At 41.7% G+C, this 71527-nt stretch overlaps 5 protein-coding genes across 12 annotated transcripts in view; 3 read left to right on the top strand and 2 right to left on the bottom strand.

The window, feature by feature from the left end:
• The window catches only part of LOC111592366 (tyrosine-protein phosphatase non-receptor type 9), a 45143-nt gene extending 16261 nt beyond the window's left edge, over positions 1-28882 (top strand). For 2 of the 5 annotated variants that reach the window (XM_023304530.2, XM_023304529.2), the window contains exons 2-8: positions 12281-12760; positions 12857-13087; positions 26585-27588; positions 27665-27825; positions 27953-28182; positions 28251-28458; positions 28525-28882. In XM_023304530.2, the coding sequence (XP_023160298.2) occupies positions 12281-12760; positions 12857-13087; positions 26585-27588; positions 27665-27825; positions 27953-28182; positions 28251-28458; positions 28525-28751 (2541 nt within the window). In that variant the 3' untranslated portion in view covers positions 28752-28882. Of the gene's footprint in view, positions 1-9523; positions 9622-12280; positions 12761-12856; positions 13088-15450; positions 15665-17147; positions 17158-26584; positions 27589-27664; positions 27826-27952; positions 28183-28250; positions 28459-28524 lie in introns of those variants that run through there. The other 3 variants (XM_023304531.2, XM_030225932.1, XM_030225933.1) reach the window with 3 other exon arrangements.
• Positions 28883-34212: 5330 nt separating this feature from the next.
• LOC111592359 (E3 ubiquitin-protein ligase HECW2) lies at positions 34213-51608 on the bottom strand. Of its 2 annotated transcripts, XM_023304516.2 has the most exons (5): positions 50978-51608; positions 48128-50919; positions 47080-47246; positions 36209-36397; positions 34213-36146 (listed from the first exon to the last, which is right to left on the bottom strand). In XM_023304516.2, the coding sequence occupies exons 1-5, from the start codon at positions 51363-51365 to the stop codon at positions 35072-35074; spliced, it is 4611 nt and encodes a 1536-aa protein (XP_023160284.2). In that variant the 5' UTR covers positions 51366-51608; the 3' UTR covers positions 34213-35071. The 2 variants fall into 2 exon arrangements, with proteins under 2 accessions (XP_023160284.2, XP_023160285.1); XM_023304517.2 differs by lacking the exons at positions 47080-47246; positions 48128-50919; positions 50978-51608 and adding an exon at positions 42353-42544.
• Positions 51609-52082: 474 nt separating this feature from the next.
• Positions 52083-54016, top strand: LOC111592362 (pickpocket protein 28). Its single transcript, XM_023304522.2, has one exon. It carries the CDS (start codon positions 52212-52214, stop codon positions 53928-53930), a length of 1719 nt encoding a protein of 572 aa, XP_023160290.1. The 5' UTR covers positions 52083-52211; the 3' UTR covers positions 53931-54016.
• Positions 54017-55535: 1519 nt separating this feature from the next.
• On the top strand, positions 55536-64749 carry LOC111592355 (rapamycin-insensitive companion of mTOR). Its single transcript, XM_030225931.1, has 13 exons — positions 55536-55613; positions 56667-56877; positions 56946-57491; positions 57552-57705; positions 58314-59198; positions 59263-59451; positions 59533-59741; positions 59797-60585; positions 60646-60770; positions 60931-61169; positions 61230-61873; positions 62498-63432; positions 63547-64749. Exons 1-13 carry the CDS (start codon positions 55547-55549, stop codon positions 64383-64385), a joined length of 5832 nt encoding a protein of 1943 aa, XP_030081791.1. The 5' UTR covers positions 55536-55546; the 3' UTR covers positions 64386-64749.
• Positions 64750-65736: 987 nt separating this feature from the next.
• Positions 65737-68256, bottom strand: LOC111592361. Of its 3 annotated transcripts, none has more exons than XM_023304519.2 (6): positions 68197-68256; positions 67429-68099; positions 67236-67362; positions 66454-66620; positions 66055-66374; positions 65737-65984 (listed from the first exon to the last, which is right to left on the bottom strand). In XM_023304519.2, exons 2-6 carry the CDS (start codon positions 68005-68007, stop codon positions 65822-65824), a joined length of 1356 nt encoding a protein of 451 aa, XP_023160287.2. In that variant the 5' UTR covers positions 68008-68099; positions 68197-68256; the 3' UTR covers positions 65737-65821. The 3 variants fall into 3 exon arrangements, with proteins under 3 accessions (XP_023160287.2, XP_023160288.2, XP_023160289.2); XM_023304520.2 differs by having other exon boundaries at positions 67429-68078; XM_023304521.2 differs by lacking the exon at positions 65737-65984 and having other exon boundaries at positions 66311-66385; positions 67429-68250.
• Between the last annotated feature and the right edge of the window lie 3271 nt (positions 68257-71527).

Below are 71527 nucleotides of genomic sequence, written 5' to 3'. Positions count from 1 at the left end.
TCGTTCCATTAAGCGAAGACCTAACCGTAACTCTGTGTGTGCCTGTGCCAGAAGCGCTTCCATCAAAGCATCAAAGCATTGTAGATGAAGACTAGCTACAGAACTGTCATGCAACAGTGTCTTCGACTTTAATAATCGGTTCTTCGTTCTTGGTATACCCTGTTAGAAATGCAAGCGTGAGGCTGTATGAGTTTGAAGTGTTTCAATTTCTTGTTGTTTTTGCTTATATCTTAGTCTTATGTTTATTTGATAAGATTGCCAAAATCGATAAATGTCAATTTCGATGCTATCGATCTTCAATTATATCGAATATGGTGTTGTTAAAAGGCGCGTCGTCAAGCTTTGACAAAAAAAGAGATTTCTTTATTTTTTATATATTTATGTTGAAATACAGAGTATCTAGCTAGTCGGCGACATCTGTTCACTTTGGTAATCGTGCGCGCTGCATATTGGGATTTACAGTTAGGGAATGTTTCTGCTTCTGGCTGCTTTTCTTGGTCTGAGCTCTTACTTTGCATGCGCAGTTATTTATGCCCTGGAAAATCGGAAAATGCTGGAAAAGCGTTTCACTTGTTGCTCTATTAACTTGGCTCGCACAGTTCAGCTCAGCTCAGCTAATGGCCAATAATTTCAGTCATGGCACAAGCACGTTCCGCCTGCTACTCGTCGCAACCGGAAATGCTGTGCTACACACACACACACACACACACACACAGAGGCACACATACACAGACACACCGACAGCCTATATACTCTAAGTCAGCTCATATTTTCGGAAGTTTTTTCTGTTTGCCCTCAAGAAGAGAGAATTTAGATGAAGTGCGAGTGATATACATAGTGTATGTAGCAAGTAGGGCAGTTCTTCACTAGAATCAACTAAAGAATGAGTTTGATCAGGGAAAAGCTAGAAGAACGTCAAATGCCACAGTTAGACTAACTTACTCTAATTAGAGGCTCGAATAGCCGTAGATTCTGAATTCCTTTTAGATACTGTGTCTAATGCTAATCAAGCTATAGCCAGAGATATTCGATATATATTTTATGTGTCTGTAACAATATGTTATGCGTGCTTTGATAGTTGCACGACTGTCAAATACCCAGTAAGTAGTCAAGCCAAAGGCCAAAGCTTAGAGTAGAGTGTTTAATAGAGCATAAGAAAGGCTAGACAAACTAGCTTATAGTATATAAATTTCTTTTTCTTGGGAGGGCGTCTTTCCATGCGTGGGCGTAAGCCTCTATACTTAGTCACCAGGTGTCGCGCGTTCTCGCTCTAGTGAAGCTGGCTGCAAGTGAAAGTCGTTCCAAAAATGCCGTTTCACTGCGTTCGCCTCACATCGAAATAGTCATCGAATGCACACACACACACTGTCAGCCTATGTGGGTGTGTGTGACGTCATACACAAGTTGAGATCGAATTTGATGATGAAATTGATTTCCATTGTAAATTCTGACCTTAGCCAATGTGATGCGGCTGCTTGAATCACTGTGAGCGCAGAGCAGGGGAATTCCTATTTCTGTAGATACCCTATCCTTGTGTAGGGTATTATGGTTGTGTTACTATGCTGGAAAAGGCGTTAGTATCGTTGTATTTTACTTATTCCTTCAGAGCCATTTCTATAGGCCAATTGGTATTATAAATTGACTGAATCGCACTAATATATGGTATATATCGGAATATATATATATTATATATTATATATTATTTATATTATACATTTTATATTATATGTTATATATTATATATTATATATTATATGTTATATATTATATATTATATATTATATATTATATATTATATATTATATATTATAAATAGATTATACTTCTCTTTTCAACTCTCGTCCTTTTATTTCCATTCTCTGACCTCTTCTTTATTACTTATGTATATATATATATATATATATAGAGAAAATCTGATAGCTTGAACCTTTATATACGTCAGCAAAGTTGAATTGAGTCGACTTTATTAGCAGATATTTGCCCATCTATATAATACTTCCATGGGAAGACATTTCAGAGCTCTACGTCTAGAAAGTGTGTTATACGTTCGTTGGTAGCCAGTTCTTGTGATCTCGCCTTATCTCTAGCTTCAGTTGGCGTTCGGGCAGTCGCACATTCACACATGTATATGCATCATTGTTTTATCTGCCACGCCCACCTCTGAGGCTGAGACTTTGTTGATAATTCGGGGAAACAAAAAAGCGAAAAAACATTTGAAGAAGGTGACGCACTCGCTCACCATCCAAATTATCGCTGTCTACACTGGGGGAAACGGGGAATAACCTGTTTCGTCAGTTACAGGGTATTCACGATTCGTTGCACTTTTCGCACTTCACATAGTTTGTACTCTTGATTTCTCTTGAAGAGTTACGTAATATTCGCATAAGTCAGCAGTTTTATTTTAAACTGCTATTTATCATGCATAATACGTGGAAAGACATTTCATCAGGCAGAGATATACGTTCTTAACTCTTCTTCTGGCTCCAGACCTCATGTTCGTGTCTGTGCCGTTCTCAATGAAACTCGGACACGTAAGATGCTCACGTACTCTTCATTAGTATAAAAAAATCGGATTGTGTTTTATTTTTAATGTTGTTATCGCAATGGGTAATATTGTTATATATAAATATAAAAATATAAATATATATATAAATAAATAAAAAAAAAAAAAATATATATATATATATATATATATAAATTATATGTTTTCCAGTCCTGTGGTGACTGAAAGTTAGGTTGAGAGGCGACTGTGCCTCTTATTGCTGGCCTCGGGCTCAGACAATGAAATAAGCCATTTAACGAGCAAATGACGGAGTGAATATTTATTTAAGCGGTTTACTGGAAGAACGCTTTTTAACCCTGCTTTTAATTGTTCTTTTTTGAATAATCGAAACAGTTAATTTTATTGGTTTTTCTTATTATATTCACTATTTTTAGTTTTACTTATATGACACCAATTTTTAGCATGTCCTATCAGTACGAGTTAAAACACGAGACTGATCTATATTTTTACAAATCATAGCCTCACCGGCGTAAGTAGAGTTGCCCTTGCCAGGGCTGTTCCTTAACTTGTCTAGCACCCGATAATAAGTGTTGAATAATACCTTACATTAAGTGTTATAAGCTAACTAAGTGTTATAAGTTAACTACCCCCCCCTCAAGTGTAAGGTCGTCCTCGACCGACCCAATTCCAGCGACGACTCCTCGCAAGTGCTTCGCGGACTTCTTTGCGTCGATGATCCACCAAAGAGTGAAGCCAATGCAGATTAAAGCACAGCATATGGCTCCTCTTTCGGAGTGCCGTACAACGACACATCATCAAAGTGCACCATTTCGGTTCCTTGGTCGCATATTAGCAGCGGTGACCAGCGAGTCGGTGCAGGTGTTCTCGAATGAAATCCGCAAGTCGTTCTCATTCACATTCAATACGGAGCAGTATGAGCAGCGTACTGATTCTTCGCTATCGCCGTTCAGCAGGCGCTTACTAAGCTTGCTCTTGCGCCTACGTATGTGGCGTCTGTTGAAGCTGTTGGTGCACGACGTGGACGTGGGCCTTGGCATCGGATGATGCATACCAAAGTTGTGCAGCTGCAGCGACTTGAGTGTGGCTGGCGCCGTCGATGACTGGCCGTGCACGTGCCCGTGATGGCCGTGATGACTGTGTCCCACCACTCCAGCGATGCTATGAGCCGTTACTGGACGAGTGATGTGTGTAGTCTGTCGGCGCGCTCAGCTGGCGATTGAATTCGGCCTTGCGGCGCGTCAAGTCCGTCAGGCAGTATTTGTTCAGATGGCCGTTGCTGGAGACAGGGCTCTTGGGCGATGATGCCAGATGCTGCGTATAGGCCGAAGGAGTTGCTGCTCACGCTTAGCTTATTGCCGGCGTTGTGCAGCAGATTGTTACAGTTCTTGCCGCTGATCTTGGCCGACTTTTGCCCGTCGTCGGTATCGTGTTGCTGCTGCTGCTAGCCGCCCTGTACTCCTTGTCGTCGCTCTCGCTGCGCACCGATGCTCGATACGCAGGAAATGTCTTCGTCTTGCTCTTCAGAGAGCCGTTCAGCAGTAGCTGCTGTTGCCGTGCGGCAACTGCCGACAATGCCGGCAGCTGCAGTTGACGTGACGCCGCTGCCGATGAGGATGAGGATGAGCAGGCAGCCGTGGCAGGTGTCGACAGAGATGGGCAGCGGTTGGAGCAACCTGTGGCTGTGAAACTTCTTGAATTAATGCAGTTGGCGGTGTTTTGGGGATTTCTTGACTTGGTTCTAGTATGGATGAAGAGTCGCTTGGCTCTGCCGCCGCGAAGAGTTCGTTAGTTGTTGCTGGCTGATGAGCTTCTACTGTTGGTGGTGGTGCCGTGAACAAGGGGGTTTCCTCAACGATTCCGCTTGTAGATTTGCATGCTGTGGTTCTGGCTTAGCATCCAACTATGGGGCGAATAGAGCTGTTGCTGGTTCTTGTGGACGACAGGATAAATCGTAATTTTTCTGCAGGCTTTTTTAATTTTTGGGAATTTGGTTATAAAATGTATAGTGTTGATGGATTCCTCTAGCCAAATTGATTTTAAATCTGAGGAGTCCAAAATGTTTGGGCTAACAATGAGCCTTCGCGAGAGTAATAGCAAGCATTAAACTTTGCAACTCCATCGTCCGCATTCTGTTTCTGGACAGTGTTTCAGTGTTTCAAATAAATAAATCAATAAAATCAATTTGTGAGTTTTGGCTATCCCGAGAACTCCACTGACAGCAAATGTTAACTGGTTAAGTTGGTCTTGAACCTCAGTGTTTACTTCTATCCGTCTACTGTTGGCATTCATTAGTCGCATTTCAGTGGACCTAGTCTGCTCTAAATCACCGGCATCGGGTGTACCCGCCACCAAATTGTTTTATAAAAATTATGCCAAGTGGCTAAAGGTAAATTGAAAAACTATATCTAACTTATTCTAAATTGCCTAGCGGCTTATAATAAAAGGTGTAATAAAAAAACAAGGGAGTCATCTTAGGTTGTCCTTGTGGACCACCCTTCCTTTAATGAGGACCTCGGTCCCCAGGTCTGCTTCCACGGCCTTCTCGACACATAAAGGTGTGAGTTTGTTTCCGAGCCGTCGGTTGGACTTGACCAAATCCTTGTCACCAACATCGAAGACTCTATTCTGCCGCTTTGCGTTCTCCCTAGCTCTGAGCGTCGTCTGAGCGTTTCTGATCTTTTCTTCTATCTTTTCTTGTGGCTCTTGTTTTTTGGGGTGTCTATCATACTTAGCCCTAGCACATGTTTTGCAGTTTTGTACCATTTCCTTGGCAATTTTTGCCATCCGTGGAAAGTAGTACTCCGAGAGTACCTGCTTAACATTTTCCTGTGCAGACCTATGGGCCCTATTATGCTCGACTGTGAGGATTTCCCTTCCTTCTCCAACCGCAAATATGTCCACTACGCGATTTTTGCAATGCCAGAACTTTGTGGCTGGGTATCTTCGCACCAATGCATCTTGTATCATTGCAAGCGTGTGTAAATTACAGTGGAGAGCATTTACGCATTTGGGTGAGACTACATCTTCGAGCTCGTCTAGCAGCGATTCGACGCATGTATAGCTGATCAAGTAGCGTTTCTTATTTCCAAAAAGAATAAAACTTCGTTTTAAGGGGAAACGCGCCTCTTCTAGCACTATCTGGTTTTGAAAACAGTTCAAGGGTTTGTCTGTCGTCTCAATGGTGTTGGTGAGAGATACCTCACTGTGGATCGTTGCTGCGCAGGACTCAATTTCTTGCTCATTTATAGCGTTGAGCTGCTGTCTTGACAAGGCATCCGCAACCAGATTGTCCTTGCCAGGTTTATAGAAGATACGTGCATTAGACTCGTCAATGCGCGCTTTCCACCTTTTGATTTTCGCATTTGGATTAGATTCCGAAACTGCGAAGGTCAAGGGTTGATGGTCAGTGAAGATATTAATGTCTTTCACCCCATACAAATAGTGCCTTAATTTGGCAAGTGACCATACAATGGCCAATAACTCTCTCTCATTGGTTGCATAGTTAACCTCACTGTCCTTCAATGTTCTTGAAATCATTGTTATAGGACGACCCTCTTGAGACAAAACTGCACCTATGCCGTGAGCCGAAGCATCGGTCGTTAGATCGAATGGCTTCTTAAAATCGGGGTACCTGAGCATTACATTCTCGGATGACAAAATATCGCGCAACTTCTGAAATGCCCTCTGCTGCACTTCAGAGAATTGAACCTTTATATTTCTGGACCTATGCTTACTGACTGTTCCATTTTCACCCTTTAGGATATTCGAGATGGGTCTTGCTATTGCGGCGAAGTCCCTAATGAAACATCTGTAATAACTTGCGAGGCCTAGAAATGATCTAACCTCGAACAGCGTTTTTGGTTCTGGATACTCCTGTATTGCCCTAACCTTTTCAGGATCCGTCGTGGTGCCAGTGCTGGTGACTACGAAACCAAGAAAGTTCACGCTTTTCTTAAAAAAACGTGACTTTTTGACGGAGACCCTCATGTTTGCTTTGTATAAGCTTTTTAGGACCCGATCCACGTGTTTAATGTGGGATTCCTCATCTTCTGAAAAGATGATTACGTCATTGACATCAACATAGCAAAATTTGCCAATCTGCTCTCGCAGTATGTCGTCGATGGTTCTTTGAAAAATGCTTGCTGCATTCTTTAATCCAAAGGGGAGTCTTTTGAACTCGTATTTCCCCCCGTTCACAGAGAAAGAGGTTTTTTCACGGTCGCGTTCAGCGAGTATGATCTGGTGATAACCAGACTTGAGGTCTAATGTTGAAAAGAATTTGGCTCTCCCCAAATTCCCCAATATCATTGATATATTTGGCATAGGGTATTTGTCCGGCACGGTTTTTTCGTTAAGTTTACGAAAGTCCATTACCAACCTCATTTTCCTATTGCCCGCTTCATCAGTGCCCTTCTTGTCTACTACCCATATTGGGTTATTGTAGGGAGAGACGGACTTTTGAATTATATCATTCTTTAGTAGATCTTTGATTTCTTTATTAACGAAATCAGCCGCTCCCATTGGATATGGGTAAAGCTTGGTATAGATCGGTTGCTCATCTATGGTCCTAATGGTAGCCACGACTGATGTGTTATACGGCAACGTCTCGTCTGGGTCTGCAAAGGCCTTTTGTCTGGTCTTCAGCATTTTCAAAAAAGAACTTCTAACTAATGGGGATGCATCTGCTATTTGTTCAGCTAACTCATTAATTTTTTGAGTCCATGCATGCTCCCTCTGCTGGTTTACAGCAGCCTGTTCGGCTAAAGCTTTGCTGATAGCCGTCCTTATTACTTCCGTAAGCTGATCTACATCCATTCTACCTGATGGTGGGAGAACTGCACAGTCGGAATCTGAGTCGCTAGACTGCCTGCGAGGGTTTCTCTATTGGTTGAACCGAGACATGCGCAGGTCAGTGGTCGCGAAAAATAAAACGGACCGTCAGAAGATGGGTCGAATTACGTCACAGCTCTGAACTACGAGAACTGCATGCACAACTTCAGACACACAGAAAGTAACACAATGTAATTTTATTGACGATCTGAATGATCAATTGCTGCCACTAAAATTCCCAAAGTAGTCACTCTCACTTGGTTCTGATCATTAATTTTTTTTTTTTTTTACATGCAATTGCAATATAAAATACTCGCTAGTCCTAGGTATTTTTTTATAAAATAAATTTTAACACTTTTTGTGTTTGAAGAAAAATTTTGGCTAGAGTATCCACTTACAAGATTCAACTAACACAAAACAAAAAAAAAAAAATCCCTTTATAAGATCTGTCAATTGCAGCTCCCGCGCTGCTGTCTTAATTGTTGTTGGTTGTGGAGTCCGACCACTAGTTGGGCGCCAATTATATGTTTTCCAGTCCTGTGGTGACTGAAAGTTAGGTTGAGAGGCGACTGTGCCTCTTATTGCTGGCCTCGGGCTCAGACAATGAAATAAGCCATTTAACGAGCAAATGACGGAGTGAATATTTATTTAAGCGGTTTACTGGAAGAACGCTTTTTAACCCTGCTTTTAATTGTTCTTTTTTTGAATAATCGAAACAGTTAATTTTATTGGTTTTTCTTATTATATTCACTATTTTTAGTTTTACTTATATGACACCAATTTTTAGCATGTCCTATCAGTACGAGTTAAAACACGAGACTGATCTATATTTTTACAAATCATAGCCTCACCGGCGTAAGTAGAGTTGCCCTTGCCAGGGCTGTTCCTTAACTTGTCTAGCACCCGATAATAAGTGTTGAATAATACCTTACATTAAGTGTTATAAGCTAACTAAGTGTTATAAGTTAACTTATATATATATATATATATATATATATATATACGTAAATGAAATAAATTGAAAGAGAAACGATACAGTAAACTATGCTTAACCTGTACTACACATTCAATTTTATTATTAGTACATTTATCGATAACAAAATGTAAAAAATAAATCGAGAAAAAGTTGAGCTAGTTGCTTCACATGCATAGAGTAAATGTAAATATAGTAGAACCAGCTTAAGAACGAATGTCGATAGAAAGTAAAATCGATATTTATAGATATTACGATAGTAATAAAAGATATCGGAAACTTCTGCGATATTTGTCGATTACTTATGTGTAAATGTGAATTATTTACATTTCGAACTCTGAAGCACTTTGACTACCGCCATTGTCTTGAGCTGCATATTTATTTCACAATTGTACCTAATTTCTCTCAGTGCATTGTTGCAGCTGATATCGCATGATGACGGCATTTGTGTGCTTTAACCTCCTGCGACGGCGATCGATGCAGCAGCAGTGGCGGTGACATATGAGCATTAAATACGGGATGACTCAAATTGTTGGCATGCCTAGGGCAGCGACGCTGGCGTCGACGCCGACGCCGACGCCGACACTTTTGGTCAGTTCGAGCGGCGCATGCGTTGTTAGTTTTGCTTCTTGGAATTGTACCTGTCCCAGCGATCGAATGTCCCAAGCGTTTCAAACGTTTCTGTCTCTTCGTTCGTTCTTTTTGGCTTCGGGTCTGCACAACCCTCCCCTCAGCCCGCCCGGCAACCTATCAACCAATAGCAATGCAGTTCAATAAAGTTCGTTAACATGGCTCGACTCGGCTCGGCAGTAGAAGCTAGTCATCAAAGCAGCGTCGTCGTCGTCGTCGTCGTCGTCATCGACAACGTCGACGCCGACAGCGCCGTTAACAGCTTCGAGCGTTTGCTGCTATCAGCAGTTGCCTTTGTGTTGCTGTTGTTGTTCTTGCTTTTCTTGCTGTTCCCTTTGTTGTTATTGTTTTCTGTGGTTCTGTGCGCGCTTCGCTTGTTTAATTCGCTGCGAAGAGCGCGCGCGCTGCGTTTTTTCCGTTTCAGTAATGAAAGAAACTTTGAAAGCGTCGTGTCGCGAATTTGAGTGTCGCCACAAAGCCAACTGCATACTATACCGTTGCACATAGTACCTATATAGCTACAGATATATACATATACACAAATATATTCATATATATACACACATATATAGAGCTGTGCCTTTTTTGTTTTTGTGTCCGTGCCGTGTGGTAAAAACCTTGCAGAATGGTGCATCTCTATCAGCGTCGACGCAATCGCGAACAGGTGGGTGGCGTCAGCGATTAGATCACACACCTTCGCCTCCTGGCAGACCAGCTCATTGTGCTGCCATTACTATACATGTGTAATACTCCAAGAAGCGAATCGAATCGAATTAGCCGTCGTCGCCAACGTGTAACGCATGTCAAGTATCTAATTAGCAGGCAGCAGCCTGAACGCATGAATGAACCCCACTGAGAGCCGAGAGCTCAATACAAACAGAAATAGAAAATGGGAAGTGGAAGTGACGACAGTGGCACAACTGAAACTGGAACGCGCCAAGGGGTGTGTGTGTGTGTGTGTCTGTGTGTGATTGTGAGTAAGTGAGACAATGTGGATAGAGAACATTTTGAAACCTTGATAAAGCGAACGAGCTTCAAAATTCTGTTTGCTTCCACTTGAAATGAATGCGCGTTCCGAGAATTGTTTGCTCATTGAAGCGAACTAACAAATATCCAATTGGAATCGTATTAGCATGCAAGCCTTTTCTTTTCTTTTCCCCCAATTCGGTATTCCCTTTCACAGTTGAAGTACTCGAGACGATTCGCAGAAATCTATGCGGTTTTTGCGTATATGAAATTTTCAGAAAATCTAGACAGCTGCTCATTAGTTTTTTTTCACTCTTATTTAGCTTGTACATAGGTAAATATATAAATATATTTACCTCTGCTCAAGTGGTATAAAAGTTTATCGCTTGGTTGTCCTATAAGTTAGGGTTTACGTGCGTGTGTGTGTGTGTGTGTGTTAGGTGTGGGGTGGGCATAGGAGCATGGGCAATACCCGTGATTGATAAGTAACGAGCCATAGAATTGGGCGTGTGTTAAGATTAAGTAAAATCAATAAACGGGAAGCAAGCAAACATATAGAAACTCTATCAATAACAGTTATCTTTTACTCGGAAACAGAGAATAATTCAGATAAATCTACATACACACATACACACATACACACATATACTATATTACGATTGCGCAGCTACTCTCAATTGTTTCTCAGCAAATCCACTTTTCTTCCTCTTCTTCTTTCATTTTTTGATAACATATACTAGGCAATTTATTGATATCGGCCGAGCAAAGTCTTGTCATAAATGCATTTCGTAAATTTTTATTTCACTGCTTTTACTTACACACATACATACATACATACATATATATATATATATAAATATATATATACATGCAGTAATAAATTTCAAAAAGGCTTTGTCCACTCTGCAAGGGCAGGAAATATAATATTAGGTCTACCTATCTATAAAAAGGTCTATCAACAGTGATCAACCTGCAAAACTTAGTAATCGTAGCTTTAAAACTGTGGAAGGTACAAGTTTGTCTTGTAATTTGGCCAACAATGGGATCAGGCAGAGACGTGTCTGATCCTATAAAGTATATACATATATATATGCCGTCTCTACATTCCTAAAAGTAATCTTATTAACTACAGAAACTTAACTCTTATGATGAATGCTAGATTGGAAGTATTCCAGATCTAAGATATCTGTCGTCATTTGCTCCAGAATGAGTTCGGGTATCTCGTAGTCGAGCACTGCCCAACTGAGACTACTCCTACTTGCTTGTCAGCGAAATGAGATTTCTCTGTTGCGAGCCGATGTACATATATGAAACTTTTAAAGACCTTATCGCAGCTCCATTGACCTCTTTGGTCGGCTTAATAATGCCAAGTAAAGCTACGACTAGGCATCATATGCTTATGGCTTTTTGCCAATCTACAGGCATATCTGCTAAGGCCTCATTAGGCAAACATATTTTAATTGCTAATTGTTAATAATGGCATCATTTCTCAGCCAGAGTAATCAATCTAGTCAATCATTCGCTCGTTCAATCAAGATATGCACACTGACTGCTCTTTATTGGGAAAGTAATGTCACCATTAGCGTCAATTGGCCAATGTCTGAAATCAATTAGAGATATTTAATGTGAATGTCTCGATTAATTTAACTTAACTACTTCGAATACTATTAGAAATGTCTGAAAAAGTAATCACACATAGATCTGTACAGTTACATATATCATTATATAATATATCCATCCATGGAAATCCCATATAATACTATTTTAGTTAGAGGTCATATATGAGTTGATTGTGTCTAATCAATTAGTGAGAAGGTTGTCTGTACAGCGGCTATTTCTAGAGTCTTTCGGATCTGCCTAGCATCAGCCGACTTTGCTGTGGCCCTGCTAGACGGGCTTAGCTATAACCAGTTGGGAATTCTACAGTTTGGCAATTGAAATGACAACTCTCTTTGTGATCAATGAACTCAAATATGGCAATCTTTAGTGATGTCGGCAAGACTTCTTTTTAACAGATAGAAGCAAGCGATAACTTGTCAACATATCCAAGTACACCTATCTATATACATACATAAATGCATTATAATAAGATGAGTGAATGAATCTATGAATCTCTGTAACCCGAATGGAATCGAGGCATGCAACATTGATGTATCCAAGCTCTAAGCTTCTTTTTCCTGTAATAAAGTGTCTATTAAGTATTTGTCTTAACTGTTTCTCTTGCTGATCTAGCGCCGCACATCACATATGCACACATACGTACATTTCGATAGGCATACATACATATGTGACATATCAAGATTTGCCCCATCAATGCTTAATTGTCAAAAATTGTTTCATCTTGCGCTACTTCACAGGCTATCAAACAATTCATTGATCTCTGCAACAATTTAGGCGCCAACTGCAATACAGCAGCAGCAGCCGCTGCCGTCGCCACCAACTCCAACTCCAACTCCAACTCCAATCACTCCTCGAATGCCAGCACATCTAATTTTCATGTCAGCATCAATACACAACAGCAAACGACAGCAACTGGCGCAACAAAAGCGGCAACAGCAGCCGCACCGGCACTAGCACCAGCAACATCAGCCGCCACATCATCATCATCATCAGCAGCATCATCAGCAGCAGCAACATCGTCGTCATTGCCAATTAGGCGTCACATTTCGCACACGACAGCCGTCAAGTTTCTGTATGCCCGTAAATTTGATATACCACGAGCCGTATCTCTCTATGAGCAGCATGAACAGATACGCCAACGGGAATACCTTTATAACATTGATGCCAATGTGGAGCCGCTGCGTTCCGAGCTGCAAACGGGCAAGTTCACAATATTGGTGCGTATTCAAGCTATAAATTGACCGTCAGTTACTCACTCTCTCCCTCTCTCTCTCCCTCTCTCTCCTTCTCTCTTTCGTTCTCTCTATTTTTAGCCTGCCCGCACGTCGAGCGGAGCGGCCATTGCGCTCTTCACGGCCAATCGGCATAGTCCATTGAACGCCTCGCATACGACCACATTACAGGGCATCGTCTACCAGTTGGACTGTGCGCTTCAGGACACGGAGACGCAGCGTGCCGGACTCGTCTTCATCTACGACATGAGCGGCTCTAAATATTCGAATTTTGACTATGATCTGTCGCAGAAGATTCTCACGCTGCTGAAGGTGAGTCTCCCATTGCATACTTTGCGGCTGCACTCGAAATTCCCTGTTTACTGAGTGAGCAAATGTTTGTTTGCCTTGACTTGACACACTTCTTGACGCATGTCAATGTGGGTCAGTGGGGCGGTACGCTGTGGTGCTGAAAATGAATGTTTTTGTATATTATTTATGTGCCTATTGATGTCAACGCTCCTTTCTTTTTTTGGCATTTTGTCATTTTGAGGCTAGCAAAATGTCCTCAAGAAATTGTTAGTTAGTAAAATGCGCTCTCAACATCAGATTGTAATCATAGAAAAAAGCTTTGCTTTTCTTTGCTGAATTGTTCTGGCAATTCCAGTTGCAAACTGCTTCAGGTATTTTGTTCTTGTGCTCCGCTGCTTCACTGGAAGAGCCAACAAAAGAGTAGCTCGGAAATCCTTGTTTCTTTTCTTTTTGCCAAGCAGCATTTCAGCGGAAGCACTCGAGCTTTATAATCAGCATAGCAACAATGTCAGCCCCTAACGTTTCTATATCATGCATGCACTGTATATATATATCATATATATATATACGCATATATATATAGGTTGGACAACAATGTGGCGGTCAAAACGTTGCCTTTGTGCGCCTACGCCAAATGCTGGAATCCGCAAATAAGACGTAACATTCTCTCGTGTAACGTAGCTGGGTAAGGGCGAACGAGGGAGTGCGCAGCAAGGGGCGGGGGTGAGGGTAGGGAGACATGGCAGGGCAGCTGCTGTGCTGCTTTGACTATGGCTACAACAAAGGCAACAACAACAGGTAGCTAGTAAGGCAGCCTGTTTTCCATTTCATTCAGTTTTATATGCTATTTGCATATACGAGGCTGAGGCTGAGGCTGAGGCTGAGCCAGCTGTGACAAACACAACACAAATAAACTATGTGTGTAACGTACAGACGCGCTGTGCGCTTTAGTGCCACTTGAACTGTAGGGAATTTGCTGGATTATTATGCAGACTGTGGATAGAGACAGACGGACAAAGATAAAAGCTGTGTGTATATATAGACATAACTGCCAATCTGACAAAGATATGCAAAGTAACATATGCACAAACACAAATGCCCAAACTAAAGTGCTACAAACGCCGGCCGGTTGTGGGCCAGACGCTAAGCTCGAACCTGGAGCAGGTGAACTAATGCAGGACATAACAGAAAACACAAAAATGTTTACACATTTACATATGTATATATAATCTTGAACTATATAAAAGCATCCGACAAATGTTTTAAAATCGAAACGAAAAAAAAAACAACAGAAAACGAAAAGCTCTGCAATAAAATAATTTGCGTGGGCAACAAACAGCGACGCGCTGTCGCGACGGTAGCAGCAGCGACAGCGGCAGCAGCAGAGAGAGGCTAAATAAATTGAGAGCACGAGGTGCGTTGCTCTCTCGCATATGTGCGTGCTAGTACTGAGTGTGTGTGCGTGTGAGAGAGAGAGAGAGTGGAGACGAAATGGAATTTAGGTAAAGCAATGCGTGTGAAATGTTTATTGTTGCCGTACTTCTCGTTAGTAGCTACTGCACAGTAGTACAAAACTACTACAAAAAAAGAAGAGCAAGTAAAGACACAAAGTTCTCGACAATTTTATGATGCATATTATTTCTACTTTTTAGTGCATTTACTTTAAACTAAACTGTTTTTGCAAATAGTATGTCAGATCATTTAGTTTTAGTGGCAACGTTAAATCGATTGTAGGCCACTGTACAGCTTGTGGCTTAGCAAGCTCTTACTCTCGGGCACACGCTCGCGCACACTCGCACAGCTTACAACTTAGTATCAGTGGCGTATGCGCAACACTTGCTGTCTCTAACATTACGCATACGCAGCGTGCTTAAATTTATGGGCATGTGGTCAATGCTAAGGAAAACCGCTTGAGTATGCTATAAATTAAAGACGGATATCTATGTGTGCTGATCGATAGATACGCAAAGATTGCATGCATATTGGAAAGCGATCGTAAAGAGCTTAATGCGTGGCACATTGCAACAGCTGCTAAACAGTAAACATTCATGCATACACACACACACACACGCACACAAGTACAGATGAACGCACGCATAGTCACATTGACACATTTTCACTCTCGTTTTTAGCGTGCCGCGCGGCTTCTCTCAGCAAAAGTTTTGCTCGCGCACACTCACACACTCACACACTCATACACTCGTGCACTCCCACTCTCAGTTCGTCTCTCGGCGCTGCTCTCGTTGCGAACGCGCGCCGACGCTTGTGGCTATCTTTCGCTTGATTAACTAATTCAGTTGGCGAGTTCTATTCGAACGTAATAGATTGATATAAGCGACAGCAACCAACGTAAGGCGAAGAAAGTTTCGAAATTGACGAAAGAACAAAATACGCGCGTCGTGCCGGCTCGTCAACCGTTTCCGTTACGCCCTCTCGTTCTTGCACACACAAGCCCACCACACAAATTTGTCGTTAACGACAATTGAAAGCAACGCGCGTAGCTCGGTAGCAAAAGCTTTGTGTTGGCTAGTGTTGTTTGTTCGTGTTCAACTTCCATTTCTTAAACACAAACGAGATTACAAAAAGAAAAGCTTTTATGTACGTATATCTATGTATGTCTGCGTGTAGGTAGCTGCACTTAACTCAGCTCAACTCGACTCAACTCAACTTAATTATCTACTATATAGAATTAATATTGTTATTTTTAGGCTCTCACTCATACAGATGTATGTACAGACGTTTTGTGTTCATTCATTGCTCAGTTGGCTTAAATAAGCATATTGCGTCGATATTTTGTGTTATTTTTACAACGTGCGCTTTTCTGTTGTTTTTGTTTGTTGATGTTGTTTTTGCTGTTTCTGTTGCTGTTGCTGTTGCTGTTGCTGTCTGACATTGACGCAAATGCTCGAGTTATATGTGCACGTATGTGGCTGTGTAAGTGTGTGTGAGTTGCTTGTGAACTTAAAATGCAAATTCAAAGTCAACGCTATAATCTACCTCAAATTGTTGTATTACTTATACACATACATATACAAATACACACTCATATATATAAATATATTTATTTAGATGTGTACGTATTCCATTCAGTTTAATTGAATCTAAACAATTTTGGCTTCACTTCCGCATTGACAGTCATGAAGACGGTGTTAGCCATGTAGGCGTTAAGAGTTGACTACCAAGGCTAAATAACTGTGCATAATTTACATAAATCAGCTAGAGTTGGTCACACTGTTCCAAGATCATGTGTTCGAGTATTGCAGCTGTGGCAACCCTTAAAACGGATTTGTTTTCTTTGTCTCTCTCCTTGGAGCTACGCGCGACTGTGCTTGCAGCCCTGGTAAATAACCACCCACAAAAAGTACAAACCACCCAGCGGACAGCTGCAAGAAATGCAACCATGCAGCGTGCAAAAACAAAAAACGAGCAATGAAAACAACCCTCAGGTGGCGCGGTCTGCAGCGAAAGCAACCCTAGTCGTTCTTAGCGGTTTATTTTTGACCAGGGTGGTGAGCGCAAAGCAATAGCAATAGCAAAGCGTGCCACTGGGTTGCTTTGCTCTCTCATTTAGCGCACTCTGGCAAACACACATAAGCAGACAAAGTTTCGGTCTCTCGCTCTCTCACTCTCTCACTCTCACTCTCGCGCTCGCTCTCTTTCTCTTTCTTTCGCTCTCGTCACTTTCCTTTGCTGTTGTTGTTTGTTGACGGTGGTGGGAGAGCGCGCCTGCGTCAAGAACCCAACGTTGACGCTGACGTTGGCGTCGCGTATTGCCGTTATAACGTGAACCGCCGCCGCCAACAGCAGCGGCAGGCAACGACGTCGACAGAGCCAGCAGCAGGCAAATAGACGTAGTTCAGCTCTCCACGGCGACGCGCAGGAAGCTAAAGCTGAGCGTTAGACAGTCAATGCATTAAATAAAGTATATGCCATAAAAGAAAAACAAGCTAAATAGAAGCGCACTTAACATTTGTGTAAATCCAAATTCAAATATTTATAGAAATACGCTTATAAAGCAAAATAGGCTTTCATTTTTTTTCAAAAGTATTTTTCTGTGACTGCAAAAAGTGACCAACTGTCTAAAGAAAATTGTAAGCAAAAACGAAACGCACTTGTGTGCGTCCGTCTCTGTGTCTCTCTGTGTGTATGAGAGAGTGTGTGTGTGTGTGTGTGTGTATCTACATACGGAGGATAAATGCTGCTGCAAGTGCCACGATTTGTTGCTTAACTATATATGTTCCAAATCCAATAAGAGCTGCAACAACGTTTGATAAGCGAGAAAAGTATCTACAAGTTCAAAAGGGAGAAGAGACGCCTGCCCACGCTTGCCTTCGCGCTCTCTCACCCCCCATCGACTGCTGTCTAACTGTAATTGTAACTGTGAGCAGCGTGTGCATTGTGAATTGTTTTGTTTTGTTTGTGCTGTTTTTTTGCCTGCTACAATTTGCAAATGTTTTTGTTTTTTTTTTCTATTTTTTGGATGCAGCAATTGTGTAACCGACAACAACAAGCAACATTGAAAAGCGCATTATATAAATAATAATAATAAAAAACAACAATAATCAAAGCTGAACTAACAAATAAACTAAAATTGCCAATTGAAATTGTACAAAACTTAAAGCTCGCGTCGTGCAGTTCAGCTGCTCGGTAAACCGATTTAATTGTGTTAATATATTCCAAAGCACACACAAAATAGAGAAAAAAGAACAACAATAAGCTGAACATATATATATATGAATTATAATATATATATATATACTTAAACAAATACATGGCTGTTATTAAACAGAGAGTCTAAAAGAAAGAGAACACGACAAAGCGAATACTCAGGTACCCAAAGCAGAAACATTAAAATAATATATATATAATATAATAATAATACATACATATATATATGTATATATATGTATATAGAGCAAGAAAGATACTGCGTTTAGATATTGCTAATTGATTTTTGATTGCATTTGCACATTTTTAATTTTTTAGATGTTTGCCTACTTGTTTTATACAAAAAAATGAATCAATTTAATTGATTAAATAGAGAGTTCGAAGGTCTTATATATATAAATGTAGTAGCTCCAAGCTTTCACTAAACTCTTAGGAATTATCCTAAATGTTGAGCTTGTTCTTAAAAGAATCGAATCGATTTATAAAGTAAACTTTAATCTTATACAAGTTCAGTTTGGTCAATGAGGCTCTTAATTTATTGTTAAATTATAGTAAGCAAATCAACGGAATTTCTATTAATAAAGAATTTTGTTCCAATTATATTTATATATATTATATATATAAATCGTAGCACGAGCACGCACTGCACGCTGTCAACACAAGCCAATTAATCATTGAGTAATAAATTCGTTTTAGATAAGCTTAAAATTTTATGTTACGAGTGGAATCCTTAACAAAAAATTTATATATATATATATAATAATATATAAATAATAACATAAATACAAATGAACAGAAATGCACCTAAAACAAAAAGCAATATATATATAATATCCATATGAGATTAGGAATTGGGCGCTCAATAGGCAACGCTCCATCAATAATCAAATTCCAGAGTCTTAACATATCTTAAATTCAACATTTTATTATTAATAGTCGCTGTTTTAGTACTAGTTTTTAGGAGGATTTTTAATGCGCCTTAAAGAAACGTTTTCCATAAATGACAATATTGTTTTATAAACCATATATATATATATGTATATGTCTATATATTATATATGTAAATAATCATTTATAGACTCTTTGCCAACAAAGGGTATTTATCTAGCCATTCTCTATGTGCTTGCGGGTTTGTTGGTATTTAGCCAAGGCAAGAACAAAAGCAGCTGCCACTTTGCCAAAGTATGATAAAGCCAAATGACTGCGAAGCAACAACCACAGCAGCAGCAGCGACAGCAGCAGCTACACAACTAAAAGGCTAAAAGAAGCAGTTGAAGAAAGAGTCAATGAAATCACAGCTGTTTGGACATTGGCGCGTTCGTTTTGACGCTTTTGATTTATGTCCACGCGTTGACTTAGCTTGCCATTCGCTACGGTTGCTAACTCATTCATACACAGCCACACACGCACACACGCACACACACATGTAGTTATGTGGGAGCTTAAGTAAGTGGACAGGGCAACAATAGAAGCAAATGATTCGGTGCTCAACTTGTCGATACCCTGTAAAAAGATTTAAAAAACGGACTGAATCAAAAGAGCTTCACTAGAAAGACACTCTGTAATAATTTGGATGAATATTGGTTGATTGACAGGCGCACAAATTAGTTCAAATGTGCATAGCTAACACATACCCTGTACAAAAACGAACCTATATGCGTCTTATCAGATACCAACTAAATGATTGATGGCCAGATAAACAGACTGCTTGATTGATTGGCCTAACTAGCACATACCCTGTACAATAACTGAAATATATATTAGCTTTATCTCTTACCAACTAAATTATTGATGAACTGTTGGGTTGATTGATTGATTGGGTGAGAACCTAGCCCATGTACAAAGTCTTAACCAAATGATTGATGGACTGATGAGCTTATTGACTGACTGGCTGGCATAGCAACTAGCTGAAGAGTACTGAACTATCGCTTACCCCAAATGATTGATCTAATGATGAGTTGGGTGACTGATTGACTGAATGGGTCAGCAAATGGCTTGGTGTGATTGATTGACAACTGATCAGGCCACAGCGGCTCTCAGGCACAGTCAACCGAAATGGGAGATATCTATTCGTGCTTTATCTAAGTTTAACAATTGAACTGATAAGCAGGATGTGCGTGCTTTGCATTCATAAGCAATTTGTAATATTCTTTGCTTCTGTTTTCCTTACTCTTTATACTTTATACTTTATACTTTATACTTTATACTTTATACTTTATACTTTATACTTTATACTAATAAAATATAGAGTCTCTCTCCCTCTTTCAAAAGCTATAAAAGTTCAGAGCTTTGGTCTAGAATTTATTGTTAACTTTCCCAGCATTAACAAAAAATTAATTAAATAAACAATTGTTTTGAGTAATAATAAAGAAACGGAACTAGTATAGCTAGTCGAACCCACTCGAAATGCAAACTGTGAATATAATGCAAATACTATATATACATATTATATGTATATACTTGATTAGAATCAACAGACGATTCGAACTAGCCTTAAGCTTGCGTTTCGTGTACTTCTATAGATCGAGAGTGTTGATCGATAAAAGTCGATATTATGCCCAAGTTCTTTGAGCAATGTTCGCTCTTGATAACTGATATAGAGACACATTTCTGATAGCCCCAACTGCCCCATGCTCAATATGCAGACATGTCAGTGTGCGGACTGTGTTTAGATATAAGCTAAAATGCTTATTACAGCATCTTCTCGTCGGATACTCCTCGCTAGAGTAGTCTTGCTTGTTTACAATTTGCATATATATTTATATATATATATACCTTGGCGTCAATTTGTCGATATCCGGCGTGCGCTAGCAAATTTTCATGTTGTATTCTTCGATTCTCCTGCTGTTCGCTCTCTCCAGCTATTTGTACTATCTGTCATATCTCATCTATTTATCCATCTGGCTGTCTGGTCATCTGTTCGCTTTGCCGTTTTGCTGCGTGTTGCGTTTGCCTTTTGGGGGGCCACGAAACGCCGACGACAACAAAATTCGTTTCATGCCCAAAGCCGGCGACAAGCTTAAAACGCATTACCAATTTTGGCCATGGCTAATTTCACATACATACATGAATTCGTGCACATATCTATAAAAATATATTTATCTGTATATATAAATATATTTATCTATATATATAAATATATTTATCTATATATAAATATATTTATCTATATATATAAATATACATATGTTTATGTGTGTATTTTTTGCCTGGTTAAAATGTTTTCTTTACAATTTTTTTTTTTATTGCTTTTATTGTTTTTCAGTTTTCTACTTTTTCATATGGCACGCCCATGTGTCGCCATTTGGCCAGCTCATTGTTTTGGCCACTGTTTTGGGCCGTCTGTATTGACAGCATGCAAAAGCAGCCGTTGTCAGTTGAGAACTGCAGAGAAATCCATTTGATGGCCTACGCGTAGCTCCTAAGCAGAAGACAAATTCAGTTGGCGCCTCAGCTTGAAATACCCTGTAAATATTGTCGTTGGCTAGCAGAGCAGGTTTACACGATGAAAGAAGTATTTGAAGAAAATCAGTTCGGTCTATTTTATATTTATCTGTAAGCCAGAGGACTTCCAACGAAATCGATAAATATCGATGTCTTTGATTTATAGATATTTTGGATTGTACGTAAATAATTTTGTATAAATTCTAAATTTTAGGGTATTACGCAGCCATAGGCTTATTCCTATGCTAAAGAAATGCTTCTAAAATAATATATAAAACAATCAGCTAAAGCTGAAGTATTTGCGCTAGAAAGAAAAATGCGGCGTTGCCAGAGTTCACTTCATTGTTAAGTTGGCTGCGGCTTAAAATTGCAAAGTTTTGATGACAATTATGAAAATATTTCTGTCTGATAGACAATTTATACATTCTTAAGAAAGCGAAGCTTCTTGTGGCTTGCTTTAATGGAAAAGTGGCTTATGGATGAGGTTTCAAGTTGGGCTGCTGCTGCTGTTGTTTCTATTTCAAGTGGCTTTTGAGCACTTTCTTCTTACCTCTGCTTAGCCCGTGCCAATGTGGCAACAACAATGATAAGTCGAGTCGCATGCCGAGGCACGTAATGAGCGAGTGATGTTAGGCATTGAGTGCATAACATGACCACTTCAACTTCGAAGCAGCATCTCTCTCTCTCTCTCTCCCTCCCACTCGCTCGAAGCAATGAGGTGGGAATGGGCGTGGGCGTGGGCGTACGCTCAAGGGTAAACTGTGGCTTCACTTGACTTTCTTTTTCAACTTCAATTGCAATTGGCCAACAGCTCCAGAAGTTGTGCGTGTGTGTGTGAGCCTATTATTTGTAGCTTTATTTGATGCTATTGTTGTTGTTGTTGTTGCTGTTGTTGTTGTTGTTGCCGTTGCTGTTGCTGTCGCCGTTGTCGTTGCTTTTATTAGGGGCAGGTGCGTCATTATGCCGCTTATTACAACAATATTTGTATCTTATTACGTGTTTAATTTTGTCAGATTATGCGCCCACACACACAGACACACACAGACACACACACACCAGCACACGCACAGTCTAACTGACGAAACAAGCTAATAAGTCGGTTTAATTATTTTTATTGGCCTTGCGTTCGACTTTCATAAATTGCCATGATAAATACGTATGTTTATATATGTATATAGACACGTATATGTATGTTAATAGACAGGCCAATACGACAGCATATTGGCTTAGTCAGCTGATAATCTTGCGGCTTATCGAAATCTTCTCAAGATCTGCTTTGGACTGTTGATGGATTCTCTATTATGATTATAAGGTATGCTAGCCTTCGCAAATGCAGACTGTTCCCTAAAAGGTGCTCGAATATGGGTTTTGCTCAGCTTAAAGTTGACTTTAATTTCGCTTCTTCAGTGACTACTGTAACAACTTGCTATAGTATATGAGCTGGCTATAGCTTTAGCTTTCTTTCTCTCTCTTTCTTTTTCTTTGTAAGCCTCTTTTTCCCTCTTCAATTAAGAAACAGGGACTCAGCGACTATCGAATAACATTTCTTCAAGATGAACTTTCCTATTGAACTTTCCTAGTGAACTCAATTTGCTTGTATTTGCCTAAACAGTAGTTGAAATTCGTGATTTGTGAATTTGGAGGGATGAAAGGAGGTATTCAAAATCCAAATTTCCAATTACAAATTCTCTGTATTTATAATGGAAACCTACAAATGATCGATTTTTATCGATAATAAGAAAATGGGCTGAAGATAAACTTGCACGGCTTGTCATCCTGATCAGGAATATATATGTCTCTGCCACGCTTCCTTCTGTCTGTTATATGCATTTTTCCATTTTCCATTTTCACTGGGTTCAGGTTATAAAAAGTAAAGCCATCAGAGTATATATATATATATATATATATAATATGAATATATGTAAGTGTTCCTAGCTGCAATAAAATCTGAGTTATTGTACAGCACACGCAAGAAAAATAGTAGTAATAATAATAATAATATTAATCATAGTTGCAAGGACAACAAATTACGCAGGACTAGCGCAAAGCTTCTCGCTTTGCCCCGTTTTCTTTTGCTGGTTTCCTTTGACTCGTGCCCAAAAGCCAACTCACATTTGTAGCATTTGCGTTCGCTTTTGTTGTTGTTATGCAAATTGGCTTCGATTTTGCATAGTTTCCGTGTGGGTCAAAGAGCCGCAACAGTTGTGACATTGCGAGCACTGGCAGCACACACTCACACACACACACACGCACACACACTCACTCTCAGTCTACTCGAGTACCTTTCTAGCTGGGCCAGGGAAGGGCGGGGGCTTTAGCTGAATGTGTTGCCTACTTTGCCGCACCAGAATGCAGCTGCAACTGTGGCTGCAGCAGTCGGGCGTAATCGACAGCGCAATACTCGTTTGCAGCTAAATGTATTCTTGATATCCATAGACAGTTTTTAAATGCAAAGCCTTCAAAACTGGATGATCTTGGATCTCTTAATTCTATAGATAAACTGAACAAAGGGCGACTCTTTATTTAGAATAATGAGATTGCAGATCTGCCTGAATTGCCACAGCTTTATAAGCTATACATTATTTATGTATGAGTCTGTATACTGCCAAGTTTCAAGTCTTTGTTAGTCTCTCGTAACCAATAAACTCTTTTTCGACTCGTGAACGAGCATAAAAATGTCAAATAAAAAGGGAGAAGAGAATAATAGGAGCTGCTATAATATTGCTGCTGCTGCTGCTGCTGCTGCTGCTGCTGATGATGATGCAATGCAAGGAAACCTCCGTGAAGCAGTCGTAAAAAGCTGCAAATCAGACGTGGAAAGCTGAGGAGCTGGAAAAGTGGAACGCTGGAAACCTTTATGTCGCAGCGAACAAATTGCTGGCAGTTGGCTTAGAAAATGGCCAACTACGAAAATAGAAATTGCAGCAGAATTTCTATTGCCAATTAGCAGCGCGCTTTCAATAGCAATTCAAATCGAGTCGAGTTCAGTTCCCAAATATGGCCAAAAGCAATCACTCGATGTTTCCAACAAATCCACAAAATGCACCATTCACGAAGCTCGCAGATATTTCAATTAAATTGTTGCCGCTGCTCTTAATAAACGTTTGTCTGCACTTGTTGTAGGTGTTGCAATTGTTGTTGTTGCTGCTGCTGTTGCTGTTGCTGTTGCTGTTGCTTTGCTGTTGCTGACCTTAATAACTTTGCTGGTTGCGCTTTACCTATGTAACCACAAATAAATACTATATAACTCTGCATATGCACAGCTATGCAGTGAGAGAGTGCGAGAGAGAGCGGCAGAAAGAGAGACAGAGACAGAGACAGACAGAGAGAGGGTGAGTGAGTGAGAGAGATTTGCCAATAAACGACGTATAAACGCCGTTGACACGGATAAAAGCCGGCGCCAACTGGAAATGGCTGGGCCAAGTGGGCGCTGCTTGACGCTGCTCTAAATACCCTGTAAACGAGCAAAAGAGGTCGAATCCGATTGTCTAAAGGATTGACTGACTACAACTAATTGATCAGTATCAATACTCGGGCTAATCTAGCCCAGTCAATTCGAGTTCACTATTTCCATGAAATCCTCAAAAAACTTCGATATATACTTGCTGCACGCCCCACTCGAGCACTTTTACTGGTTTCTTTTTTGGTTTTGTGGCAATTGAGAAATGGCCGCAATGAGATTCCCAACTGGGTGAAGGTTGTGTCGCAGCAGACGGCATCAGCCAACAGCAGCAGCAGCAGCAGCAGCAGCAGCAATAATTTCATATAAAATTTGCTCGACTGGATGATTTTGCTTCAGTTAACATTACATTTAATTAAAGAGCAGCACACACGCACACACACAGGTTATGTGCGTTGCACGCGCCCACGCACAATGATGCGTGCGTCAAATTCGCGCGAACGCCAACGCGCTAATAACTAGGAAAGCACGAAATGAAAGAAGAAAACGAGCAACTGAAATTTACCTGTGATTATTTCTCATGATAAAGTATAATTTAAAAAAAAAAATATATATATATATATATATATGTATATTTAAGCAGAAATAATTGCATTAACAATTCTGATATTGACTTGAAAGATATTCCATTCAAGTTTTCATGAATTGCCAAGGACTCAGCATGCTGCTTACATTTCTATATAATTCATATATCAAACTGCTTTAAATATAATTAAATATATGCAAAAAATCTGCTCAAAATGGCTGGGAAACATTTCATACTCTCTAATAAGATTCTCTATACAAGAGACAAGTTTTGTCAGCAATTTCCAACTTCAAATCTTCAAATATTTTCTAAATACTCACGTAAACAGTTCGATTTTTTTATTCCTTCAATTAGAACCAAATAAGAACAAGAAAGTTGAGAAAACCAAATTTTTTTAGGAACTAAAGTGAGGCATTAGCTTAGAGCTTGCAAATGATCAAAGAAATTGCTTATTTAGAGATTTAAAAAATATATATATATCGGAAATCGAATGCTAGACGACTACACTATAAGCCCATTTGAATGTCTTTGAAACCTTAACAATTAGAATCTATTTAAACTAATCTATTTTTTAGATGCAATATATGTATATATATTTATATATATTGTTATATATGTATTATATATATAAACATATATTTGTATAGATGTATTATATATATATAAAGTAATATATATTTTATATATATTTATATTTATATATATATTTTATATCAACTCTCTTTGACTATTAAAATGCTATAGAGTATAGCAACACACGGCCAATTCGATCTGCTCACGCTTCGATTTAAATTTTCACTAAATTAATTTTGCATAAGAAATAAAGTCAATTATAATATGTATATAAATAATTGGAAAAATAGGAAAATAAAATTAAAACCTAAATAAAAATAAATAAAACGGAAATAAATCTCAAATTATTTTTGGAATAAGCTTCAGAAAAACTCAACTCAAGTCAAGTCAAGTCAAGCTGAACTTATTCAGAAATATAAAACGAACTCGGATTTAACGCCCAGCTGAACATAGGCTGATAGGCATATGTATATAGAGGTATATATATACGTATATATACCTGTGTATACCCTATTCCATTCATTATTTATGCGGGTGTATGTGGGTCGACTGTCGACTAGGATGACCTTAGACTGTGCGCAAGTGCCGAAGCTATAAAAATTTAATAAGCACACACTCATCTATATGTACATATGTATGTGCACTGGCAATACAGATATATATCTATATATATAATTATATTTAGAAACGAAACTGCGTATTGTAATTTTCTAGCTAATTAAGATTCAATAATCGTTTCGGCCAATCAAGAAACAATATTTTAATGGAATTATTTTCGATTTCTTTTCTTCCCCCTTCTCTCTGTCTCTTCCTGTGTCCCTCTCTCCCTCTATGCGACGTGGTTTAGGGCGGCTATCCGGCACGGCTGAAGAAAGTGCTCATTGTGACGGCGCCGCTGTGGTTCAAGGCGCCATTCAAGATACTTCGCCTGTTTGTGCGGGAGAAGCTGCGCGAACGAGTGTTCACTGTATCGGTGCCGCAGCTGAGCCTGCACGTGCCGCGCAAGGCGCTGCCTGTGCATCTTGGCGGCACGCTGGAAATCGATCACGCCACATGGTTGCTAAATTGCCGCAAATCGATGACGAATCGTGAAGACGAACTGCTTGCCAATATAGTCGGTGTGGGCGTTGGCGTTGGTGTGGGCGTGGGCGTGGGCGTGACAGCCGCAACTACAAGCACAGCAAACGCAGCAAACACTTCGACCGCAGCGTCAGCGACGCCGCTCACCAACGGCAGCAGCGCTGCCAGCGCCGTAGCAGCAACAATCATCAGCGCCGTGCATCAGTTGGCCGAAAGCAACACAACAGTCGTCACCGTTAGCGGGGAGCAGCGAACGGGCGGCGGCGACGGCGGCGGTGGCAGCAGCGAGGAATCGGAACCCAACGAGAACATCACAATTAACGGACTGAGCCCCAGTCATCGGACAGGTGCGTCTGCGGCGACGGCTACGGCTGGTGCTCTGCTCAAGCTCAATACCAGCGGCATTCAGCAGACTAACGGAGCTGCAGGTGGCATTGCTGCAACAACAGCAGCAGCAGCAGCAGCAGCAACAGCAGCAGGGGGCCCAGCAGCAGGAACAACGACAACGGCGACGACAGCCGACAGCGCTGTCAATGGCAGCGCCACTGGCGTTGCCAGCAACGGCAGCGCCGGTGAGTTTTGGTCGGAGAATCCGCCAAGCAGCGCCTCATCCGGGTTCAGCGATGATGACAGCCTGGCAGGACAGGAGGGCGATCCCAAAACGATCGACCAAATCGTTCAAATGGTGCGCGAGCGCGGACGCCAGGGCCTAATCAAAGAGTATGCGGACATCAGGAATCGGGCGCCCGAGGGCACCTTCCTGCATGCGCGGTAAGCCCAAGTCCAGCCGACCCAAGCAATGTGCCAATCCCTACTTACGTCTGTGGCATTCCCCTTGTTCTTGCAGCATGCGCAACAATCTGACCAAAAATCGCTACACAGATGTCCTCTGCTACGATCACAGTCGCGTGGTGCTGGCTCGCGAGGACGAGGACGAGCTGTCCGACTATATAAATGCCAATTTTGTTGATGGCTATAAACAGAAGAATGCCTATATTTCAACTCAAGGTAAGGCGGGGGTCGCCGACGAAACGAAAACGAAAACGAATCGATGAGGCGACACTGCTATGGCTTCCCAGACTCAGGCAGCCCTAGAGTCCACTAATGTATTCTCTGGTGTTGCCTTGCCTTGTAGGTCCATTACCAAAGACATCCCAGGACTTTTGGCGCATGATCTGGGAACAACATTGCTTAGTTATAGTTATGACAACGCGCGTTATGGAGCGCGGACGTGTTAAGTGCGGCCAATACTGGGAGCCGACTGAAGATAGTTCCTTGGACTTTGGCAATTACCATGTGCGAACAATAAGCGTCGAGAGCAATGAGGACTACACCGTTGCATCCCTAGAATTGAGAAACCTAAAGGTAAATCGAGTCAACCCGTGTCTCTCTGTCTCGCTCTAACATCTCTTTGTCTGTCCCGCTCTGTCTAGACTGACGAAATTCGCAATGTGTCACATTGGCAGTTCACCAGCTGGCCGGACTATGGTGTGCCCAGCTCAGCGATGGCCATGCTGAACTTCTTGCAGAAGGTGCGCGACAAGCAGGCGCAACTGGTGCGCGCCCTGGGCGATACCTGGGCTGGTCATGTGCGCGGTCCGCCCATTGTGGTGCACTGCAGCGCTGGCATTGGTCGCACCGGTGAGTTGAGCCTCTTTGGCGCCTGGAATATGAGAGTAAATAATTCGAATCGTTGCCACTTTTCAGGCACGTTCATTACGCTGGACATCTGCATATCACGTCTGGAGGATGTGGGCACGGCGGACATACGCGGCACAGTTGAGAAGATACGTTCGCAGCGCGCCTACTCCATACAAATGCCGGATCAATATGTGTTCTGCCACTTGGCGCTAATCGAGTATGCCTATTCGCGGGGCATGCTGCAAACGGTCGATCTGGCGGGCTTCGATGAGCGGGAACAGGACTCCGAGTAGGGCTTCAACACACACACAGAAACACACACACACACACACACACAAGCAAATACACAATCCAAATTGCAGCCACAAGGAATACATATTGTATACAGATTACTTATATACCAGCTTTTTTTTTTATAACTATTATTTTATAAATATATAATATATTATTATTATTATTATTATTATTATTATTATAAATTGCAATTGTAATTTTGTATTAGCTGCTACATTAGGCAAACGATCTATGTTTATTTTGTAATAATAATCTTTTTTTTTAAACATAAATACACGAGTATATATACATATATATATAGAGAGAGAGAGAGAAAGAGAAAATGGAAGAGGCAGATAGCGAGAGATAGATGTATATGAAAGAGAAAAAGCAAGCGCAAGAGCAAGCGAGAGCGAGTGACTCGAGCTCATTGAAAATTGTAAAGTTGAGACTATTTCTGTGTATGTTCTTATTATTAATATATTATTTAAATTGAATGTGAACTGTGAAATGTGAAATGTGAAATGTGGAAATAAATGTGTAGCTGCAACTGTGCAAGCAAGGTAATTGCTAAACCATTTCTGGCACACACGCACACTCTCAAGTTGTGCGTGTGTGCGTGTTCTAGTTGTAATTTATCGAAAGCTCTTTCTATATATATATATCCGTATATTATTTAATTGTAAATCCTTAGTGCGCACTTCTTGAAAGCAGGACGTGCATATATCGATATACATACCCAAACACACACACACACACACACACACACACACAGGCATACCTACGTAGTATGTATATGTATATGTATTTGTATTTATACCAAGTTTTATGTAATGTACGTAATTAATATTTAAAAAGTTTATTTGATACACAGAATCAGAAAATGAAGCATATTTTTTTTTGAGGAAAGAAAAAACTAAAACAAACACACACAAACCTAACATATACCCTGTCCTACAATACCCTACCGTAACCTACTCTCCACGCCCCTTCCCTACCCCCGCAATTCCTCTAATTAACAAGAATTGTAACTGTAATTGTAATGTACATTTACTTAAATTAAATTAAATTAAATTAAAAATTGAAAACAACAAAAAACCTAAACAAAATATAAAAACTAGTTAAAAGAAAAACAAAATAAAAGAGATCAGCATTATGCGAGTTTTGCAAAAAAAAAAAAAAAAAAAAAAAAACAAAACGAAACGAGAAAAAAATCAAATAAAATTTAACATTGCTAAAAAACAAACAAACAAACCAAACAAAATGAAACAACAGACGAACATTTATTTAACAGGCCGACTAAAGTTAACTATAAGCAAAAGCTGCATGAAAGATATTTAAGATAATTAATTGAAATGACGCTTAGATAGAAATGTGGCAAAGTACAACGAAAGGAACGAGACGCGGGGTCAGGGCAACAGACGAGTAGGTCAGCAAACGGCGACGGCGACGGTGACGGCGACGGAAACGGAAACGAAGCCCCAACCAAACAAACAAAATAAAAAGATAAAAAGAAAAAGCAAAAAGCAAAACGAATAACAAGTTGATACCGTCCGGCGGTTAAACGGAGTAGAATACCAAAGTCAATAAATGTTAAAGTATTTAATTATAGAAGTAGCAAGTGCAGCTGGAGTGACCACGATATTTTTTTTATATGTAATTCAAGTAAATAATTTTTCAATTTTATAAAACAACAAATAGAATGTTTAAGCAGCTTGCTGCCAGAATTCCTACAATCAACTACAAAAACAAAAGCAAAACAAAAAATATCCTAGTTACATAGACAAACATACATAAAATATATATATAATAATATATAGATCTATATCTTAGAGATATCACAATTTCTAAGACTTGTTCAACTGTTTTCTCACCCACACTGATTAACAGTTACGCAACAGCATTATCTGCCCTCACCCCCTTAACTGTCCGAAAGTTGAACCCACCAGGCCACATCTTGAAGAAGAAGAAAATTCGTCTGTACCAAAATTTCAAGCGCTTTATAAGAAACTCAACGTTAATTGTAAGAAAAACAAATAAATTATATATATATATGTATATATATATATGTATGTATATATATATAATTATAAAATAGAAAATGAAAAAACCGTCTTACTAGCTGTTGATTGTTATAACATGAAATGTTTTTTTTGTCTTCTCAAATATTTATTTATTTATTTTTTGTTTGCTTTTCAGCAGGTAGCATAAAATTAATTGTATTTGTAGTGGAATTTTTAATAAACATTTTGCCAAGTAAATGATAGAGGAGAGTCCCAGGCAGATGTATATATATATATATATATATATATATATATATATATATATATATATATATATATATATATATATATATATATATCTGCAGATGCAATGCCTTCTTTTCAGAGGACGAAGTGGATGCGGATGCAGCTAGAAAAAAACTACAACTAAAATTGACATATTTTGTATTACCTTTTTAAATGCTAAACAAATCGATATAAAAAATTTGAACTATTAATTAACAAAAAAAAAGGAAAAAAACATGAATTCTTAGTTGTGCGTGGCAAAGAAATATAAAAACAACATTAAACTGGCAGCTTTTTACATACAACTAACAAACAAAAAGATTATTAACAAAAAAAAAGAAAAAAAAAAAGAGAAAATAAAAATTTGTGTAAAATTTGTAAAAGTAAAAAAACGAAAAAGTATTATTAACTATAAGTATGTATGGAGTAGCTATGTGCATATATATGCAAATTGTGGGCGGGACTTTCGAGTGCATTATGCACACACACACACGCAAACACACACATGCGCATATATATAAAAGTATTTTTGGTGCAAATTTAGTAAAAGAAACAAATTGAGGATATTTAAAGCAAAAAACAATACACAAATACTTTGTTGGCCACACTCACACACACACACACACACACACACACGTTTGTATATCATTAGAATTGTAAAAGCTGTGATCAACATAATGAAAACAAAGAAGAAAAAAAGAAACAAAATGAGAAAATTGAAAAGCGAATCAAATCACATCGCACTGCATACACACACATACACACACACACACACACACATACACACACATGCAGACTAGTCTCAAGCCCAGATTTGCAGCAAGTTTAAAGAACTTAAAATTAAAAAAATATATAGAAAATATAAGAAAGTTATGTAATCCATTGCAATTGATTAACTGAATAGCAAATGCCAGTCAATAGCTTACGAACATCAACCGAAACAAACTAATGCACCAACTCTACATACACACATACATACATACATATACACAAACATACATACAAATATATACATTTTCAATTCTTTCAAAGGCCTTTTCGAAAACGCGAAAAAAAAAACAAAAAACAACCGTAAAATATTGCTCTACTCAAAAATTGAAAAATTGAAAAATTCAAAAATTAAGCTCTATTTTTGTAATGCTTCAAATCGAATCAAAGTATGCATAATACCCATTATATATATATAACCACTCACACACACACTCACATATATAAGCATAAATTATATGTACAGTCTGTGTCAGCAAATGTTTTTTCTTCTTCTTTTCGTAGTCTGAACAAAGAGAATTTATTTAATTGTATAGAAAATATTTGGCTAAAGACATGAATATATTATACGTAATTAATATGATCAAATGACTTAGCGAAATTTCTTCAACTTTAATGTACAATTAGTTAGTGTCACACACACACACATACACACTCACACACACACATAATGGCCAGGCTATCTGCGTTTGACGCTGCGTCCAGTCTTTGCCTTTGTAAAAGCATTTACCCACACAGAAACACCCACACACACACACACACACACACACATAAGACATAACAGCGAACAGAGATTGTTATCCAGCCCACCCAATTCAGCGCACCTTAACCTTTAACCTTAGCCCAAACCTAACTAAACTTTAACCTTAAACAAATAGACGAATCTCCGAGGAACGCGTCTATTGTGGCTCGTTGTCCAATTGGATGACGTCAGCACACTTCAGTCACTATCCTACATGCCTATGTGTAGGCGTTTACATATATACCTATTTCAACTATAATGCATCCAGTGTCCAGAAGAAGATAAAGTAAAGGAAAACTCTGTACATACAATAAGAACGAACCGAGCCCAAGTCCAAGTCCAACTGCTTAAAAGCCAATTCAAAACTGAGTCAAATCGAAGCCTACGAAAAACGATCGAAATATTAAAAACGATATATATATATATGCATATATGTATATCAAGTGCATACGTTATCATTTCCATTAAAACCAAATAGAATAGAAAAATGTCGAAAAATGAGTTCGGTATTTGCAAAGTGAATTTCATTTGCTGAATGATCAAAACCCAAAACAGAAATTGTAAAAATAAATAAAACAGAAAAAATATAGAAAACAAAAGAACTTCTCCCGCTGTTTCATTTCCAACATTCCGTAATTACAGGGTATTCGCATGCATTGCATACTTTGCTGCCAACTGCCAAGCTTTCAGGTCAGCGATTGCCTTTTTGTGCTGCATACTTTCGGGATCAACTAGTCCCGGGTAAAGATATTTGGGAGAGGTTTATGGGATGGCTGCGTGAAGAGTTTGTCATCAATCTGAACACATATATATATATATAGCAGATGGAGTATTTTTCGATTTGCCACGTTCCACGTTTAAGCCCAATCATCCACAAGCCAAGGCAAAGGTGCAGGTGCAAGTAGCGAGCGTTAGTCTAAATTGAAAGACAACATTTAGCTTTTGAAGTAAAAGGCTCACACATTTATTAATTTGTTAATTATAGTTAATTTGTTTAATAAATACACGCACATTAATAATACAATAAAACGTTCTCAATTTATCAATATGCTCGTAGATAGTTCAAAAAAGCGTTGCTATCTTTGTCTAATACTCTTCCTTTCTCTCTCTCTCTCTCTCTCTGTGCCTGTCTCTGTCTGGCGTTGGCCTCGTGTGTTTAGCTAATGCCGAAAAATACGTGTAAACAAATCACAATTCATTAATTGCGTTTCTCATACTCATTTATTCAGTTGTGAATACGATTCTTGAAAATTTGTCACCTTTTGCAATAAACGTTAGCTAATAAATTTTAGTTATTTTGATTTGTTGTTAATAGTTAATAGTTAATATTACTTAATATGCGCCGACAAAACCAATAAAGCCAAAGCAACGCATTGGACCAATTTGTGTTGGGGGCCAACCGGTATATCTCTATGCATATATATATATATACGTCCAGGTCTATGCCTGCCTCCATCTAAATACATATACGTATTTATCGGTATTGTTTTGTAAATTTAAAACAGTTTTACTTAAATATGAATATAGTATAAGTTGTAGTTGAAATATTATTATATAACTAACATACGTATGTATCTTCAATCTTCAATCTTCAATCTTCAATCTTCAATCTTCAATCTTCAATCTTTCAATTCCTAAATGGAATGCATAGCTAATAACGCACACATCTAAAGAGATTTGCTTTTTGTTAAGGCTAAGAAATTACAAGCTATTTAAGTATTGGCGTAGAATTTGTTCATAGGTCTTCTTCATTAACCTAAATTAGTTCTTTTTTCATATATATTTTTTTTAATTTTTTTTGGTTTCGTTTTTGAAGTGCTAAGAAAGTTGCTCCTTCGCTTAGCTTTCGGGACGAGAGCTTTAAGTTTCGTTTGATTTTTGCTATGTTTAAGTTGCAAAGTTCCTTTAGGCAGCTTTTAAGTAAACAAGTTCATGTGAACGAACCAGTTGCAGTTGCAGTTCATTCGACTGCAGTTTGTTATTGGTTCCAGAGATGTGTGTATGTGTGTGTGTGTGTGTGAGTGTGTGACTGTGTGTGTGAGTGTGTGTATATCTAGTTTAACTTATCTCTAATGACTGCAATGTGCGGCACCTTTGGGATGCTGGCAAAAAGTTGTTGAGGTAACGGTAACAGTAACGGTAAACGGCAAAAGCTAAAGCGGCAATTCAAAAGGTTCAAATTTGCAAGTTACATGATTTGCCATCAAATCAATCTCCATATAGTATATTCATATATATACGATATAAGAGCCATGATTTGTTGTTAGGTAAGCAAAAAAAAAAAAAAAAAAAAAAATATAACAGTCTGTTTAGCTAATCGAATGTGCTGGCCGCAACAATTTGCCGCCAGTCGAAGCCACTAAATACATACAATAAATAAAGTGGGAGGAAAGCTAATAATAATTATAAAAATACGAAAAAAAAGTGGAATAAACAACCGAGAAACTCCTGCAAATATCACGCATGAGCAGCAAAATGTAAGTCATAGCCACATCAAGATCCACATTGACCTCCAGCTTCAGTGGGCACTTAGTCACGGAGTTCACTCAATGCCAAAGGTGTTGGTCTCCTCGACGGCCAGCAGCAGCTTCTCGTAGAGCAGCTCTGGCGTGGGATAGGGCGGCAGGTCCAGGCGGTTGAAGCAGGTGTGGGCGCGTGGCAGGGCATTGGGCTTGCCCCACTTCTCGATGCAGAAGCGTCGTGGTCCGGTGGAGCCGCGCAGCGCCGAGAAGCCCTCGTAGGGGATGCTCGATGTGCCGGTGACGAATTGCAGCAGACGCAAACGCTGCTCGTTGCTGAAGCGCTCGATCACCTGCCAGAACCAGATGATCACCTGGTGGTTGTCATGGTAGCCTGAACGATATTCGGTGTTCAGGCGCCAGTCGTTCGTATCGATCTCGGCTGTGCCGGCTATCACCAGCTCCAGTTCGCGGGCATCAAAGACGGAGACAAGCCGCGAGTCGACCACCTCATAGAAGCCGCGCACCAGCGACTCCGTTTGCTCCTGAACGCCGCGCTCCAAGCGCCACTTGATCATGCGCTCCAGATACTCCTTCTTGTTCTTCTCATTCACAATCAGATTCTTGCCGCCCGGCTTCAGTTCGCGCTCGACGACACGCCCCAGCAGCTCCTCGGTGACGCAGAAGGTGAGTCCCAGGTCGATGCCAGTGCCGATATCGTTGTCGCGTATCCACTGCAGCGACTGATGGAACTCGTTGTCCAGCGACTCCAGATCGCTGAGGGCCACCGGCAGGCGCAGCAGCGCCTTGTAGAAGGGTCGCGTGAAGAAGGCGTCCAACAGGTATTGATGGACCAGCGCCAGACCCAATACGCGCCCGCTAAACCGAAACCAGTCGTGGCAATTGTCCACGAAGGCCGACAGCGGCGACACCTGCACCGTGTACGTGTCATTGGCTGAGTACTCGAACAGTCCGTAGTAGGGATTGAACAGCTCGCGCGACAGCAGAAAGAAGAATTCGCGCGACGGCCCGCCGTAGTCCAGGCCCTCCTCGGTGTCCCACAGCACGGCTAGACGCCCGCGCTGCAGATCCTTCTTGTTGGCCGACATAATCCTGCGGAATGCGTCCTCCAGCAGATGGCTGCGTCGGATGTGCAGTCTGCAAAGGGAAACGAATCGAAAATTGGTCGAGTTCTCAGCTGGTCTTTGGTATTCACTTACTTCAGCTTATGCGGACCCTGGCCGTAACCCTTCGACTCCAGTTTGCGATAGAAGCTGCGCAGCTTGGCCTCAAAGTCTCGACGGAATGGCGGCGGCGCACGCTGCGGCATACGCGTGCTGAGCACCGGGGAGCCCTGCGGGCTGCGTTCTTCAATAGGAACATAGCTCATGATCTCCTGCTCGAACAGGCTGAGGGCGAGCGAGAGAGCGGGAAAGCATTTAATGTGAGTTACATATATAGGCATCATCTATCAAGTTAACTAAAATCGGAGCTGCCGATAATTCATGGAGTCACGCCAGACAAGTTAGTCACTTGCCTGGCCTTAAGTTTTCTAAGCTATGCAGCTAAGCTGACAACCAAGTAATGAGACGTATTAACAAGCAGCAAGCCACTCGGCGGCAGTCGGGTCGGGTCGGGTGCTAGCGGCTGTCACATACTCGTTCGATTCTGCAGATCATGCGAAAAGATAGAAAAGGTGTAGCAAGAGCGAAAAGTATGTTCTTGAAGGTATAAATATTAATCGATTAATCGATTTACTTTTCATAACATTTACGCTCCAATCCTTGATCAAACTTTGCGACATTATACATAATATTTGCTAGAGCTCTAAAGCACTCATCGATTATCAGTTATCGGTTATCGAATTATCAAAATAAGTGTTCAGAAATGAATACAAGTTGTGAAATAGTCGAACCAAGAGCTTTATAAGAATTCCCCTCGATTACCAATACTTACCAAAAGGCGAGAAGAGTTCATAACGATAATAATTTTCAATTATTTCACAAATTTCATTAAATCGATAAGAAATTTCATTACTTGGGAGTTGCTCGATTAGATTAGCTCATCAGAGAGCATGAGACATAAAAGTGGAGCAATCTCGAATCAACTATTGGACGAGAGATTATCGAAGAGAAGTGAAAGCTTCTCAAAGAAAGGTAGAAACTGTCTAAAGGAAGAATTATAAATTGAAACTTAAACTTATTAGAGATGGCTTCCAAGCATGTTCCCTGCAGTCATGGGGTATATTAGCTCCTGTATACGACAGGCAAAGAGAAGCTTGACGAACTCTATAAAGTATATATAAAGGGGACGGCTAGGTCAATCATTGATCTCGTTAGCTTAACAAGGCTAGAGATGTGGAATTGAATAAATATATCTTTTTGAAGTTCAAGTTGATCAGTTCCATCTACTTCTCATTTCGTTTTCTTTATGTACACACAAATGAAATGTCCTTAGGATTGTAAGACTTGTTCCAAAGCTCCTTAATCGCACATCTCTCCTAGTGGATGGCTGTATGCTTGTCCACATACATAGAGCAAGAGCTCTGGCAACTGGACGCAGTGTTCGGGGTATCTACTAGCCGAGCACACCCGACTGGAGCACTCATACTGGTTTGTCACGCAGCCAAAGCTTGAGCACTGTTGCATCTATCGAATATGCAGCGATCGATATGTTATTCGATTCGCGTAGCGCAAGCAAATTAATTTGCACCTGTCCATGATTTTCCATTTAAAGTTCTGTTTGCTGTAACATTTGCATCGATGAGTGAGGAAACCAGAATACAGCCCAGAAGGGGGTAAGGCGCAGCCGGAAGAGTCGCAGCTAACCGCAGCGCAGGCCTTGTCGAAACTTTTCCCAACGGGCCCAGCTGCGCCGTTTGGTCAGAAATCGTAGGCTTCAATAGTATCGGGAAATACGAGTATTCTAATTGCCGACTCATAATTTGTGTTGCGTTTTACTTTTGTTTTTTGTTCTCGCTTACTTTTTGACCTTCAACTTGAATTTCGAAAATTGGCCAATTAATAATACAAATTATGGCGATCGGGCACTGCCAGCGATCAATACTCCGGCTGTGAGGGGCCCGAGGGCGAAGGGTAGGCGTGTCCGTGCACTAGTGACAACAGTTTGAATGCAATTAACGCCTCTTTCGCGCGGCACGGAAATGACTAATTTCCAAAACCACCGAAATAATAATAAATAAAACACAAATAAACAAGAAAGCTTCAGTTGGGAGTGTCCGACTGGCAAATACCCTGAATCAAACACAGCACAGAGCGTACTGTTCGCCAATTATGATATTTTCCTCTACTCCAGGAACCGAACCTGAGCTACTCACACTCATCTGCCAGCCACGCTGCTTGCCGTGCACAGTTCATCTCACTTGTGATTCTATTTATAGATTGTATGTGTGTATGTATGTGTGCACATGCACAGAGCAAGTGCGAGCGCCTGCGACGCTTAAGACGTGCTTTCGCCCTGGCACAGCCCCGCTCTCTTAACTAGTTTCAGTCTTACCCGAAGGAATCTAATAACTTATTCAACACTTGAGCGACTTGATCAATTGAATATTTGTAAATTTATTAAAAATGCAAACTCCTTCATATATAGGCAATATTTGCAACTGAGCTTTGACTGTCCACAAAGTAAAACAGATCAAAATTTTATAAACTCCAACTTTAAAGCTGCAAGACACATGATTTAATAACTGAAGTTCTATAAAGGTTTTGATCGATTTTACGACAGTTAGAGGAGTTATCGATTATGTAAAGCAATTCTCTAGATCTCATTGAGTTCAGGTCGACAGATGGACAGAGGGACGGACAGAGCTATACCCATTTTTCCGATCACTAACATATATAGCTCATGAGCTACGCCACGCCTCCCCCTGCACTTTAACAAAGGCAATATACCCCGATTTCCCACTCCCAGAGTGTTTTTTCTTGTTTTTGAAATGGTAACTGATCGGCAAATATAATTTGAGCCGTGTCAAATTACTTTCGAAATTGACTGAATTTAACAAATTATTAACCAAAAAAGAAAAGAAAAAACGGCACAGGAAATTTGCAATTAACTTAAATTAAATGTGGCGCAAAACGCGCGCGCGACTTTAAACGCACTCGCGTTTTGTTCGTCTTGCAGCACATGCGGGTCTCGGCGCCCACAATGGTGCGTGCGCGTGCGCGTGCGCGTGCGCGTGCGTTGCGTTGCGTTCACAGTTCAGCATCGAGCACCGAGAATTCCGGTTAGCGGCAGCTCGAAGTGCATTGCGAACTGATGACACAATGGGTCAGCCGAAATGTTGGGTGCGGTCGAATTTAATTGAATTACGACGAGCTTTACGAGCTTCCGTTCTTGGAGCATGCAGAGATGAGACCAAATGTATAAATACACAGCCCGTATACAAGCACGATATGAGCAGAGCAACCTCTTTAGATATACCTATACACAGTATGTGCCACATGAAAGAACTACTTCTATCGCCTCGAAGGGCTAATGAACTACTTAACACGCCCACTACGCACACTTTATCAGAAGCCAACTCGTCGAGAGCTCACATACATACGCAAACATAATAAATAACGACTTCAGATACCCCTGCCACATGTAGAAAGCTCCAGCTCCAGCTGCAGCCTTATCCGTATCTTGAGTTTTCATTTCGAATGGAAGAGATTGAGCTAATTTTTTTATATATTATATAAAACAAAAAATAACTAAAATTTAATATAACATAACATAACATAACATAAGCTGGGAAAACCCTTGTTGCTCCATATACTGCCCATAATTACATTCTGATTGGTTTCTTATCAGATTCAAAACAGTCCAATTGGCTTATACAACATAATCTAGTAGAGCCTAAAACTGTGTCAATATGATAATTCGAAATTCAACAAGTTATCTAATCAATTTTCAATACATAATCAAATCATACAAAATAATAATTCTACTTAGATATATATATATATATATATAGCTTGGTAAAAATATTATTTAGGTACTCGAAAATCCAATTGCAACTGTGAAACTAGACCGATCACTAGATGGGCTATTTAGGCTCTGCTATAAATAATCTCTCAGATATGCACATGTGTATATATGTGCTATATCCTGTTATATACCTGTGCACTTATCATTTATCTAATTATTTATCTAATGCTTAGAATTTCTTGAGAACACCTCGCTCACACACACACATAAATATATAGATGTTTACTGTGTGATGCACATTAATTCAATATATTCCCTTGCTATCAGCTTCAGTTTCAGCTCTGGGCCAACTTCAGGGCCGCAAACATATTATGACATCGCAACTGAACAAAATTCCATAAATTTGTATACGTATATCCGACGTAGACTCAGAGTGTAGGAACATATGATACCTCTTATGCTGGTCTTGTTTCCGCAACTACAACTTACTTGGCCCACATGACATTGTAGCTGAAGCTGAACTTGGAAAAGAGTCCCATTTGATGCCCTAGTGGATAGTGAAATGAACAATATTTAATAAAGTCACAGAATTTGGGGTAACAGAGTTTTTAACGCCCGACAAAGACCGAAAGCCGAAGACCAAAACAGAAAACCTTTTAACGAAAGCGATGCGACTGTTTTCTGGTAACTGGACTGCGGCGCAGGTTCTCGAGGCGCGTAGGCGTTGCAGTTAGCGCCGTGCAGTTAGAGCGAGAGGCAAGGCGACAGGGCGAGAGCGAGGCCCGATAGCTGCTCTGATAAGCATACGGCACGATAAAACCATTGTCGGGTCTACGAGTATTACGAATTTAATAACAAAACGATGTCGCAAGTAAGCCCCAACATCAATAGCAGAATCGGACGCAATTGCTCTGCCCGAAGAAGGGCGGCTGGGGGTTGGGGGCGGGGTGTTGTTGCGCTATTGGGGTAATCCAGCAGAACAACACATGCGACCACTGGCAGTTGCAACAGTTGAACGATTGCCATCAATTTACGACTGGGCAGCCCCAATTGGGATTCGAGTTCGAATCGAGTTCGAAAAGGGCCGCGATAAGCGCTCAATACTTTTCGTATTGCTTTGCGTGAAATACGAGCGAAGGAGACTTCAGCCTGAACTCTCGCCAGATCCTTGAGACACCAGTTAGACTAAGTAATCGGATCTAAGAGCATAAAAACAAAACAAACGGGAAAAACAAAACAACCTCCAGCAGTGCAGATGTGTGACAAATGGGGTATATTGGCTGCAGAGGCAGAATGCGACAGTCCGTGCCTGCGCGAGAGCTATAGAGGCATGGCAACCCAATTTACTTCAGAGCTCAGCTCGGATATCTGTGTCCACACATGTATAGGGTATCTCTCAGTGGCTCACTTACAGCCAGAGCGCTCGCTGCTAGTTCTCATCGCATTAGAATTGCAAACGTTGACCACGTTGATAACGGATCGCTTGATTTGTTTGCGTAGCATTCCTTTAGCTAGAAGTCGAACGACACTTGATAGACGCTTATGGCAGGCTGGGGTCTGCATTAGGTGGCAAAGGGAGCAGCAATGAAGCCGTGGGAACTGCAACATGTAGCAAGGAAGTGTGAAAGCCGAGCTTATGCTGCTCTGTGTGCTGCGTTCTGCGTTCTGTGCGCTGGCAAATGACGCAGTGTCTGCGGCAAGCGAAAATTGCTTTGCACGCGTAATTTGTGGCTATTCACTCAATGGGATATGATTCATACGATCATCCAGCGTGGTATATATAGTAAACAATTGGAATGCGGCCGTGTAATACGAGAACTCAGGATGTTGTCGTACTCGTCCAAACCGCTTCAACACGACAGTCATGGAATGGGTTTCGCGTGTTATTTTAGCTCGACAAATTTCCGAATTCCATAGCTGTATACATCCAAGTCTTTGAGGATCGCCTTCGAAATGCAATTTAAACTAAAAGACGTAAGCTCTTCCACTGCTCTAAGATATACTCTAAAAGCCCCATTTTCCACTCGCTAGTTTGAGGTGACTAATCTCTCTCTCTGGATGTCTCCATGTGTAGATACACATGATTAGAAATCCTTTCCAATCAGCTCAACAAGATTGGAAGCTGCTCCCACTTCAGAGATAGCTACAATCGCAATCAGCTTTACAGTTAGGTATTCAAATATGAATCTTTTCTCTCCACCCAGATACATTTCGCAAATGCAAGTAATTCCCATAAGTTTTTTAGTCATACAAGCGCACTTAAATCACATTTGTTGACACATAGCCGGTTTGCTGCGCTGCTGTTGCTCAGCGATAGCTAGGATGGGTTGTGACAGAAACAACAGCAACAGCAACAGCAACAACAACAATAATAAAGAGCAGAGCAAGTCCGCAAGAAACATCTGCAACATCTTTGTCTTAGGTTAGTTACTTACACGGCCCACACGATGTAGGCGGCCTTTGATAGAAAGCCCATTTTGTAGCGCGCCCAGAGCCTTGAGCACAGACTGGTTGAACATGCCGTTGGAGGCTTGAGATTCTTTCAGAACTGTTCGTAGCACCAATTAAACTGACAGCAACAAAACATATGACATATAACAAATAACAAAAAAGATACAAACGCACAGTTTTCAATTTTAAAGCTAGCTAATTCTCCTTAACGTATTTATTTATGATTTATTTATGTTTTATTTATTTTTATTTTTTATTTTTTCTTTTTTCGTATTTAACTTTTGCCTCTGACACTGCCGCGACTTTTGCACGCGCTGACTGTTAAAATGCTTCTGTTGTTGTTTTTGTTTTTTACTGTTCAAAGAGGCGCGCGAAATTGAACGAGCACAAACTGGGAATTAGTATCGAAATCGGAGTTGGAGTTTGAGTTGGAGTTGGAGTTGGAGTTGGAGTTGGAGTCGGAGTCGGAATCGGAGAATCAGAGTTTTTCTGCTGGTTGCCCGGCGTATTTGTGAACTCGAATAGCGAACGCAGAATGGATGTGTTTGTCTAGCGCCCAACTCATAAATATGAAATTGAAAATGGAATTAAGCGAGCGCACAAAATATACAACAACAACAACAGCAGCAGCTAGAACAAGAACAACAACAACAAACAACTCTACAAACCAACTGAGCAGCAGCAAAGAAAATTATTTAATTGATATTTTTGTTTTGTGTGTGTGTGTGTGCCGAAGTGCAACCGAAGCGCAGCCGAGCAATTGCCGAACTTTAAATTCTGCTGCTCCGGCGTCGACAGCTGATTTAAGAAGCCAATAGACACTGTCGCAGCCGACGCTAACGCTGACGCCGACGCCAGCGCTGACAGCGATGTCAGCTGCGACGGCAGCTTTGGCTTTGGCTTTGACTTGCGAAGGGCTGCGCCTGACTCACTGCTGGTGCACTTTGATTACGTTTGCTTGCAGCGACAGAGCCAAGGCTGGGGTTGGGACAGGGGCTGGGGCTAGGGCTAGGGCTGCGGCTGGGGCTTAGGCTGTGTGCATTGTTGACGACTGTGGCATTGGTCATGGTTATTGCTGTGGCTGATCAGGCGATCGCCGGCTGTTATTGGGCCGAGTCGGGCTGGCTTGCTGGTTGGCGGGGCGGGCAGAGTTTCAGCCAAAAGGCGCGTCATGCTTTTAGCACGCCTAATAATTGCTGCAACTGTGTGTGCTCAAAGCCCAACAAACCCAATGAACTGTAAACCATGCGGGACGATGACGACGACGACAACTAACTAACGGGCTAGATTCGCCTTTAATGGGTCAAATAACAAACACAACAAGTAGAAGCGATCTAACAGAAAAGACCCGACTAGCGGATACCCTGTATGCATGTACCCTGTATGCAAGCATGTACGAAATTTTGAATTGGAAGTTGGATTCCTCTTACATGTTTATTTTCTAATCTCTGTGAGCTTTATTTTATATTACATTTCAAAATTACAAATCCAACCGAGAAATATAGGACTCTCAGCTCGTTGTCCTGTTTGGGAGCATAGTTGGGGTCAAATATATATTTCCAACTGTCATTTGTAGAAAACATCATGCCCTGTATGTGCTTTTTCCATAGGCTAGGGTATGCATATAAATAGACCCTCGCGCAATAGCAATAACCGGGAACTGAAAGCTTGTCAACGCTTCAACGCTGCCCCAATGGTCATCATCACGATCGTGATCATGATTGTTGGCAGTAATGAAGATGACGTCGCTGCCACACCCCCGGTCAAAACCTAATATCCGAGAGTCAGAGAGCTGCAGCTGGAGCCGTCGCCGTCGCCGTCGCCATCGCCGTCGCCGTCGCCATCGCCGAAACCCTGCCTAGCCAATAAATTATGGTTTATTGGCAACGCTCATTTGTCGCAACGCCGAAAAAAACTCGAATCTGGGTTAAACTGCGTCGCGGCGCGTCTCCTCTTCAAGGGATTAGCACGAGAATCAAAGTGGATGTCGAAAATTAGGCACTTCTCCCTCTTAAAAGGGATCGGTTCAAGACACGCAACTTACATATGCACATACATGAGAGATATCCAATGGAATATCTCTAAAAACTCACTAAAGATTCAGGCACAGTGTGAGGGAAGATGAGAAGAGAAGATGAAGAGAAAGAAAGAGATAGACCATATAGAGATAGAGCGTGTGAGAGAGAAAGAGAGAGGGGGAGAGAGAGAGAGAGAGAGAGAAAGAGAAAGAGAGCGAGAGAAAAAAAGAGAAAGAATGAGAAAAGAAGCGCAAAGACAGAAACCGAAAAGAATAGAAAGAAAAGGCAGGAGAGAGAGAGAGACACAAAAAAGGAGAGAGAGAGCGCATGAAAGTAAGAAAAAGAGACACAGCCAGAGAAGGAGAGAGAGACAGAGCCGTTATTTTAGGGAGTTACTAAACTTCTTTTGGCAATCAGAACAATTAAATTTGAAATATATCTGTAAGCTATACGGAACGCAGAATATATTAAAATTGTGTATTTTTTGCTGTATAAATATATCTTCATTTTCACATCGAAATAATTATAAATAAATTATAAGAAGTTGAGAAATCAAAGATCAAAGATGCTGTCAAGATCATTCTTAGTTCATGTGGTTTATTTTGGAAATTCCACGCCTTTGCTTCGATCGATACTTCTTGATTTACTTGACTTAAGTCCGGGTTGAAGACTAAATCGGGTTAATTAAAATTTAATTTCGATAACAATTTGTCGCAACCAATACACTTTAATAACGGGAGCTTTTATTTAGTAGTATCTGCCTCTCTCTCTCTACGTTTCTCTCCTCTCTCTCTCTCTCTTTCTCGCAGTCTAGCTCAACATGTTTCTTTCTGCCTAGCTGCGACGCAAATAACTTTGCTTTCTCGGTATAAATACAGGGTATCACGCGTGAAATGTAATCTATATATCTATATCTATATATATATATATATACATATATATAGATAGAAATATATACATGACACAGTTTGTTAGGTTCCCTGCTAATCGATAACCAATTCAGTTGGGCAATATCTTGCTAGAGTCGGTTTCTTGGCTGTATTTATTAATTTGAAGAACAGTCTTATGTGGGACGATAGATCGGGTTATCGCACGTAGCTTGGCATATATAGCCGATAAGTAGCTGGCCTGCCCACTCCCACGCCGTGGCAATGCCAGCATGGATTTGGTCACCTGGTTGTTGGGATGCAATGGAGCGCGTTAATTTGTCTAATTGCCGCAATTATATCTCGCACAATTTCGATTTCGACTTCGATTTGTGGGACAGCCGCTTGACGCTGTCTTAGATTATGCCGGATAATCTGCGGCTTAATCTCTTAACAAGTTGTTAAGATTAAGGTCATGCGAAATGCATGTGAACAGTTCCTCAATACTTGTGGTTGAGTCAGCAATTTGAAGAAAGAAATATTGGCAATTAGTCAATAAATGTGGACTGGCTAATGCCTAAGGAGTTGAGCTGTCGAGGGAAATACGCTCAATTTGTTGCTTTGGCAATAGTTTGTTAACCTTGTTAGTAATGCTATTGTTATTCTTGTTGTAGTCGCTATTCGAAGTGTTTTGGAAAATAAGTGAATAACCTTCGCGGCGATTTTCAAATGCAATTAACACACATGCAGTCGTCGACAACGCCGACGATGACGACGACGGCGACGCCGATGATGGCAAATGCACTGAAGCAGGACGACCGACGGCACCAACGCCACCACCACCACCATTGACCACCATTGCACCACCAGTCATTCCAAGTTGCTGCTGATGACGCAGCCATGGAATTGGTGCCAAAGCCTTTGCCAAGTGCAAACGTTGGCTCTTTGACTCTGGCTCCAACTGCTGCACAGTGGAACCAAATCCACTAATTCCCTTCAATTAAACTATTAACTGCTTGATCTGAGCACACTTTCCGAGTGATTGACTGAACCGAACAAGTGAACCGAATCATAACTTAAAGCCAGATCGATTCAATGATCTAATTCATCAGATTTGCAGTCCTCAAATCAAGTCGAGCGAATTAACAAAGTTTTCAATTACAATGCTGGATCGAATAATAATATAAGTATCTTTGATATTATTTTAGAGAGGGGCTCAAAAGTTTTAGATTGAAATAGCTCGCAAGCACTTCTCTTGTACAGATGGTAATACAGATTGCTCAAGCCAGCTAAAATGCCTAGGATCTATGTAAGTCATACGAATTGCTCCTTTCTAGGATGTCACTTTACATGCTTCACTAAAAACACTCGTGTTATTCGGGAAAGCGGAGTGTCTAGTTTAAGGACACAGAGTGGAGAGTAGAGATTCAGAGTGAGAATACAGAGTGAAGCCTGTAGAATGGAGAGTTCAGAGTGAAGCGTGAAGAGAAGCAGAAACTGAAGATTAGATATTAGAGAGCTTCAAAATGTTATGGGAACTGTGGTTAGTGCAGTGTAGAGAGTCAAGTAAGGCGAAGGGAGATTGAAGAGTTTTCAGTTTTCAATTTAGACCCAGAAGAGTGTATAGAGACGAGCTGACAGTCGCAATCATAGAATGGGGAGCCAACAGTGGAGAGCCTAAAGTGGAGACTCTTGAGTGGAGAGTGAAACTGAATTGAGCTAGTTTGTTTTTCTAAGTCTCCTGGAAGCGCTCTACTCAGTACAACTAGTATCATTAGTTCATGTCATGTGTGTTCCGTTATTTAATTCAAAATCACAGTCACTTACCTAAGCAGAATGGTCAACTGAAGATCATGGCCCAGACGCTCCAGAGCGGGCACGCCCTCAACTCGCAGTATGTTTATCTTTTCGCGCAGTGATCGAGATACAGTATGTTGGCCTTGACGTTCGCGCAGAATTTCGAGAATATTGGGCTGTCGCAGAAAGGCAATAACCTGAAAGTCAAGTAGCATATCGAAACATTATAAATTAGAAACATTCAGAGCAGTTTAGAGTGATCTAGTCGATGAGTAGTACATGAATTTGAGAGACGGGGAAGGCATCCAAAATCTCTGTATTTATTAAAGGAACCTACACCGGCGAATCTGAATCTCCTACACCTACGGAACGAAGCTGAATTATCGATGCTTGGCGATATTTGAATGGAATGAGTTAACGGAAGAAAGATAAACTCGCACTGCGTACGGCATAGAGCAGCATAAATTCGAATTCAAAGTATCTAGTCTCTAGACGGACCTGGCTGGATCGACTCCTGGTCAAGAATATATATACTCTATGAGTTCTCTCCCGCTTCCTTCTGCCTGTTACATACACCTCACTCAACATCCTACCCTAAGGAGTATAAAATTGGCTGACTTTGAGCTGAATGCACAAGAATCGCTGCTGTCATTTAAACATTATCAATCAATCAGTATAGACTAGGAATTTTAAAAGCATTTAAAGTGGAGATATATCACACAATCAAGCTATTGCTTAAATCAGTCAGTTATTCATAGTTACTAAGGTTTCAATTTGACTAACTTGATCTGAGAAACAGATGCAAAGTTAGATTTACTAAATGGATACTGAGTTCTTTAAAAACGAGCTGATTCCGAGTAGGTTTAACAGATATATATAGATGTATATAGAACTCAACGAGTATTTATATATATCTAGACAGTTGGAGCTATACAAATCTGTAACTATTCTGTTTCGATTACAAGTTGCAAGCTATATGGATAGATCTTAAGCAGATCAAATCGATATAACTTCGGACTTAGCTAGATGTACAGCTCGTATAGCTAGACATGTGAGTTAATTGGGCCGCATTACTTACTTTTTCATTGTAGGCTATCGGCACATCCTCTTGGCCTGCGGCTGCAGGGATACTGGGGGAGCTGGTGCTGGGACCGCCGACGGCACCGCTGAGGCTCAGGGCGCAGGCAATGGCCGCTGCCGTGGTGCAGTTATGTGAGCTGGCAGCTTGATTGACGCTGCCACGACATGGACGAGGTGGTGGCAGCGGCGGTACGCCCGACACCGACACCGACACCGACGGCGATGCGCTCGAGTTGATGTGGCCGCTGGTGGCCGACAGACAGTTGCCATCCACGAGATCCGGTTGCGGTTCTCTTTGCATATATTGATGCTGCTGCTGCTGCTGCTGCTGCTGGCGATGACGCACAACGCGCGGACACTCGACTGGCAGGCGAGGATCCATGAAGGATGTCTTACGATGCTGGTGGTCGATGAAGAACTGCTTGCCAGACTGATCTATCTTGGTCTCCCAGCAGGAGGGCAGGTCGCGGCTGAGCTGCGCAAACGTGTTGACAAGCGCCACCAGATCCTTGTTGTACTGATAGCGCTGGAAGCACTGCGGATCGCGACGTATACGCATCACCATGTGCTTGAGCGCAGCGTTCCGATTGTAAATGGCCAGCGCCGCCTCGTTCGTGTGCAGCAGCGAGTAGAAGTCGGGACGGCAAAGCATCAGCACCGCCGGATGTATGGCCAGATTGAGCGAGGCGGGCGGAACAGTTGCGCCGGCTGCGCAGGCAGCGCCAGCGGCGCCAGATGCAGTTGAAGCTGCAGCCTGGCCAGTGCCGTGTGGAAGACTGTAGAGCTGATTGGGACCGGCGTGGGCCGTTGATGGCTCGGCCGAGTGCAACGAGAGCCGATTCTCGTTGGTGATCGTGCGCCGTATGGACTGATAGCGTCTATCCAGCTGCTGGCGATGATGCTGCTCCCGGCCGCCGGGGCCCGTGCTTGGACCTGGTCGCTGCCAGGACGTGGTACGTGTCGTATGATCAATATAAAATATGCGTCCATGACTGTCCATGCGCGCCTCCCAGGCGGGCGGCAGCGGCGCCTCCACCATGGCACCACAGCCACCGCCGGAGTTGTCCATAATGCCAGCGCCTGCGGCAGCTGCCGCTGCTGCTGCCGCCGCTGCAGCTGCCGCACTACGCTCCGGTATGGAAGGCAGACGAGTGCTGCTAATGTGCACCACGTCATTGCTGTCATCCACATCTGCTGAACGTACGCCTGCCGGTGAGCCAGGCGGCGTCTGCAATTGACTAGAATTGGGCTCCGCCGCGGCCACAGCAGCGGAGTTGGCAGTGACGGCCTGTAGACGCGCATGCCGGCGTGCGTGATGTGTGGGTGTCGGTGGGCAAACTAATCCACCAGCAGCGGAAGCTGCAGCTACACCACCACCACCGCCGCCGCCGCCGCCCACACGCTTCAAGAGTCGCTGCTGTGGCCGCTGTGCATGAAAAGCAGGCGTGCCGAGCGGCGGCGGTGGTGCCAACGGCAGTGGCAGTATGGCCTCCAGGCCACCCACGCCTCGTCCGCGTGTAGGCGAATGCTGTGACTCGGGACTGAGGCTGAGATCCAGCGGAGACACGCTCCGCGTCGAACAGCCCGAGGGCGGACTCCGCTGACGTTTGGGCGAGAGCAGCAATCGTGGCGAGTTGTTGCTGCTGCTGCAGGGCAAATGATAGGGCTCCTCGTTGCCCGCTGCTGGGCCGGCAGCCTTGCCATTGGACAGTGCTCGTGTCAAGGGACGATGTTGTCGCAAGTAAGGAAAGTGATGACCGCCGAGGCCGTTCGAATTCGAACTGGCAGCGCCAGAGCTGCAACTGGCACTGCCACTGCCACTGGCGCTGGCGCTGGCGCTGCTGTTATGCTGCTCCTGCAGGGGGAATGTGGGAAAGTCATATGTCAAATGGGCCGGCACCTTCTGGGTGCTGATCGTATTAATGTAGCTGTCGGGCCCGATCTTCTTCTGGATCAGCGGCTTGAATCGCATCGGCGGTGGGCTGGCCTCCGGCTGGCCTAGCAGGCGCAACGGCGAATTGTTGTTGCTGCTGCTGGCACCACTATAGCTGGGCACATCCTCGCAGTGCATGCGCTCGTCTGTATCGAGTATATCGAATTTGAAGACATCACCCTGCAGCTTCAGTTCTCGTCCAATGGCACGTGGCGGCCACGAGCGCTCCAGCGGACGATGCTGCGGCGGCGGCTGTCGCAAGTGCTTCTGACGGCTGTGCACTCCGCCGCCCAAGTAGGCGCTGGCCTGCAGAGCTGCTGCAGCACCTAGCAGGCTCTCAACAGCGGCTGCTTCTTCGTCCACATCATCGTCATCGTCATCGTCGTCCAGTCCGTGCGACTCTTCATTCTGCTGCTCACGCAGCTCTGCAATGCTGAGCGCATCCACCATCTCGGCGGGCACTGTTTCAAAGCATTCACGCGCCACCCACAAATTGAAGCTATCGCCATTGGATGTTGTCGCAGTGGCCACGGCAATCGGTTTGCTCTTCTTTTTGCAAACGCCATTTTGGGGCGACAGCGTCCAGGATTTGCGACGAGCACCGCCGCCCACACTGCAGCTGCCATCGCTGCCAATGCTGCCGTTGCACGAGCTGCTGGGCGACAGGGTCGCTGCAGAAGCCGACGCTAATCCCGTACTGCTGGGCGTCTCGCAGGACTTGGTCGTGAGCAGTGTCTGATGTTGGTTGCGTGGTCTGCCCAATTCGCCATTGGCAGCCGTTGAAGCTGGCGCTCCCGCCACTGGCAGTTCGCTTTTTTCGTTTTCGTTGCTTGTCTCTGGTTGCAAGTCTCTTGAAGCTGCTTAGGAAACCAAACAGGTTAGCCAAAAGTTAGATGAAACGAATGAATCACTTACTCTGATTGGGCTTCTCCCGCATCACAACATCGCCGTTCGCATCTTGCTGCAGTTGATCAGCGTCTGGCTGTTGATCTGTGGTCTGTCTATTGCTCTCATCAATTTCGGCATCTGCGTCACTAACGCTCACTCTGACGTCACTAGCCAAAGTCAATGCACTTTCGAATGCCGTTTCTAGTTCGTCACTTTCATTGCCGTTGCGCGCCTCGTAATAAGCATCCTTGGCGTCGTCATCATCATCGTCATCGTCGTCATCATCGTCTTCACCGTTATCCGCTTGCTCGTCATTATTATGCGCTGTTGTCACTTGGCTGTCTTGCTCAGCATCCGGAGAGATTTCGCCCGTTACAATGCCCGCCGTTGCGGTAACGTGCGCTGGAGGTTCCATGCTGCTGTTCCCGCTGCTTACCCCGCCCCAACGGCTGCTGCTGCTCTACTTTTTTATGGATTTCTTGTTTCGCATAATATTTGCTGCTACAGTCACTGCGCTGCGCTGCTGATTCGTGCTGCTGCTGCGTCGTTGTGTTCTTGCTATCGATAATTTTGAATGTTTGCAAGTCAGCTGTTCAGTGGACCTTCATCTTACCACCACTGTATACGGAGTGTACAACAACATTGCCCTCAATTGTAACAACACTGTAATAGAAATAAGATAACAAAACGTAAACAAAAGTATGACCAGATGCAAGCAAAGTGGCCAGCTCATTTTGGTATCTTAGCTGTATGTGTTAGTATTATTATTTTCATACCAACTGCATGCTAAAAATATGCCTAATAATACCAAAAACTAATTATATTTTGAACTGATGTTATTTTTGCCGCTAAAATGCATACAAAATATAAATTTAAGCGGATATAAATAGCTTTCTTTAGTTTGTTGATGAATTATATATGAATGAACTATATATAAAAAGATACTGTTCTAAATATCATTCGAATTAAATACTTAATCTTATACTTATGCACAATTGCATATTATATTAAATGAATTTAAACGTCTATTTAGCAAATTGATACTAATATATCAAATAAATACATAACACCAAGAATAAGCGCTAATGATTTTGTTTCAATATCGTTTTTCTGATCAACGTACTTGTCCTAAAACAACGCGGACCACGGAAAAGAGCACATGCAAGTCAGAAGTAACGGCATTTGTTTAAGCAGCATTGTAACGGCATTTGCCTCATTTGGTGTTTTAGCAACATTGTATTTTTTATTTTTTGTTTAAACCATGTTTGTGCGGACCAAAAGATTTGAAATGAAACCAACTGTAGCTGTAACCGACTCCGACATGGAATGCATCAATTTCGGAATAGATCTGACATCGAAGAAGACGCCCAAGCCAGCAGTTTGCAAGACGGTTTGCAAATGCTTTGCGATCACTTATGAGGACTATTGCCGGCACACCTCGCTGCACGGTGTTCAGTATCTGGGAGAGGAGAAGCGGCCGTTTAAGGAGCGAATCTTTTGGCTGTCTGTGTTCGTGGTGTCCATCTACTGTTGTGCGAACCTAATCCTGAGTGCCTACACTAAATGGAATGAAACGCCAGTGATTGTCAGCTTTGCGGAGAGATCGACGCCCGTATGGAATATACCTTTCCCGGCGGTCACCATTTGCTCGGAGACGAAGCGTGTACTTAAAACGAAAGGCAACAATTCTTTTGTAAATCTGTACAGTCAACTCTCGGCTGATATGCGAGCCTCACGCGTCTTCCAGCCACCAAATATCACATCCATTGAAATGGAGGAGTTCCGTACGCTGCTCCACGTATGCAATACGCACAGCATCCAACAGGAAATGCCAATTATACCTGGTGACAATCTGGACTACTACAAGCTGCTGGAACGCATGTTGCCGCCATTTGACCGCTATTTTTTCTATTGCCGCTGGTTGAGCCGGTTCAATGAGTGCGACAAATACTTTCGACCAACGCTGACCGAGGAGGGCATATGCTATACGTTCAATGGACTGCGCCCCACTGATATTTATCGGAAGGATACCTACCAATATCATCACAGCGTCCAGAATGTCTCACACTCGACTTGGAGTCTGGAGACGGGCTATGATCCAGCGAGCGATGTGGAAACGTATCCAGCTCGTGTGCTTAGCGCTGGCGCCCGATCGGGCATCTTTATGACATTGCAGAGCTTTAAGCAGGAGGTGGACTATGCATGCCGTGGACCCGTGCAGGGTTTTAAGGTGTTGCTGCATGCACCAGATGATGTGCCGCAGGTGTCCAAGCAATTCGTACGCATACCCATGGGCAGGGAGGTGCTAATAGCTGTGAAGCCCAATATGATAACCACATCAGCGGGCATTGCCGAGTACCATCCACTGCGGCGACAGTGTTTCCTCAGCCATGAGCGTTCGTTACGTTTCTTCAAAGTCTACTCCGAGTCCAACTGCCAACTGGAGTGCCTGGCTAACTTCACGTTGACCAAATGCGGCTGTGTCAAGTTCTCGATGCCACGCAGCCTGGACATGCCGGTGTGCAGTGAGGACAAGATCTACTGCTATAATATGGCCGAGCGTGAGCTGTTAGTGCGCGAATTCCATCGCGTTCGTAAACTTAATTCAAACAGCGATATGTCTAGGGATTTGGAAACCGCATGCAATTGCATGCCCGCCTGCACTTCGCTCGTCTACAACACAGAAATTTCGCAGGCCAACTTCGATTTGCATGAAATGTTGGCGGCTGAAGGGGATACGGAGTTCCTACGCGATTATCCGGGCTCTCAGATGTCCAGGCTATCAATTTACTTCAAGCAGAATCAATTTATTACCTCAAAGCGTTCCGAACTGTATGGCGTAACCGAATTTTTGGCCAATTGCGGTGGCATCTTTGGTCTTTTTATGGGATTCTCAATATTAAGCCTTGTGGAGATGTTATACCACTTTACTTTGCGTTTCGGGGTCAACCTGAAACAATTGTTTAAAGTGGACTCATAGTCCAATGCCAGGTGTATAATTTGTGCTGTTCATCCGCAGCTATCATGTTGCGCATGTAAACAGATCAAGTTTTTTTTAGTATGTTAAATGCTGTTTTTTTTTTGTTTTCCTTTAGGGTTTTTAATGTTATTTGTTAATCTTTTCTGTAAAAGCAATATTTTGTTTTAATTATGTCAATTTAAAAATTAAATAAATGTATAAAGTTTATTTCGAAATGAATCATTCTTTGAGCGCCACAGGTCAATTTCGTTGTTAGCACTAAAAATAAGTGTTGTTAGTTCTGGAAGTTTTACTTGTTTTGCGCGCCAATAAAATATCGAAAGATCAATTTTCGTTGCTAATGAATTTCTAAATGAGTCGGAACTAATTTTTTTATTTGAATTTGAAGTGGCGAATACTGCATCGATACCACGCTTAATTCTTTATAAATGTAATATATTGCTATTTCCTTGGGACAAGTTAATTATAGCAGTGCATAATAGCTAAGCCATTAAAATTTGACTATTTTTTGTTTGGCGGGCTTAGTAGTAACGGTACACTTTCATACATTCAAATTTAAATCGTTTTTTAAAAACTTAAAATATAAATGGTTTTACTTAAGGACGCATTAATTTTATTATAATTGAAATTATTATTATTAAATGGATTAGAAACCAAATATTTTATAAAAGTGCATATATGTATATAATTAAAATATTTTGGATATAATGAATTAAACTAAAATGAAAGAAAGTGTAGTTCATATATCTACACAGATTTATTGGGGCTTAAATAAAATTATATTTATTAGCTATGTAGCTGTGAAATATATAAATATCTCATTTGGCTTACCCACATTTCTGATCAAATATCGATGAGTTAATAATGCTCGACTGCCATGTTATTTGGTCTGCAACGATATCTACAAATTATGTCTCCATAAAAATATATCGATAGTTGGGTTATATATGAATTCAACTTTTTTAAAATTATCTTGAAATTTTTTGATACTTTTCAACTTCATAAAATGAATATATAATTAAATAAATTTTATTTTCATATTTTTCTACCAATACTTACCCGATATTTTAATCAATTCTGTAAGTTACTCAAAAATTATTTATTACGGTTAGAGTCGTCCAGGGCGGCATGAGCACAAATGGGCTATTTTCCGGTAGCCCTGTGAGCTATCGATTGTCCTGCTTATTTCAACCAAAAAAAAAAAAAAAAGAAAAAAACGCATTCGCTAGTCAATTTTGCGTTTGGTTTCTGCGCAAATAAAATATAAATATAAACAATATAGCCCTAGTGCTAAACAACTAAATAGAAGTGTACATGCCAATAACAAACATTTCAAAGTGATTGGAACGTGATTGAACGCATTAAAATGCTAATGTTGACCAGCTGTAGGTTAACATCGCTATCAATATCAACAACAGTGCAAACAAGAGTGCCATAAAATGTAGAAAGTAAACAGAGGCAACCCAACTAACATTAAAAGCAATATATTTTTTTCATTTACTCGCGTGCACTTATTATTTTGGTTTTGTATTGGTGAATGGGCGCCGTCACCGCCGTTGCTGCCATAGCCGCCGCCGCCGCCGTCGTCGCCGCCATCTTCGCCGTTGCACTGAGATATGGCCTCTCTACATTCCAGTTGGCGTTTTGGCAAAAAAAGAAGCAAATTACAATTACGCATTAATGGTACGTTATGTGTAGGAAATAATAAATTTTAATTAACATATGCCACCACTTTCATTACATGCATAACAACCATACAGTTGCACACAAATGTACATAGATCTAGATTCTGTTATTGTTGTTATTTCTAGCTATTGCTTGGCTCTGTCTGACACAATAGCTTCCAACAGGCCTTACCCAATAAATATGCAAGCGAAGTCGATTGCGCATAACGGGAAGAATGTTGCAGCACCAGCCGCTTGGCAATATTCTTTTAAATTTTCATCAGTTTCTTGATGATGATGTTGCTGCCAGAAATGGCCTGTTATTTATATAAATATATATATACATATATATAAATATATACACATATATATATATATATATATATATATATATATATATATATGTTATGTTTTGTTTGACCAAATTTTTACTACATATTTGATTTCTATTAATAGACGTCACGTCGCTAACATATAGCCCCAACGATGACGCAGCAAGCTAATAAAAAAACCAACAACAACCAACAGCAACAATACACATTTGTTGTTAATTTATTTTCCAAGTACAGTTGGTTCTGTGTCTCTGTTTCGTTGCAACTAGAAAAGAAAAACAACTGCTATGACACTCACTCGAAATTCACGTGCGCCGGCAGCATTGGCCTCTGATTAGATGCGCTCGTGAAACAATTTCACTTTGATAAATAGCCCGTTTATTTATTGGTATTTAGCTGTTGTCAGTGTACGAGACCTGCATACATATATACACCATTTACAAATATATGTTATGAACAAATCTTGTCAATAAACTAATAAATAGTTAATTATTGATAAGTAATATGAATAATATATATCGCAGTGTAACTAAAATGTTCAGAATTTCAACTAAAAGTTAACAATTTACTAAACTGTCTAAAGCTTACTATATATATTGATAGACATAATCTGTTCGTAATGATCCGATATTCCATTTTACTTCTTCAATTCTGTTTTTATATACTATAATTTGAGTTAATGAAAATTATTAAAGCTGCTAGCCATTCCATTCATATTTATTATTTTATTCTGCTCACAGTTTCACAAGATCCCGAGGACTTTTACCGTTTAGATCCAACGAAATCGGCAGCTGAAAATGCCTTTGACATCTATGCTATGCTCTGCATGGAGGAGACGCGGGACACGAAGCGTCTGTTTCTGCTCAATGCTCTGGCCTCCCTATGCTTGGCGGCCACCTCAGGATCGCCGCACAACAATATACGTTTCAGCACTGAGGAGCTTCTTTACTGGTGAGTAGTGTGTACTACTCCATCATTTTCAAGATCGCTTCCTAATTGTAATTAATTGTTATTTGCAGTCTAAGTGCCTCACTGGTGCACACATTTACGCAGGTACGTGCCGCAGCGCTTCGTACCATTCGATATACGCTGAGCACGCCAAAGGATATCAAGACGTTCAATTCGCTGCAGTTGCAGCATCTGCTATGCCGTTCCATTGATCTGATGCTAAAGAATGACGATGAGCGTGTGCAGGCGCTTAAGCTGGTGCGTAAAATGCTGGCGATATCACCGGAAGACATTAGTCCAGTGGTGGTCAGATGCCTGGTATCCTTGGCCGACAGCGGCATCGAGGAGAGCGACAATCTGCTGCGTGCCTGCCTAGCGACGCTTGCTGAATTTGCTGTGCTTAATCCGGCACTGCTCATTGTATGCGGTGGTGTTTCGTCTATAACGCGGAATGTGTTGGAATGCCACAATCCACGCATTGCCGAAAGCCTCTGCGGGGTGCTGCTTTATCTACTTGAATGGCCGCAGACACGAAACATTTGCGGCGTTCGACTCGACTGCTTAGCGGCCCCTTATTGTGATTTCACCTATGGACTAGGCATCATGGATAAAAACAAGTTAGTTGCCAAACGATGGCCATTCATCAAATACATTTATTGACTTCCAAATCGTTGCAGAGATGCACGCGAGCTGCGCTATACCAGCTGCCGACTGGCTTTACTTTCTGTGTTACGCAGCTGGACAGGCACGCTCGAATTCTGTGATCCAAGCAAACCTTCAGGCTTAAAAGCAATAGTTGACGCTTTATATTTAAATCAAATTGAAGTTCGAGTAAGTATGCACCAATCTATTAGAAACGGATTTGTACATTTTGGTAGTATTGCCGAAGACCAGTCTTATGTTATCTTTACTTTCTTTGAGTATGGTCGAGCTTATGCAGTAGCTGTTATCTAAAATATATTTATTACATAGTAGTTTGAAGCAAGAGAACCTAATTTGAATTCAAATGTAAACTTTAAATCTATAAAATTAAATCAAACTCTCCATTTCATATAAATAATATTTTCTTTGCTAAAAAATAAAATTTCTTAAGTATTGTAATGTGAATTATATAATATCCAGATATATTTATGCAAACAGTCGAATATTTCTTATCTGCATGTAGTAGATTATACCATAAATTTATTGCGGTTAATTCTTGGTTTTAAGGAATGTATGATGGATGAGATTTTGTTATCTGTAGTCGCTGGCAAACAAAAGCATCAGATTGACTCAGCTCGTCGTTCTGGTTATATATTAGATATATGTATATATTATTTTCTATTCTTCATCCTTTGTATTAATATTTAAACTATTAAGGGAATTTATAGTTGGGGATTAAAATAAGATGCCTAAAGTGCTATATAATAATTGTTTCTCTTTCTATTTTTTCCTAATAGAAAGCAATTTTGGATTTGCTTTACGAGCTCTTGTCGGTGCCGCAACCTGGCTGGACTGATGATTATGATGTTGCGTTGCAAACAGTTGATCCGTCAGATTTCCAGGACTCTTGGCTGCTGAGCAACGGCTTTGTGTCCGCTGAGGGACGATCTATATTACCAAGTTTGGCAGCGCGTGCGCCGAATGTGGTTGAACAGCATTTAGCGCTGTTGCTCTACTGCTTCCTAGAGACGGGACTGCTCAATGCGCTGGTCGAGGTGGCCGTTGCCCCCGATCAGTTTGTGTCGGTGCGCGCCACGGTGTTAATTGCGAAAATCCTGCAACTGATGCACACACATCTGCCTGCGGATATATTCAGCACAAGTCCAGCGCTGCCAACGCTCGTTGGACATGCCACGCAAGGTAATCAGCAGGCAAATGCCGCTGTCGCCGCGTTGCAAAACTATCAGAAGATGCTGCGGCAAAGGCCGGCATCGTGCAGCTTATTCCTTGATAGCATTATACAGGGTGGTGCGCTCATACAGACGCGCCTCTTTCGACGTAATATCAATGCACAGGATCAAAGCAGTGCCTTGCAGCTGCAGGACACAGCTGGTGCGGCAGCTGCTGCCGTGGCCGTTGCATCCTCATCGTTTACAGCTGGTTATAGAGGCGCGGCTACGCTCGATAGACAGCGGTTGGACTCGGTGTCATCTAGCGATGAGTCCAATTCGCAGGCATCGAGTTCTCTACGTTCGAGTTTTAGACTGAAGCGTAAGTTTCTGCCGCAGGTGTTCAACCTCGACAATTTGCGTGCCTTAAATCGACTTCTGCACGAGTCCCATGTGCTGGCACAGGCGGATGCGAATGCCTGGGACTGGGAGGTGATCATCACTATACTGAGAGTAAGCATTAAATACATGTAACAATTCACATTTGCCTTTGCTAACTTTGCTCTTCTTGTCTCAGTCGAATTTTATACGCAAACTGGACTATACGCCGGGCAAATTCCTAAATAAATTCCTAAAGCGCTTAGTGGACTTCTACAAGCCGAGTAACAATAGCTTTTCACATCAAGATCTTGTGCCAGGTCAATCAATGCCATCGTATGTGGGTGCTGGCCTCGACCTGATTGATGTGCTGCTTAATAGCAGTGAGGTAATTATTCTTTATTACAATTTCGTTTTCTTTTTTATATAATATAATAATATATGTGTGTCTTTCTTTTCGTTGATACAGCTGGAGTGTATGCGCTATATAACGGACTATTTTTCTGATGTCAGCCAACATCTGCTGGCAGTGACCACCTCAAGTCGAGCCCACGACTGTCTGTTTAGTCCACAGCATATGAACAACACAATGTGCCAGCAATATTTTCTGTACATTGGGCGCATGTGTCGCAGCATTAAAGGCATTGAAGTGCTTAAAAATACAACCGTATTTGAATAGTAAGTATCATTGATTCAGTCTTTTGGTCCTATACTTACCACGTTTGTTCATTAGTCTAATTACTCTGGTGCGGCATACTGATCATGTTTGCTATGTAAAGCTGATTGTCTCTGGGCTGAACTACCATGAGAAGCTACCGCGGCAGGTGCTTGAAAAGGCGCTTACGCTCGCCAAGACGCGTAGTGGTAGACTGTATGCCACACAGTTTCTGGCCGTATTGCTGCGCGCCCGTTTGCCCAACTTTGAAGTTTGGGGCTTACCACTGATCATACAGCAGACCAAGGATGCGGATCGCAGTGTTGTACTGGCCGCAATGGATGTGCTCGAGGAGGCATGCCATGACAAATACTATCTGGAGGAGATTGTTAGTCTCTGGCCCAATCTAAAACAATTGGGCGATGTGGGTCGATTGGTTATGGCTCGTTTCTATTCGCTATCGCGCGGGTTGAACAGCAGCAAAGCGCACATCGAGGAAGAAATCAAGTATTGGCGCACTGGCTACAACAAGCGCTACGTCCTGCTCGTCGAGGCAGAGACGCACTCCTGTCTAACGTTGCATGTACGCAACGAAGATGGCTACTACTCCAGGCGCAATTGCAACCAGAGAGCACAATTAGTCCCGCCTAATATAGCGCCTCATCTCTATGGCCAGATGGTGCAGACCACCCAAGGCATGACGGCGCTTCGAAAATATGCCGATTTGCCACAAGTGCTTGAGGTGCTAACGCGTGGCAAATGCAACGACGATGCCGAATGCCTTGAACTAAAAGCGGCTATATGGGCTCTAAGTCATACTTCAACGCATTCAAATGGCATCGATTACTTTGTGGAAATAGGAGCCAGGTAGGTCTAACAGTATATGCGTCTTTAACTAGTTATAATAATGGCTTTTTACATTTGCAGGCTCTATGAAAAACTTATACTCCTCGTCACTAAATGTGAGGTGTATTCGGTGCGTGCCACTTGCTTTAGTGCATTGGGTCTAATTGCTGGAACTCAGGCAGGCGCCAATTTGCTTTTCAAGCTAAGTAAGTTATGAATGTTACACATATAACTATGCCAACGTACATAAGTTGTGTAAATTGTAAAATAGTCATTTAATGGAATGTTTTTATGATGGATGAAACGAGAGAGAGAGTGGATTTTAAATCAAGATTGCAAATATTAATAGATGTATTTTGTTTATAGATTGGCTCAGCGTGCGCCACGATCGGAACACAATGTGGCCCGTTCATCAGCCAGAGGACTGGATGTCCAGTCAATATACTCCGGTGCGGCATCACTATGAGGATATGCCGCCGTACAACTATATGGGAATTGAGGATCAAATCGATGCTTCCTATGATGCTGGCAGCTGTTGGAATTTACAGGATGCCAATACTACAACAACAACGACTACAGACAGCGCCCGGACCACGGTTGAAGAAGTATGCTGTTAGCCTAACAGTATTAATAGCTACAAGATTAATATGCCTTCAACTTTTTAGCTGCAGTTCACTCGACCGCTCAACATTAGCGGAGTCGCAGCCAAATCCAAAACTCTACCGGAAGGCAGCAATGTGCGCCAAGGTAAACATCAACGCTCACTGTCCGAATCGAAGACAACGGATGTATTCAGCCTCATAGGCGGTGGTTCTAGTGCGCCAGGTGTTGGTTTCTGTCCCATGCACTATCAGCATCGAATACGCTACAATTCGTGCACCGACTCAAATACGTCGGGCGTCAGCAGCTGTGAGTCGGTTACAGGCAGAACGGCAGCTGCAGCCGCTGCTGCTGGTGTTATCAACGTGGGTGACTTTCAGCAGTTTCCACTGAGTCCCATACAAAGTATGTCCAATCTGCAAGAGATGCCGGCTTATCACGCCGCCAAACTGCTGCGTCGAACTTCCTTGTTGGGCACCAGTTTCCTGCAGCCCGCACTTAGTCCTATGGCTATGGAGGGATATGCAAAACTGCGTTCTCTGCGCGCTCGCAGTCGTCCGGTGTTCTCAGAGTCAGCTGCGGAACTCTACGACTTCATAGACATTGTGGATCGTGGTGAGATGCAACCACGGAAATACTCCTGGGGCGAATCCAACCGACGGATTAAGGTTCGCAGCTTGGATCGACAAACGATGCTTAACGTATTCACGTAAGTGCAAACTTAACACGCTTATTCAATAAACTTATCTAAAGATATGTTTTTTAAAAAGTATATATATTTACGTCACACTGGATCTTGTGCTTCCATCACTTTGTTTATCTGTTTGATACCATGTAAACTTCTACTCGCCCTCTCTCTCTTTTACCTATCTCTGTCTGTAACCCACAAACTACCTAAGCAGAGAGCACTCTATGTGCATGTGTATATGTGTGGGCAACGAATGAGAGAGAGAAAGCTGTATGCCGTATGCAACAGAGCGAGATCGACAGATTCCACCATTATAAATTTGGTTCCTAAGCACAGAAATGATTAATATATGTTATTAAATATAGAACCGTCTGATGCATAGTGCCCCAAGCCCCATGCTGTTAATGTTCTAATCTAATCTAAAATTAGACAGTCAATGTATCAGAACCGTTAATTAGTGTAATTATTAGTCGGTCAAAAGGTTGAAAATTGCTAAGCTTTAAATGATATATATAGATAAAGGCTGATAGAATATCTCATAGTGAAACCACACATATATATACCAATTATAAATTTAACAATATATTTGTTTACTTGTCTAGAATGCTTAATCGTAATATTAACGTTGGTGTTTTTGTTTTGCAGACGTCTCTCGTCGGAGGAACTGCAGGTGCCTTTGCCTTCGTTAAATACGCCCAAGTTTCTGCCGCAGAATGACCTGCAAGGACCGTGCTACACGGGCATCTGCTTGCCCAAGAATGCGCTCGATTTGTTTCCGTCGCGCAATCTAAGCCGTACTTATGTCTCATGTGATATCATTGATCAGGACTTAATGGGTGTCAATTTGCTGGGCGCGCGGCCACAGTTTTTAACGTGTCTCAACGATTCCATCAATAATGAGGGCGGTGATGAGTCCTCGGTAATATCATCGCTATCCGATGTCTCATCATCGGCTAGTCGACGGCCATGCAAATGGCAGCAGGGCGCCAAACATGCGCGCAGCCAATGCCTTTATTGTACGCGCTCGCGCCGTCAACAACGGCTGCAGCCGCAGGCCCAGGCCCAGGACGCCAACAGCAGCAATAGCATGGGCGCCACGATTGCTCCATGCGAACTATATAGCAGTGCATCCGCGACTCTTGTTGCTGCTGGCATGCAGGCCGGGCCAGCGCTGGCTCGCAAGAGTACTGGAAAATCGGGCGGTGCCACTACGATACAGCTAGCGGATATGAGCTTTCACTCGCCCGAAAGCATATTGAGTGAAGAGAGCCTGCCGGATAAGTTGACCGCGTCCATTCTCTACAATGTGCAACGCATGGCCAATCCTGTTAGCGCGAAGCAGTCGAAAATGGCATTGCTCGAGCTTAAACAGAAACATCCGCATGCCTTTCAAGACATTTGCTTATATTCGGAGTCGTGCAAGACGCTTGGCCGCAGTAGCTATCGCATGAGTGCGCGACGCTTTCTGCAGGAGCTCTTTCTAGATTTGAAGTTTGATGCTTTCTACGTGGAGCCGCAGCTTATTATCACGGCTCGGAAGCAGCCAGCTGACGACCCAGTTGGATCCCTATCTTCTGTTGGCACAACAACATTAACAAATTCAACAGCGACAACATCAACTGCAGCGACAACAACAGCAGCAACCACAACACCTACAGCAGCAGCAGCCACAGCTACAGCAGCAGTAGCACCAGCAGTAACAGCAATTCCTTCAAATGCAACTTTGTTATCGCATAAAGCACAGCTGAAGCCAAAGCAGACGGCTCAACTAGCGAGCGTGTATGAGACTAGTTGGGAAAATCTATTGATGGACCAATCGCCGCGTATTGGCGCCAACAAGACAACTTATTCCGGATTGCAACATCGGACAACCCCGGCGACACCCCGCAATGAGCTGCACATTGACGATGCGACCGAGGATGCTATGAACAGCGATGATGATGCTGGCGAAGATGTCTGTGATGGAACCGTTGACGATACACAGGTCGGCAGTGTAACCGCGGCAAATCCTTCCCGCCCTGCCCTTCAAAATTCTAAGTGTTGCAGCAGTGGTACGATAAGTCAAAAGCTGGAACCGCCACCGCTGACGCTGACGATGCCAACAACGACGACGACAACGACCTTATCATCATCAGCTGCAACCACTCCGACAACTCCGAATATTGAGAACGAGAATCGTCAGTATACGCGCGGACGTTTCTATACGCTGGAGCTGGATCTGAGCTGTACGAAGAATAAATTTCCAATCACGAATCGCAATCGAATGACAGCCGTAAAGACGGACCAGGGATCAGTGCTGAGGTCAATGATGGCACGGCAAATAAGCTTGGATGACGCCACACTCTTCTACCCCTCAATGACCAAAAGCTTGGCGGCATCTGTAGCAAAGCCTGTGGGTAGTCTTTACTGTGAGAAGCGTCTGCAGAGCTCCAAATCGGAGGCTGTGCTGGATAGTGGTGGAGGTAGGGGCGGTAGAGGGGCCTGCAACGTACCCAATGATACCATCAAGTGGACGCCACCCAAACGGTGTTAGATGGTAAACTGATCCCGATCCATATCCAGATCAAACAAACAGCATCAATGCCCGCCCTGCAAGTAACTAGACTTTTCTTTAATGGATTAAGTTCTTTTAGCTAACGCGATAAGTTGTCCAAGGTTTATATTTTTTTAAATTCGCTGAGCGATTTATGTAAGTTGTGCATATATAATATATACATATATATGTACAATCACAAGGAAAAGTAGAGGCAGAAGAGAATACACACATCTAAATATACATAAACCCATTATAATAATTAAATAATATTATATGAAAAGTAACTATTTTCTGTAGATTTTACAATTACAATTAATATTATTGATAAATATTTTCTTTAAATAAAATTCATTACCGTTAAGCGACACAAATAATCCAAAAAATCATATATATATATATATAAATATATTTAATTTTATTTGTAATTAATTAATTAAAAACGAAAAACAGAAAACAAAATTAACAATGAAGTTTTCGGCACGCCGAAGATAAATACCCTTGCAGACAAGATACCTGAATGGATAAACAATATTTACTGTTATTCATTTGAAATTTTCTGTAAGATAATTGTAATATGATAAAGTCATCCGTGTTCACATCAGATGCAAGATAAAGATATTCTGGCATCTGCATCCTATAGAAGTCGCTGACTGAGAGACTCGATTTTAATTACTGACTGACTGATTGATGGTTAAATAATATGGGCTTGGAGACGTCTTCTTCTATGCCTTAGATATAGATATTCTGTAGCTAGAATTGTATCCCCTGCAAGGGTATCAAAGAGGTTACCCAAAAAGAAACAGCAAAACCACCGCAATTTATTTATTCAATTGTACTTAAAAAAGAAAACGAAACGAAGAAGCAAACAAACCAATATAAATTAACAACAATTGCGAAAAGTGCAAAATTGTATGCAATGATTTTGAACTGTATGAATGAAAAGCTCCTAAATTTAATAAATACATCCACAATGAAATTAAAATATTTTTAGACAATAATTAAAACTTAAAACTTGCTTTTATTGATCCCTGCTCACACAGTGTCAAGAATAAAAACTGATTTCATCCCATTCAATATTCCTAGCCAGGTCTCTTTCTGTTGACTATTGAAGCATTTGCAATATACCCAACTATCCTATACCCGATCTCTATGTCGAAAATCTGAATTAATTAAGTTCCCTTGCGGTTTACAGGGTCAAATGACTTGCCTAAAGCCGGCAGTTGCAGCAAGACCAGGATCCAGCATTGGATTAAAGTCAAAAGCTTTCTTTATATTGAAATAAAAAATATATATGGTTCAGAGGGCGCTCCTCAACCAAACAGTATTCGATTAATTTCAGTTGATAATGTTAATTTGTTTTAATTTGATTTAGTGAGAGCTACATTTAAATTTGAATTAAGAATTAGTGCTATGCGTAGTAGGTACAAAGTTTCTTAGACAGATATATTGAAATGTTTTCGACTGCTATGGTAGCAGCAAATAAATATCGTTATATATAAGAACGTTGCAAATATGCCCAGTGCATTGAGAGCCATTGAGAAGCCGAGTAAATATTTCCATTTGCCACGAATGGCTTCACACGTTTCGCCGCTGTCGCTAGGTTGGAGATATGGAAGTTGTTATGCTGAGATGCGTAAGACGCGTTACGGGTATGCAATATACTCACATATCATCGGAGCCAGCCTCAGCTAGAGCTGCCATGGTCGTCGCTTGCTGCTCCTCCGTCAGGCAGGTGCAGTTGCTGTAGTTGAGGAGGGAGCTGGTCGCCGGGCCACAGTTGCCATCGGTTAGCGTCGACGTGGACTGCAGCTCGGCGAACTCGATGGCGGCACAGACCAGCGCCAGGCAGCAGAAGATTAGGGCCAGAGCCGAAAAGACGTAAGATTCAACCAGCAGCACTTTGTAGCAGTTGTTGTGCGCCCTTTTGTAGTCGGACTCGCGATCCCGACCAAGCAGTATTAGACCCGCAATACTGGCAAGTAAAAGCTAAAATATAACTTGATTTACTAATTGATAAGTAACACTGAAGTACTCAGACGAGGTCCACTCATTAGTAGCTACTCACTGAAAGGCCACTTAGGTACGGATTTATCAATATGGATGCACTCGGTGTCCAAATAAGTATCGAGATGGCCAACCCCACGATCAGCAGGCCGATGGCCAGTTGCAGGATCAAAAGCTGGCGTGAGAAATTCGAGTTGCGAATGTGCGAAGTATATGTTTCCTGGATGCCTGCGATATACGCATATAGAGAGGGCAACGGAAGAAGAGAGAAGATTAGAACAGAAGAGCGAAGAGGAGAGCAGAAAGGCAATTGAGAAGTATTCAGAAGATAAGGGGAGAGAAGACGTCAAAGACAGAAGAGAATGGAAGAGGAAATATATAAAAATAAGAGAAGAAGAATTGAGAAAAAAGAGAAAACAAGGAAATCAGATAAGGAAACATAAGGAAGAGAAAGGAAAGCCAGGAAGGCGGAGGCGGAGATGAAAAGCAGACAAAAGAGCAAGGAAAGAAAGAGTCGAAACATGAACAAGGGCAAATGAAGAGAAAAACAAATATGAAAAATTAAAAAGAGAAGGAAAAAATAGACAAGAGGCGAAGAGAGTAGAGAAGATGAGAATAGAAGGGATAATACAAGAGAAAAAATGAAAAGTCAAGAGAAAAGAGAAGTGAAGCGATGCGAGAAGAAAAGTTAAGAAAAAAAGAATGGAGAAATGAAGAGAGGAAGCGATAAAAATGATTTTAAAAAGCGACAAGAGAAAAATAGGAGAAGGGATGAGAAGAGCAGAGAATATTCGTAATTGTAATAGACTTAAGCTTTTCGCTTTGGGATCGGGTTGCACTTACTGTCATGGTTCTTATTATTAACCACAATCATCCGGCTGTGCCTGAGACTGTTCCGAGTTGGCGTGTGTCGTCCGGCGATCTTCATACCCTTCATGTTCTGAGGGACCGTGGTGCTCATATAGACAGCCTGTGCAACATATTGAGACAAGCAGAGTAAGCAGATATTCTCCGTGGAGGTGGAGCTAATACGCACCTGCGTTGGCTGCGACGCATCTAGATCGCTCAATGGAATTTGCTCGTATGTGGCACCGAAGCGATGCGACACGATTGTGGGCGAGCTGCTTGCTTCCGGCAGAACGGGAATTCGTGTGGGCTGTGGCACATTTTGGTATTTGGGCTCCGGCTTGATAACTACCGACGGCATAGCTGCGGCTGGTGAGTCACGCTCGCTGGGAGGCGAAGCTGCGACGTCCAACGTCTCACAGCTGTGGATACCAAAGAATTTGGACTTTGCATCGCTCAAAGCGGCTTTGACTGCAGCAATGCTGTGGCTGGTCTCATTCAGCTCTGAGACCTGTTCTGGCATGGCCAGCTGATGGCGATCCTGGCTGTTGGCTTGCCACGACTTCTTGTTGCCGTTCATGGCAATGCTTGGGCTATCTCGTAGCTCCTGTCGCATCTGTCCTGGAGTCTTACCGGTCCACACTGGCTGCTGCTGTTGCTGTTGGTCTTGCTGTTGTTGTTGTGGTTTCATCTTCGGCTTGGCTGCGCTCGTTGTGGTTGCTGTTAGGTTGTCATATGTGCTTATTGGACGCACGTTTTGTGATTGCATTGTTGTCTGTTTCCTTCGGCTGGCGTTGTTCCAATAATGCTATAGCCCCTTGACGCATAGCGCATCCTCAGCTTGAATCGTTAAAAATGTTGCTGAAACATTGTTGTTACACATCTTTTAGAATAACTGTGCGTCGATCATTCTGCACTTGTTGCACAAGTAGTGAGTATTACCAACGACAAGTTTTACCTCTTCTTCTTCTCTATCTATCTCTATCTGTAGCTTTCATAGTCTGAAAATACTTCTAAAGTTGATCGAAATAAGGGGAAATGTATAAGTTTTAGTATATGAACGTTTCAATGTAGTTTAAAGCTCGCTTCACATGCATATGTATGTGTGTGTGCGTGTGTGTCTGTATAATACAGTAGTATACTTGGTTCTATACGTTTGAGATGAGTTTAGATTCAACCTAAGCTGACAGGTATTTACAACTATGCTGTTCACATGACTATGCAACGGCCACAAACACACTCAGTGTAATTGGTTTGACCACATACATACATAGGCACATATGTGTGTATGTATGTAATGAAGGGAAATGTTATGGACCGTTGGGTACGCTCTTTTTAAGCGTAGATATTATTATACCCTGATCCCATTAAAAATGGGAAATCAGGGTATAATGGTTTTGTGCAAATGTATGTAACAGGCAGAAGGAGGCGTGGCAGACCCCATAAAGTATATATATTCTTGATCAGGACGACAAGCCGAGTCGATTGAGCCCTGTCCGTCTGTCTGTCTGTCCGTCTGTCCGTCTGTCCGTCTGTCCGTCTGTCCGTCTGTCCGTCTGTCCGTCTGTCCGTATGTGTGAACGCGTGGATCTCAGCATCTATAAGAGCTAGAGACTTGAAATTTTTTTTGTAGGTCCGTGTATAGCACGCGCAGGTCAAGTTTGTTTCAAATATTCGATAACTATTCGCATTTAATTGTTATCGAATAAAAACATTATTGAAATGCAGTAAATAAATTATATCTCGAACGTCTTAAGAGCTAGAGCCTCCAAATTTTGTATTTAGTGTTATGTATATTTTATGCAATTTTGATTTTTGTTGGATTTTGGATACCGGCTCCAAATTCCCCCAAATTCTTAGAATTTAAGTTTAGTTGGAACTAGGGCCATTATGTGAAGGCGTTTGCATCTCAACCAAGCCAATAGGATATGTAGATCATATGCTGAATATTTCATTAAAATCCATTAAGTAAAACAGAAGTTATTAAACAAAACGTTTGGCCAATTTGCAAAAGCACATGTCAGCAGCGCCACGCGCACGCATTTTTCCTATGCGTGTGCACACATACATTCAAATGCGTGTATACTTTTCTATTCCAAGAATTGAAATTGCGATTGAATTGTGCTGAATTATTAGCTGCTACTTATGTTCAAATTTGCAACAGCTCGCGTAAGAAGGGCAGTGGCTGCGTTGGTAGAGGCACCTCTCGGATGCAGCTTGGTCCGGGTTCGAGACCAGAGGAGATGAAATGTTTTTTATTGTTTTATATTATTTATTTATTTTTTTTTTTTAGTTATGAAGTGGCGGTGTTGGTAGAGTTTGTGCACGTTGCGCAAATAATCCGGGTTCGAATCCTGGTCTCGCAATGTCGATTTTTATTTGTTTTCTTTTTTTTTTAATACTCGATACAAACTACGGAAAATATTACAAAACTCAAAGGACTGGGATCAGGGTATCTCCTAGTCGGGCACCCCGACTAGAGCTTTCTTACTTGTTTTTGTGTTGCAGTTACTCGAAAGCAAACAAAAAATTGGAGTTTTCATCGATTACAAAACGTTGCTTCGATCTATTTAAAGGTTTCTTCCGCATTACCATCAATTACATATATGTATATATGTGTGTTTCTGTGCGATTACAAACTTATTTAAATAAATGACATGAAGTGTGCAAGAGATATATAAGTAGAGAGCGAGAGAGAGAGAGAGATAGAGAGAGAGAGATATGCGTGCAGAAACTTTGCCAACTTTAAGTTCATACCAAGTCACAACAAACAAAATAGTAAAGAAATATGCATACAAAATAATCGTAACGACATATGAAAACACGTTATATACTCTATATATATGTGTGTGTGTGAGTGTGTGTGTAGTCTCTACTGATCCACAGAAAACAACAGTCAATATTAAAGAAGAAAAAATAAAAAACACGCATACACACAACAAAAACGACAAAAAATAGCACAACAACAAGAATATATATAGCCGCGAGTGGTAGGAGAGAGAGAGAGTCGCTTGCAACTGTACGCACCAAAATGTGAAAACAAACTAAAAATAATTCTCTCGAATTCACTACGATCGAGCGCTTTAAACAAGCCAAATTTCCATTTGTGCGCTCGCTGCTTGGCCTAACCGAAAAACAGTTGCGAGCGCGGATACCGCAACGAAATCCGCTCTCTTAGCGGCCAGCGCTGCCAACACTGGCAGCAAGAGTACAGCTAGCTACTCATGCGCTTTACACTTTACGCTCTCCTCACCTCTTCTCTCTTCTCCACCAAAGTCACTCTACGCTCTCTCTCTCTCTCTCGCTCTCTCTACCTGTCTGTCTGTCTGTTTTGCTGTTCACTCAGCTTGAGCCCTGTTGAGGCCTGTTGCGCCAACTTCTGTTGCTGTGTTGACGTGGCAAGGCTAAGCAGCATTTTCTTTACCAACAACAATCTCAGAACCAGTAAGAGAGCACAATAACTGTTACCGAGTATACCAGGCTACGTTGACACCTTAGCTATTGCGTGTTGTGGCACATTTTATAGCAACTAGTTTATGGCTTGAAGTTATTTTGTGCATAAAATTTAACGATCTTTGCGAGCTGGAACGTTGTTATTTATTTGATAGTTATAACTGCTTATTTTAGGTTATAACTATGGTATATCAACTTTGTGGCGTCGTGCATACCATTGTTTGTGGCGTCGTGCATTCCCTTATTTGTAAGCCATGTTAAAGGGTATCAAAACAAAAGAGAATGTGAGAGAGCGCATTAGACCGAGAGCGATAGAGCTATAGAGCCACAGCTAATGTCCAAGCCAACATTGTCAATTTTCACTTTTTTTACCTTTACATTTTCTCACCAATTCTTTGACAATGAAATCCAACTTAACTAAATCTTGATCGTAGCTTTACTATGTATACAGCTGTACGTATATATTGCTGTTTGTACCGAACGACTAATTGCTGATCGACGCACAGTTAAAATCGTCAGAGCTGGGAAAATCTGAATCTGTATCTGAATGGGTGAGAAAATCACACGACATATTTACATACACAACTATATAGATATTATCTGATGAACATAAATTGGAAAGTGCTACATCTGCGTCAGTTTTAAAGCCAGGATCTGGACCTCAATTCCAGATAGATCCACAAGTTATATGGTCTTCCTATTGCATTCAGGTTTACCATACCTACTTGAATCATTTTGGAAACATTGGATTGGCTGCTCCGATATCAGTGGCAACTGCCTCATACTCTATATGTAACTGCCTTATACTCCGTTTCACTTAGGTTCATATAATTTTT

The sequence above is a fragment of the Drosophila hydei genome, unplaced genomic scaffold (assembly GCF_003285905.1).
Source record: "Drosophila hydei strain 15085-1641.00,03,60 unplaced genomic scaffold, DhydRS2 tig00008150-arrow-arrow-pilon, whole genome shotgun sequence".
Lineage (NCBI taxonomy): Eukaryota > Metazoa > Arthropoda > Insecta > Diptera > Drosophilidae > Drosophila > Drosophila hydei.
This window is presented reverse-complemented; position numbering and strand designations above follow the sequence as displayed.

Coding starts and splice junctions, on each gene's coding strand:
- LOC111592359 (XM_023304516.2), bottom strand. CDS start 51,365: ATGGAACCTCCAGCGCACGTTACCGCAACGGCGGGCATTGTAACGGGC. Junction 50,920..50,977: donor GCGGGAGAAGCCCAATCAGA/GTAAGTGATTCA, acceptor TTTCCTAAGCAG/CTTCAAGAGACTTGCAACCA. Junction 36,398..47,079: donor CAGTTGACCATTCTGCTTAG/GTAAGTGACTGT, acceptor GCTCGCCCTCAG/CCTGTTCGAGCAGGAGATCA.
- LOC111592362 (XM_023304522.2), top strand. CDS start 52,212: ATGTTTGTGCGGACCAAAAGATTTGAAATGAAACCAACTGTAGCTGTA.
- LOC111592355 (XM_030225931.1), top strand. CDS start 55,547: ATGGCCTCTCTACATTCCAGTTGGCGTTTTGGCAAAAAAAGAAGCAAA. Junction 55,614..56,666: donor ATTACAATTACGCATTAATG/GTACGTTATGTG, acceptor TTCTGCTCACAG/TTTCACAAGATCCCGAGGAC. Junction 57,706..58,313: donor TAAATCAAATTGAAGTTCGA/GTAAGTATGCAC, acceptor TTTTCCTAATAG/AAAGCAATTTTGGATTTGCT.
- LOC111592361 (XM_023304519.2), bottom strand. CDS start 68,007: ATGCAATCACAAAACGTGCGTCCAATAAGCACATATGACAACCTAACA. Junction 66,621..67,235: donor TAATAATAAGAACCATGACA/GTAAGTGCAACC, acceptor CGTATATCGCAG/GCATCCAGGAAACATATACT. Junction 65,985..66,054: donor GAGGCTGGCTCCGATGATAT/GTGAGTATATTG, acceptor TCTCCAACCTAG/CGACAGCGGCGAAACGTGTG.